This window comes from Quercus robur, chromosome 4 (assembly GCF_932294415.1).
Source record: "Quercus robur chromosome 4, dhQueRobu3.1, whole genome shotgun sequence".
Taxonomy (NCBI): domain Eukaryota; kingdom Viridiplantae; phylum Streptophyta; class Magnoliopsida; order Fagales; family Fagaceae; genus Quercus; species Quercus robur.
In genome coordinates, this window is record NC_065537.1 from 46,606,885 (window position 1) to 46,666,375 (window position 59,491).

The 59,491-nt window shown below is 35.5% G+C and overlaps 6 protein-coding genes across 7 annotated transcripts; 3 read left to right on the forward strand and 3 right to left on the reverse strand.

Moving 5' to 3' along the window:
* Nucleotides 1-5,477: 5,477 nt before the first annotated feature.
* On the forward strand, nt 5,478-8,518 carry LOC126722343 (uncharacterized). The gene is made up of 3 exons (XM_050425495.1): nt 5,478-6,440; nt 7,359-7,513; nt 7,746-8,518. Exons 1-3 carry the CDS (start codon nt 5,765-5,767, stop codon nt 7,998-8,000), a joined length of 1,086 nt encoding a protein of 361 aa, XP_050281452.1. The 5' UTR covers nt 5,478-5,764; the 3' UTR covers nt 8,001-8,518.
* Nucleotides 8,519-9,895: 1,377 nt separating this feature from the next.
* LOC126722344 (ribonuclease H2 subunit A) lies at nt 9,896-16,411 on the forward strand. The gene is made up of 8 exons (XM_050425497.1): nt 9,896-10,160; nt 10,278-10,349; nt 12,200-12,323; nt 12,414-12,501; nt 13,099-13,236; nt 13,318-13,405; nt 13,499-13,619; nt 15,938-16,411. Exons 1-8 carry the CDS (start codon nt 10,070-10,072, stop codon nt 16,113-16,115), a joined length of 900 nt encoding a protein of 299 aa, XP_050281454.1. The 5' UTR covers nt 9,896-10,069; the 3' UTR covers nt 16,116-16,411.
* Nucleotides 16,412-22,930: 6,519 nt separating this feature from the next.
* On the reverse strand, nt 22,931-26,014 carry LOC126722345 (uncharacterized). Its single transcript, XM_050425498.1, has 2 exons — nt 25,759-26,014; nt 22,931-23,459 (listed from the first exon to the last, which is right to left on the reverse strand). Exons 1-2 carry the CDS (start codon nt 25,853-25,855, stop codon nt 23,119-23,121), a joined length of 438 nt encoding a protein of 145 aa, XP_050281455.1. The 5' UTR covers nt 25,856-26,014; the 3' UTR covers nt 22,931-23,118.
* Nucleotides 26,015-33,360: 7,346 nt separating this feature from the next.
* On the forward strand, nt 33,361-40,617 carry LOC126722346 (pentatricopeptide repeat-containing protein At4g18975, chloroplastic). Of its 2 annotated transcripts, XM_050425499.1 has the most exons (6): nt 33,365-33,720; nt 33,791-33,919; nt 34,481-34,600; nt 36,027-36,170; nt 38,451-38,663; nt 40,209-40,617. In XM_050425499.1, exons 1-6 carry the CDS (start codon nt 33,691-33,693, stop codon nt 40,401-40,403), a joined length of 831 nt encoding a protein of 276 aa, XP_050281456.1. In that variant the 5' UTR covers nt 33,365-33,690; the 3' UTR covers nt 40,404-40,617. The 2 variants fall into 2 exon arrangements, with proteins under 2 accessions (XP_050281457.1, XP_050281456.1); XM_050425500.1 differs by lacking the exon at nt 36,027-36,170 and having other exon boundaries at nt 33,361-33,720.
* Nucleotides 40,618-46,813: 6,196 nt separating this feature from the next.
* On the reverse strand, nt 46,814-49,072 carry LOC126722349 (replication protein A 14 kDa subunit B-like). Its single transcript, XM_050425502.1, has 3 exons — nt 48,799-49,072; nt 47,419-47,677; nt 46,814-47,067 (listed from the first exon to the last, which is right to left on the reverse strand). The coding sequence occupies exons 2-3, from the start codon at nt 47,672-47,674 to the stop codon at nt 47,003-47,005; spliced, it is 321 nt and encodes a 106-aa protein (XP_050281459.1). The 5' UTR covers nt 47,675-47,677; nt 48,799-49,072; the 3' UTR covers nt 46,814-47,002.
* A 1,913-nt stretch (nt 49,073-50,985) lies between these two features.
* On the reverse strand, nt 50,986-53,359 carry LOC126722352 (40S ribosomal protein S25-4-like). Its single transcript, XM_050425506.1, has 4 exons — nt 53,170-53,359; nt 52,984-53,058; nt 52,549-52,683; nt 50,986-51,286 (listed from the first exon to the last, which is right to left on the reverse strand). Exons 1-4 carry the CDS (start codon nt 53,170-53,172, stop codon nt 51,173-51,175), a joined length of 327 nt encoding a protein of 108 aa, XP_050281463.1. The 5' UTR covers nt 53,173-53,359; the 3' UTR covers nt 50,986-51,172.
* Nucleotides 53,360-59,491: the final 6,132 nt, after the last annotated feature.

Below are 59,491 nucleotides of genomic sequence, written 5' to 3' on the forward strand. Positions count from 1 at the left end.
ATTAATAATAAATAAGGCCAAAGTAATCGTTGATAAAAAGATGCCACGATGACTTTAACAAAACTATTATTCAACGTAGCAATCCGACCAGTGTGGAATGAGACTTATCTTAAAATTAGCCGTGATGGGTATTAAATGCTCCGATTAGATGTAAGAAGTAGCTATCCGAGGACGTGTTACCCACCGGATGAATGGCCTCTTTAGGTTGACGATCATTAGGTTGTTCTGCCATCTCCATGACACGCGAGCCTTAATCTTTTCCAGTATTTAAGCCGATGAGTTTCTTCATTTGGGCAGTTGATTTCCCAAGCAACCTGAGTCCGAGGACTTTGCAAAACCTGGGTTCTGTCCAGGACTTATGCGTTTTATCCTATGTACTTGATTTTTCCTTTTAGTTTGAGTCCGAGGACCATGCAAGCCTTAGGTTCTGTCCGAGACCAATGTTTGCATTAGTACGTGGTTTTCCCTTTTAGCTTGAGCCCGAGGACCATGCAAGCCTTAGGTCCTATCCGAGACCAATGTTTGCATTAGTACGTGGTTTTCCCTTTTAGCTCGAGTCCGGGGACCATGCAAGCCTTAGGTTCTGTCCGAGACCAATGTTTGCATTAGTACGTGGTTTTCCCTTTTAGCTTGAGTCCGGGGACCATGCAAGCCTTAGGTTCTGTCCGAGACCAATGTTTGCATTAGTACGTGGTTTTCCCTTTTAGCTTGAGTCCGGGGACCATGCAAGCCTTAGGTTCTGTCCAAGACTAATGTCTGCACTAGTACTTGGTTTCCCCTATCTTTGAGCATTTCCCGAGGTGCCCAACAGTGATTGTCCTCGGCCATGGCCGCTGCTCGGCGTCGGCCAAAGTACCTGGGCCCTTAAACAAAGCGGCCCCGGGGCCACGAATCCACCTAGCCCATGAATTAAGAGATATTTCTTCAACTTCTGGCCACGTGGTACCCTTTGATGTCATGATGACCGAAGTGCGCCTTTACGAGGTTCTTTAATCTTGTGGTTGCAGTTGATGTTGGAGGTTGAGCCAAGACTGTTTTGTCTATAGCGTTTCTCGGGACGCCACATGAGTTGACTGCCATCACCTTGTCTTTTCCAATAAATGGGAAGCAGAGAAAGTTGCTTTATATACGCACAAATCCTTCAGATTTTCTCCCACATCACAGCTTCCATATCCGGAGTTCTCCCTTCTTGGCATAACATGTTGAAAGTGAGGGTTGGGAAGAAAGAGGTATCTCCGCCGCAGAAGCGCCGTGTCTTCATGAGGCTTATAACAGTAAGGTATGGGCACAGGAAGCATAAGTTCAGGAGAGTATTCCATCTCCACCGAGGGAGAATGGCGTCTCTCCCTCTTTTAGCCAAAATCCGAAGCAGGCTCTGTTCATGCCAGCACTTTGGTATGGCAGAAGAAGGGTTTTCCTCCATCAGCGCCTCTGCTTTGCGGCAGGTGTATATTTAGAGAAAGCCCCATCACCTTTAACTCCCTGCACCTTTTCTTCAACGGTGTCAGGTTCAAGTTGGGTCTTTTTGGCTGCCTGAGTTATGGGCATGTAAGGGTGCGGGGGAAGAATAAGGTCTCGGAGCTGTAGCCAACCTTTCCTCCGACATACCTCCTCGGCTTTCTCCAGCTTTCTTGTATTTTCTTTTCTTGCTTATGTAGTAAGCTTTGACGTGGGCTGATTCCAGCTTTTCATTTGTACACTGTACTATTTCTTTATCGTAATAAAAATGGAAATTGATTTACATGTTTTAAACGTTGATCTAATGGGCAACACAACTCTGTGAACGAATGTGCTCTATGTATGTGTTGCTTAGAGAGTATTTGTGATAAAGCTACTTTGAAGCATAATCTAATCAAATCTCATCTGTCATCACTATCAGGCATTATACCGATAATTTGTAATAAATCAAAGTTACGAAACTAACCGGGATATCAGTTGGACATTCTGTGATAAGCGCGTGAATGTCGTCCAAGGCTGATGATTTATAAACAATCTATCCGAGCAGTCGACTGGGAGTTAGGGAGCTCCGATGGCGCTTTTGTGTACTTGGTTTCCCCAGAGGCTTGGGTCCGAGGACCATGCAAGGCCTTGGTTCTGTCCAAAACTTGTATGGTTCCTTTTAAGTAGTTGGTTTCCCCAGAGGCTTGAGTCCGAGGACCATGCAAGGCCTTGGTTTTGTCCAAAACTTGTATGATTCCTTTTAAGTAGTTGGTTTCCCCAGAGGCTTGAGTCCGAGGACCATGCAAGGCCTTGGTTCTGTCCAAAACTTGTATGATTCCTTTTAAGTAGTTGGTTTCCCCAGAGGCTTGAGTCCGAGGACCATGCAAGGTCTTGGTTCTGTCCAAAACTTGTATGATTCCTTTTAAGTAGTTGGTTTCCCCAGAGGCTTGAGTCCGAGGACCATGCAAGGCCTTGGTTCTGTCCAAAACTTGTATTCTCCTTTTTAAGTAGTTGGTTTCCCCAGAGGCTTGAGTCCGAGGACCATGCAAGGCCTTGGTTCTGTCCAAAACTTGTATGATTCTTTTTATTTGCTTGTTTTCTGAAGGTTTAGCTCCTCGAATAAGGTGGGGGGAGCTGGCCTGGTGTTTGAAGCCCCTAGGCTTGTCCATGTCATTGACAACGTGGAACGTAGCCCCTAGTAAGAGCTTATGTTGGAATATCAGCAATATGTCGCCGGTGATATAGGCACCTTCATAGCCCCTTGTTCGACAGAAGCTCAACTTCGCCACCGCTCGAGCTAACATGCAAGCCTCCCCACAGACGGCACCAATTGTAAGGACACGATTTGCGTTGGACCACAGTAAGGCTGGGTTCGCACGTAAATGGACCCGTACAATATCATTTGTAGAGAGTGGGATTGAAAGGCTAAGTCATGTTTACTCGGCTGTGGTTTTATTAAGTTGTTCATGCATGATCTAGAGGTGTTCACCCCTTTTTGGTCCTTTTCCTTCCGGAAGGATCCCCTTCTTTAGGTTGCAAATTTTCCTTTTATATTAGCATGCATTCAATTTCCTTCGTCCACGTGTAGGGTCGAACTTTCCTAGCCTGACACTTGTCCCATCAGTTTAAGACCTGAGTTGTTGGGAGTGGTTGAGTAGGCTAAAGAGACACGACTCTGTGAGAGGCAAAACTCCGTCTAGGGCAGGTAGTTTGGGCAGCCTGTCCTAGATATTTTATATTTCTTACAAGATTATCCCTATGCCGCTTTTACCCCTTTCCTTAGTGTAGCTCTGGGCTAGCCGAGGGCTGTACCTTCCTCGGCGGTTTCTATGGCCCATTGGTGCTTTGTGTTTATTGGGCTGGGACTACTATCCTCTTCGGCCTGGGCCTTAAGTATTCCTGTGAATAGGTGGATCTGGCCCATCTGTTGTCGGGCCCCACATATATATATATATATATATATATTTTTTTTTTTCACTTCTTTCTTTCCCATTCTGCAAGCAGTATCACCGAAAACTCATATCAAGTTATCAAACCCAGCAAATCTTTTTCGCAAGTCCCAACCCACTTCTTTGCTTCTTTTACCATTTCTCTTTCAATTGTTTGTCTTCATTTAGGATCAGCCTCCCAGTATATCTCAAGTTTCTTTTGGTAGAAACACCTATAAATAAATAAACTAAACAAATTTTCTTCTAAAAAAAAAAAAAAAACCAAACTGACACTAATTACTTGATTGTTTTATAGTAACAAGGCCCCGTTTAGTACATCTACTCAAACACATGTTTTCAGTTTTTAAATAATATTACAAGTATTTTTACACACTTTTTTACTCACACATATTTTCACATATGTTTTCAGTTTTTAAATGCATATATCAAACACCCCCAAATCTTCACAAAATATTATCGGTAACTTGTAAGTTATAAAGGATGATAAAGTGATATGGTGGTGACCTACAGGAAAATGAAAATCACTAAAAGTGTGTCAGTTAAGTTGTAATATATAAAAAACACAAATTTTGGTTATAATTTTACTTAAGATCTTTTAAGTAAAGGTATAACTATAAATTATTTTATAATATTTTTACAAATTATTGTTGTGTCAATTCTTACTGACTTTTATCTGAACCTACTACTAACATTATTTTTTCACTTACAAATAATTACTCACCAACCACATCAACAATTTGTAAAAAAATATTGCAAAATAGTTTGTAATTCTACACTTTCCATATTTTTTTTTTATTTAATGTAGATTTAATAAATGTGGATTACATTTTCTTCTTACATATTTCATGTTTAAAAAATTTCAAAAGATAAAAGATTAGTAATTATATCATTAATTAAAATTTTAAAATTTAAATTTTTATAATTTAAAATGATGCAAACAAATAAGATAACAAGAACATACAGTAAACTCTAGCCAAAAAAAAATAAAAATAAAAATGTATTAATAATATATTAGTTTGGAAAATTTTAATTACTTAATTGTAAGGACGCATAACCCAAAAAATAAATGAACTTAGGTCCAAAAAGTCAAATACAATGAATTTGTAGAAAGTGGGTTGTAAAACTTGGCTTCAATGAATCAATCAACAACTAAAATGGATTCAGATGACAAGAAAATGTAAATAGAATAGTTTAATCTAAAGAAAACTGTTCTCGGCACAGTTTGAGGAGATCAGTTCTTATATATTTCTCTCAAGTTTGATTACAAGCTCAGTTCTTGATTACAACAGTTTTTTTTCTCTTAATTTCTCGACCTCTTTTACATCAGGAGTCTCTTACATTATATATCTCCTTTTGAATAATCCTGACCCCTCCACTTGTCGATCGTCAAAGCCACTACTGGAGTGCTTGTCCCATCGGACACCCTTACAAGTCTTCTGTGAGTTTGGGCGACCAAGACAGTATTATTCAAAGGTCTTCTTCACATAAATGCGGCTAAAGAGTTAACTGTAGAGCATTCAATGTGGTGGTAACAACTTTTTCTTAGATATTTCTTAGCTCTCATTTTGTCCGGTACGTTCACCGTGCATATTTTTATTAACAGAACTTCCTAAAATGTCACTTTGGATAATAGAACTCACCTTCTGACCTTTTCTTTGTTTAGCTGAGAAGATATTCCTCCTCGGCCTATATTTGCCGGCCTTGACAACCATAACTTGTTCGTGAAGTTCTTGATCTTACTCATTCCTCACTATTAATCTATTCTCGAATCATTGTGCCTCCTCAGATAAGGTCCAAGGCCAATATATCTTTGGACATACCTCCCCACATTAATCATATCCCTTTGTTAGGCGTTAATCTTTAGGAGGAGGATTAGGATTGGACATGTTGACAACTTGACATTTGATGCTGACGTACTACAAAATAAAGGATGTTAATGGATACCTCAATTATTAATATAACTTTTTTTTTTTTTTTGGTTTTTTTTAATTTTAATTTTTCTGAATTGACGTGGGAAATAATAAGAATCCGAGGAGAAGTAGAAAAAGAAAGAGACAAAAAAAGAGCGAGCCCCCCGGAGCGTTAGCGTTTACTAGTACATATTTGCTATCTACTACTCTCTGCACCACTGTCATTCAATAAGAAACAAAGAAATATATATATAGTCAGAAATAAGTCTTCTATATTTCGTACATCCTTTGAATCAGTCCCTTCCATAACAAGCTGCTCCATCCAACCACCCTATTTATAGTCTCATCAAACCCCCTAATTCAATTCCTTTCTCAACTACCCCCACCCCATCTCTTTCCTCCATTTAACGCCTCCGTTTCGCACTCTCACTCACTCTCTCTTTCTCTCGCTCGCGCGTTTTAACGATGATAAAAAAGTGGAATTGCTTTCGTAAAAAGTCTAAGAAATCGACGGCCGAGATTGTCCCCCATGACCTCATCCTCAACAACGCCACCACCACCACCACCACCACCACCGGTACTACCGCCTGTACCGCCGCCGCCGCCGCTGTCGTCTCCACCAAATCTTCGACCGTCCGATTATACGGCTCACCGACCAGCGTCCCCGCCGCCTACATCCGATTCGCTCTCCTCCACAAGGGCGTCTCGGTCCGGTTCGTCCCCTCCGACACGCCGAATTTCGGGTCCGACGTGCCGGTTCTCCAAATCGGGTCCGAGACCGTGTCGGGCTCACTCGAGACGGTTCTGCGTTACATTGACGCGCGGTTTCCGCACCCGCCTCTGGGGGTGAGGAGCTGCGACGAGGAATACGAAGAGGAGGAGGAGGAAACGACGCCGTCGGTGGTGAGGGCGATTGCGCTGCAGCACAAGAGCATGACGTGGCACGTGGAGAGGCTGGTGAGGTGGGTGGAGGATCTGGCGACGCGTGGAGGGAAGGGGAGTGTGGATCCGACGGTGGGGAGCCCGCGCATGGAGATGAAGAAGCTCGCGAGGAGCTACTCGGAGCTGCTGGAAGTGTTGTTGGAGCACGCTCAGATGGAGGAGAGAGTCGTGTTTCCGATCTTGGAGAAGGCTGATCGAGGTAAGGACCGTTATTTAATACGAACACGTGTCGAGTTTTAATTGGTTACAGTTGTTCCACTCAAAACTGGGTTACGTGTTACCCTCAAAACTTCTTGTTTCTTGTTATTGGATCCACTTATATTATTAGTCACACCAATCGCACCAGAGTATTTCATTTGTTATTTTATTCTAAAGTTAAAGCTAATTGAAACTGACATTATACTAGTTTAGTTTATTAGAAAGTGAAACTTTGACTTATCCATTATATGATTATGATTATATGCATGAAACTTTATGAAGGGTAGGGGTTAAAACTTAAAACATAATTAATTGATATCATTGAGCTCCTCATTTGGTTCCATTATGGTCTTATTATTGTTTTTTTTTTTAGAAAGAACACTAATTATTTTTAAGAAATAATGGCCGATTCGGCCTCCATCCACACCGCAAACCCGCTAACATGTCTAGCAATATTATCGGTGACACTTATAAATTCTATCTTTTGGAAAAGTTTAAACATAAATGGTAAGAATTATCTCTTTTTTAAGTAACTAAGAGAATATTTGAAAACCTGTCTAGGTGGGGTGCTTTTCCTCCTAATAAAGCCGAGTGTGGAAACTTGAGCAGCACCCCTTTCTCTAACTTTTTCTTTTAGTAGAGGATGGACCCTCCTATGTACTTGTTTTACCTGCTTTGGCATCTTCCCATTTGGAGTTATCCCACCAAATTAAAATGAAAACAAAAGGCATAAATTTCACAGTCAATTGTTAAATATGTTGTGAAAGCAATCAAAGATGGTTACATTTCTCATTCTCTGGTAATTATCAATTCATCTAAGTTCGTTGAGATGCTAGTAAGTTTTGGGGGAGGTGAAAGTAGCTTATTTTTTAAGGAAAGCACTTACTAAAGATACTTGTAAATAATCATGATGATGCAGGAATATGTAAAGCTGCAAACGAGGAACATGCAAGGGACCTACCCATCATGAATGGTATCAAAGAAGGCATTAAATCTATTGGAGTTATGGACTCAGGGAGCCCTGACTACCAAGAGGCTCTCTCCAACCTTTCCACTAGGCTCAAATCATTGCAGGTGAGGACTGCTTTATACATAGTGGCATTGAGAACCACTAGATAATGCTTGCCAATGAAAAGATCGAATATTATAATGAGACATGATTTACACCGGTGAAGAATCCTATTTAATTTTTTTTTATACTTGAAGTGCAAGAAAAGATTCACAACCACAAGCACTTTGCCTTTGGTGCTATATGCTATGAGTGTGGTGCTAATTTGGATTCTTCGTTTTTTGTACTGTGCCACAGGAGAATTCTAAACAGCACTTCATGGAGGAGGACAAAGATTTACTACCTTTCATGGAGGCAGTGGAGCTCAACAAGGAGCAGCAGAAGAGGGTATTGGAGCAGTGTTTGGATGTCATGCAAGGGACTCACTCACATTTGTTTAATTTTCTTCTTGAAGGTCTCCTCCCTTGCGAAGCAATGCAATACTTGGACTTGTTCATTAGCTGCAATGACAGAGAACGAACAGCCTCCACGCAAAAATTGATAATTGATTAAGATCCAATTTTTGTCTCTGATAAAATATATATGCAGGAATAAGTCACTGGATATATCATGTTCATAGAAAGTAGAAATAATGAGCGTTATCTTTTTTCATTTCTTATATAGTCGAAAGAAATGTTATAGTTTTGTGATGCTGGCATGGCCTGTGGCCTGTGGCTTGTGGGCATACTATGTAGAGTCTGGTATTGTAGTTTAGAAGGATTTTGGGTGGTTGGAATTGCTGTGGTGTTGACCGGGAGAGGGGTGCGATGATGTTGAATTGATGTTACATAACCTGGTCATTATGCTCTCAAGGAATACGTATTGAAAATGAGCTTGTACAGAAGTTGAATTAAATTTAGATAGAATGGTACCTTTTGAAGTTGATGGGGATAAATAAAAGGTGGAAGTGATTTCATGATCATGCATGTATTTGTAGGAAATTAGCTAATTTTATATGTCTAGAGTCTGGACTCTGTATCATGTGACTCCTTTTCAAAAATATAAATAAATAAATTGAATTGCTTCCCCTAGTTCCCTAGTTCCATGTGTATTATCTCTTTCAACTCTGTTGTGTCCCGAAGAAAGCTTTTTTCTCCCAAAGTTGGGCTAAACTGTATCATATACTCCTTTTCAAAATATAAATTGAATAGCTCCCCTTGTTCCATGGGTATTTTCTCTACCAACTCTTTTGTGTCCAAGGCCAGCATGAGTAGGGTGAGGTTTGGGCTTCAAATCGTATTTTTGCCAGAAAGTAAAGAGAGTTTTTCCTCCCACTCAAACTTGGGCTAAATATATGCAACTTCCTTGCTTAGGCCTTTAAAGGCCTGAAGGCCTAGGAAGACTGACCCATGTATTTTGTACGGCTGTAAATTAGCGGAATTGTATATTAAAAACTTGAAATTGACAATTTTATTTTATTTTGAGACTTCTCAAAAAAAGAAAAAAAATCAAAGGTCTTAGAAACATCACATGTGTGCTGAGTTGGAGTTTAAGAAAGACTATATACTTTCTTGTAATGTACTAGATTATTTATAATAGTGATATGTGGTGGACATACGTCTCCATCATAATAGGTGTAATGCACTGGACTCAATTTTTGTCTTATTTCAAATATGAGTTGAATTTGAACTTATTAATAAATAAAGTATATTATATATTTAAATTTATTTTATTTTCTTGTTAAATAAGTCAAAGTTTGTTTAATGACCTAATTTACTAACTTATATTCTTTTCCAAATTCCAATTTATAGTAAACATAACAACTAAATTTTTACCCTTTCACAAATGTAAGTTAATTATCATTAATTAAATTATATTATTTGGGTTGAATAGAATGAATTTCATTTATGAACTTACAAAAATAGATTCATCAGTGTTACAGTGTTAAAAATGATATAATTTTAATTATCAATAAATTACAAATAATAATTTGGTCCCTAATAAACTTATTTACAATCCAAAAGTAAATGCATGAGTTTGGTAGTAGGCTTTGGGGAGACTTTGTTTTGGGGAGACTTTGTTTAGAGCGTTTGGAGTTTGGAAAAACATTTGCCATCACAAATTTGACTTCTTGTCAAATTTATTTATTTATTTATTTTTATATATTTCAAATTCATTGCCTTTTTGGAATGAATATATATTGAAGTGAAGTAAACTCTTGACTCATAAATTCCCAAAGAAAAATAAAGATTTAAATGATTAAAAAAATGTCAACAGTTTTTTTTTTTTTTAAATCTTAATCTGAGAAGATGTTCAGGATCGAAATCACTTTCTTCTCTGATTATTGAATTATCAAAAAATTTAATTTTTTTTTTATATTTGGATTAATGGTTAATAAAATTAAGTTGATGACAGAAATACTAAAGTACAGTGATATTATTTATTTAATTTAAAAATGAATTTCACATAAAGTTCCTGCCAGTCCAAGCGGCCAAAGCCAAAACATTTTAGCTGCTTTGCTTTGGTGGCGGGAAATCGAAAAGGCCCCTTCTTGTTTTGTTTCTGAGAAGAAAGAGAAAGAGTGAGAGAGAGAGAGTGGCGACTGTGTCTGAGTCTGAGTCTGAGTCTGAGAGTGAGCAAGAATGGGATCGGAGGAGGCCAGTAGTGTGCCGAAATGGGCATCAAAGCCTTGCATTATGGGCATTGACGAAGCTGGACGAGGCCCTGTTTTAGGTTTCACCTTCTTTACTTTTTCCTGTTCTTCACAACCCACTTTTTCTTTCTCTCTCTCTCTTTTCTAAATTTGTGGTTTTTTGACAACTTTTTTTTTTTTTTTTTTTAATTTCTCAGGACCCATGGTGTACGGCTGCTTGTACTGTGCTCTCTCCTATCAGAAAACTCTTTCCTCCTTGAACTTCGCAGGTTTTTCTTCTTCTCTTCTCATAGTTTTTTTTTTTAATTTATGGTAGAAAAGTAATGGTTATGCTTTCTTGGGTCTTTTGATTTTCCTTTAGTAATGTGATGTCGAAGAACGCACTCTATAAAATTGTTAATTAAAAAAAAAAAAAAAATTATTTTTCACATTCATTTTAACTAGGATCAAAGTTACACATTAATATTTAATTCGACTGAAGTTGATACAAATAAGTTGTTGTGAGACTTTGAAAATGTCAAATCTTGTCTTCAAAGATGAAAGTTCATAGGGGTGTGGTGGGTGACCTCTTAAGTTCCTTTGTCTTTATAAGTCTTTTTTACAGGATTAAGAATATAGTAGTGAGTGACTACATAATCGAAAATATTTACTTTTTACATGCCACATAAATCTTTCTAATTGCGCATAAAGACACTATCTTTAATTATGCACATAAGCCTCTCTTTTTCTTTGAATTTCTTCTAATGAGGTCTGTCTAGTTTAGTTGTAGTCATAATCACAAATTAAGCATAGCCAATGAGTTGAGCTTGTGTTAAGATTACTAATAAAGAGAAAACGTAAATTTTATAGAATAGCGGAAAAGAATACATGTGACCAACCATGAATAGTCTTTTGAGGATGCATAACCGACCCCCATATTTTGGAACTAAGATTTGGTTGTTGTTGTTGTAGAGAAAGCAAGTATTTTGATATAGAAAACACGTAATCTCACCGTGGAGATGAATGGTTGCAAACTTAATTTCTTTTATCTTTAGTTCTAGGAAAACCATATAGCTAACCAACCTAAGTTGGGCTTCAAGATTTTTTTGGTTGACATTTGACTTGATATATAGCTTCAAGTTTATTGATTTTAAATTTTCTTTTATTATCTTCCGTTTATTTATGACTCTATTTAACATTCTGGTTAAGGCATTAGTTTGTATTTCATGTGACTTTCACTTCCTTGACAACAAGAAACCTAGGGGTTTGCAAGACTAAGTAGGTGCTTCATTTGCTTGATGTTCTGCCCATTTTAGAATCATTTATGCCATGATTACTGATTTTATGACAAAGGGCTGAATTAAACCGATGAGATATAGCTCAATTGACACCTCGTTCTTCCATAATCATTCGTTGGAGGGTGAGTTTGTGGGTTCAAGACCCACTAGGTTTGTGCGTAACTTACCAATAAAAATGCGGGTAAGGAAAAAATAACTCTGGATGCCTTCTTTAATGTCAATTTAATTGTGAAAATGACTATACCGGTTGTGGAGTTTGGTTTTTACATCTTTTGGGATTTCATGGGTCTTGCCAAGATCGGTTGCGGATACTCTCTTTGGTTGGTGGAATTGGCTTGGAAAGCATTCGTCTAGCATTTGGAATTTAGCTCCATTGTGCTTAATGTGGTGTCTTTGGAGGGAGCGAAATTGGAGGACGTTTGAGGACATGGAAAGTTCGAATGACCAACTATTGGCTTCTTTCAATGGCTCTCTGTTTGACTGGTCTAGGGCTTGGGGACTCACCACTAGTAACTCCCTCCCTAAGTTCCTTAGCTCTCTCCTTTGTAATTAGTATCTTTTCCTTTATTTTTTTTTTCTCTGACTTATGACTTTCTGCATAAGGTAGTGTTCTTGAATATATATCTTTATTACTTATAAAAAAAAAAGGGTCTAGTTAGCAGCTGTTCTGTAGTGCTATCATGTAAGGAGAAAAAGCGGCTCCCAAAGTTTTTGACTTCTACCTATGTATTTCAATTATGAATTTAGATAACAATGGTAATAATGAACTGCTTGTCCATTCAATATGGTTTCAGAAATCACGTCCCACTCAATGATTAGATTTTCTGTTTTATTCTCTGCAGATTCAAAGACACTAAAAGAAGAGAAGAGGGAGGAATTATTTGAAAATTTAAAGGCTGATGAATCAATTGGATGGGCTGTTGATGTGATAGATCCAAAGGAGCTCTCAGCTAAAATGCTAAAGAAGTTAGAAAAGAATATTTGAATCTCTAGTTTTTTGTTTCTAATAGATTGTTGTTTCTACTGATTTATGTTTGTTTGTTTGTTTATCAACAGGAATAAGATAAATCTTAATGAAATATCACATGATTCTGCAATTGGCCTCGTCGTTAGGGTACTAAATTTGGGAGTTCTTCTAACTGAGGTAAAAGTCATTACAACTTTTGTGAATTCATTGTTGCTTAATACATGTTTGTTGATTTCAACGGCTGTATCAAATACATTGAACCAAATATAGCAAGGACTAAGTGACTGGATGCTGTATGGATTTTGCAATGTGCCATTAGATTATCTGTCTAGTATTATGCTACTGGATGTATTATCAAAATTCAAATGAGTATATTCGTTTGCAGACATTTGCAAGGGGGGAAAATGATAGAATATGATCAAAGAATTATGTCGAACGAGGGGGATGCATACCATTTTGTGGAATATTAAAAATCAAATAACTAGGGAGTGGTGTACTGCAAACAAAATGCTATTGGTAGTAAGCGTTCTTCATTGTTGCCTCAATGCTTCATGAACACAGAGCACCTTTGGTTTTCTCTTTTTATAATTTTAATCTACTAACCTGAGAAACAGATGTAGTAACGAATTACAAATTTCTTAACATATATATAGGCCAAGAAAAAAAAAGGGTGCTCTGTTGACACTTATTCTTTGAATTTTGTGGGGTCAGCTCAACCCCTTTAAATGATGCCATGATAAAAATGGAAAACATCTATGCATGCATATGTTTCAGGTTTATGTAGATACAGTGGGGGATCCTGAGAAGTACAGAACAAAACTGTCTGAAAGGTTTCCTTCTATCAAATTTGTGGTTGCAAAGAAGGCGGATAGTCTTTATCCAGTTGTGAGTGGAGCAAGCATAGTTGCAAAGGTTATTACCTTCTCCAAATTACCTCCCATTTAAAAATATACATTGACCACTTCTGAAATTATCTTTCATTCAATCATGCAGGTCACAAGAGATAGAGCTGTGCGAGACTGGGTGCTTGATGAAACAGCAGATAACATCCAAAGAAACTTTGGTTCTGGATACCCTGGAGGTGAAAAATGCTCTAATTCTCTATTCTGTATGTTGTTTGTTACTATTGGATGGTTATTGTAGTATGAGGAATCTGGTGTTGTTTCATTTATAGATCCTGAAACCAAGGCCTGGTTAGAGAATCACAAACACCCTATTTTTGGATTCCCGTCATTGGTCCGTTTTAGTTGGGGTACCTGCACTCCCTACTTCAAGAATCTTGTTGAAGTCTTATGGTCAGTCCTCTTCTACCATTCTCTTGGCAATTTCTGTTTCTGTTGTTTTAGCATTAATTCATCTTGAGCATGTACCTGCACATGTATATACCATTTGTCAATGGCCATATGTATTGTTACCTGTTCTATAATCTAGATCACACATGATTGATACTATGAAGGCATACCTAATTCTATTATAATTGTTATTGACTCTGGGGTGATGTGATATTAAAAGATCAAATACAGATTTTATTGACATACTTTGTAAGAAGCTGTATACAGTTTCTTCAGAACCTATTTTTTCCAAAACCAATCCAAGGCCAGAGTAAAAATTTGGCTATATCGGTCTGGCTTCAAGCACAATAGTCAGAAGTCAGCACAAGCAGTGAAAGAATACCATGCAACTTTAAAAAATAAAAATAAAACAAGACATCAAAGATAACAGCATGCAAGATATTTAAAGACGGTGGAGGATGTCCTACACTCCGGTAACTATAAATTGATGAAGGGCATTATTGGACTCTTTGACTATCTTGATTAGGATTCAGTAGCCTGTTTGATGACTCTTGATCTCCTTAGCAATGTAGTGTCAGTTTCGTTATCCTTCTATACTGAATACTTAGTTTTAGGTCTAAGCCTGTATGTTAACCAGGCTTGAGTTTGCTGAGTTCCTTTGCAACTAATGTCATTAATTGTTAGTCTGGTTTCTTTTATAGTTCATATAGATATTTAGATTTCTGCGAGGTATAGAAGTTATATAGGACACTATGGATTTCTTCTCATATTGCTTTCTATCATTTATTAAAGACTGATCAAGGATGGCATCAACTCAATCAACCCCCGCTCTTTTTATTTCTTTCTCTCCTTATTGATTTGCAATAGAAGACTGACTTAACATTATTATATTTTCCATTTAATAGGAAATTTAATTTTCTGTAACTCTTAATATCTTACATTTGGAGTGAATGAGAAAATAATAGGAACTTTCTTGATGTGCCTTTATTGAGTTGAGCCAAGAACTTTATATCATTTTCTTGAGGCTCTCTCTCTGTGTGGCCAAGCAAGGGAACTTCAGATATACCTTTGTCGATTTGAGCCAAAGCTGACGCATGTTAGAACTTTCTTGTGCAAACATATGAGTACCTTAAGAGTTCTAGAGCATCCCATTTTTAATTAGCAACCTTGTCATCTTTTGGTGGCCAATTGCATAACCTTGGGAGTGTTAAATTATTTAATTTGATAATTCACTTGAATGATGAACTTTCTTAATTTATTTTCATGGTATCTTCTACTTCATTTCCCTTCTATTTGATTATCTTTGCTAAAAAAAGAAAAAATTTCACTTTGTGCTGTTGGAAGCGTTGTTTTGAAGTTACCCTAATTTAGAAAAAACAGTTATCAAAAACTGTCTTTCTGAAAAATAAAAGAGCAAGTCAGGTAGTTCATAACATTACCCTTTAAGGGAGCTTTGTTTGTCCTTTTTTTTTTTTTTTTTAAAAAAAAAAAAAAATTCTCTTTTGCTGCTGGAGATTTTATTAGGGGCATAGCTATGACTAAAAGGTGTCAACTTCATGTTCAATCAGAAGATCTTCTTGAGCAAGTATTTTTTAGTTTGCCCAATTTCATGATGAATACCTTTGTGGATTATCCGAGACTTCAACAGGCTCTTTCTGAACTAGCAGTTTGATTTTTTCTTTTCTCACTTTTTTGTGAAAAAACCAAAATCAGAAGAAAATTAGAACCACTTTCCATTGAAGAGGGATGCACCTCTATGACTTACAACATTAATGTCGGAGTTTACTAATTCGAAATTGTTTGATTGGTTTAATGTGTGGTCTTTCAAGTAGCATTTCCATTTTAGATAATAGAATCACTTTACTCTTGTGCATAATTATTTTAGGTTATGTTGTGTTCATCATTGTGAACATGAAGTAATCTTGTGTTTTAATGAAGTGTGAGTTTGGGAAGCGCGTTTTGCGTGTTTTCCAGCGGCTACTTTTTTTTAATGGGTCCATGGGCACTGTTCATGGGACCCGCAACTTGGGAAAAATGCAAATTTAACTTTAAAACTGGGTCTCACGGCACTATTCACATATTTAAAAATTATTTTGCTACTGTGTTTTTAGCTTTCAGCAATAAGCGGTATTCAAACAGACCTGAAATATCTTTACTTATAACCAAAAAAAATGATATCAGTATGATACTGAGAATTTGATAACTATGCATTGGTGCAATATTTGTGCAGTTTATCAACAGCCATTACTACACCCCCTTCTCCACCCTGAATCCTTTATGTCAATTTTCATTTGATTTTAATTTTATGGTTGTTTCCACAGGGAATCTGATCAAATGGATGAAGATGGTTCTAGCAGTAGTAATGGCAAGAGGCAATTGAAATTAAGCAATGTTGGGATAACTTCATCCAAGAGGAAGAGTGAAGAAATTGAATCAAGTGGTAAAGGACGCTGCAAGTTTTTCCAAGCTCGCAAACTTGAGCAACTTGCTCATTTCTAACTCAACACATTTTTTACATTTTCTGGTAACTTATCTTCTTGGATTCAATTTGATGATTGTAAGATTATGCCTTCACATGCAATTTTACTGACATATATACAGAATAGATAGGGAATTCCAGGTGTGCTAGATGTATACTAATGAAGCGGGAATTGGCTTTAGTAATATGATTGAACTATTATGGAATATTATTACAAAGGGTAGCTTGTTGTATAAATTATACCTCTCACTTAGTGGTACTGAAGTGTACGTGGTAGTGGATTTAAGCTAATGGACTACCCATAAATTTGGTTGCCCCTGATGTGTCAATGTGATCAATTGTTGTTGGCGTGCTCATATATTGGTGGAAAGCGATAGCACAAAGGACATAAGAGCAAAAATGACATAAGATATTTACATGGAAAACCCCTTTGCCTGAGCACGAGGGGTGAAAAACCATGGTTTTGAAGTAGAGTAGAACTCTACTTCCAGCCACCATATTACTTGAAGAAAAATGACAAGCAACAAGAACAGTATAATGTGCACAATGAGCTATGGGAGTGAGTGTGTTGTGCTCTCTAGCTCTTAGTTAACTTGTGTCTGTGGGGATCGGCCCTTACCCTTTTATAGGCTAAGGGCAGAGGTGATCCCTTTATAGGCGTAAGGCTCTCATTGGATGCAAATATAATATTATTACAAATTCCTTAGCATTCTGCCATGCCGTTCTCTGCCGAGTAGTGGTGCACAATTCGGTGTTTGTATTAGGTTACATTCTTTATAACCTGCAGCAGCGACCCTGCACTCACCTCTTTGTTTGGAGAAGGTATCTCATGAGACATCTCTTTCACAACATGTGAGACCCACGCATGCTGTGAGATATCTTATAAGACCATCTCATAAGATAATTTTTTCTTTGTCGTATCCAACCTCTCATCTTGCCAGTGTACACAACATTGGGTCCTTGCATGTGGACCTACTCTTCTTCTTGCCAACATAGTGCAACAAGTCCTTGAGCCTTTGTCTTGACCTTTGGTTTGCCTTCAGCCTCTGCCAATACCTCAAGGACATTGTACCATGTATTTCCCAAACTGTCCTTAAATACTCGGAATATTCTTCAAACAGATGCACGGCTGATATTTAATGATCTTCATGGACACATGGATGGCTAAGATGAACTATAGTTGGACTTTTAGTAAAATAACCATAATGCTCATGCCATTAAGGCCTTAGGTCAGTTTTGGTCTGTACTCTGTACATGGAGAAATCCCTGTCTATGGCCCTTAGGATTCAATATTGCACCGTTCTTTTTGAGTCAGTCTTTTGCTAATGCATATCGCTGATGCAGTTAGAAACAAATCGTCTAAAATACATTTTGACCCATGTATATTATATTAACTGAACAAATTGGTGCACAAACATGCACATTTACGCATATTAGTATTTTTTTTTTATAGATCCTCAACAAGGCTTGATTGGTTAAAATGATTAAACTGCTGGAGTGTTCAACACGGCTAAACACAGGTTCATATGACAAGATCTAAAATTTCTGAACAATATTAGAGCTGCAGAATTCTTGGTCGTACTCTTCTCTTTTTTTTCTTTTTTTTTTTTTTTTTTTTTTTTTTTTTTCACTTTATTTATTGATAAGGTACCTATGCATCTAGTGGGTTTTGAACTTACGACCTTACTCTTCACTCAATTTGGAATGTCATTTGACTTAGAGCTCATTGGTGTACTCATTTTCACTTTCTATTATCATCTCTCTGTAGAAAAATCTTCCTAGCATCCAGTCCAAGACTCAATCTATGCTCATAATTGAAAGAAGCGAACAAATGAGCAAGGTCATTATACTAATTATTCTATCTATCGTCTGGTCTCTAGCACTGCCTCCCCCCTTCTCTTTCACACACACAAAATCCTATTGGTGCTTGTGAACTTGCATGGACAAGTAAGGGTGCATGCTCACATGCACGCACTCTCTTTCAAAAATCATCTGGTTTTTGTTTTTCCTCGTCTCTTAGGATTCATGTGTATACTTTATTTTGGAAACATCTTTACCTTGCACCCTTCAACATGTTAGGAATCTATTGCCATTGAGTTGTAATTACACAATTGTGCTATATTGGTTGTAACAGATAGTTACTTACTATGGGTTAATGTTTGTTACATTTACTATGGGTTAATGTTTAGAGGGATGTGTGGTTAAGTAGTGGTAAAAGGGTAGTGTACATTGGGGGTTAGTTAGTGGACCATGAGTTAGTTAGAATGGTCTACGGGTATAGGGGATAAAGGTTGTAACAGAGGGATTGATTGTGAATAATAATGCTCATTCAGTTTACTCTCTCTCTCTCTCTCTCTTCCATGGAGGTCAAGTCCCCTTGAAGTGACCAACATCTTTCTCTGCTTAATCCATTAGAAAAAACCTTAACATTTGGTATCAAAGCCTCTGATCCTTTCACACCACCATGACAGAAACTCATTCCACTTCACAAAATTCCAATTCACAAAATTCAGACAAATAGAATTTAGAGAAAATTGCGGCTTTAGTGAGGATTTTCGAGAATCATGAACTTGTATTACAAGAAATCCAGAAGCAATTGCAAACCATTACTGGGTTTATGCAAAAGGTCGCTGAAACAGAGGAAAAACGGCAACAGATTCCAAATTCAAGTTCTCAAGCTCTTCTTATCAACAATAATGGGGGAATTTTAGAGTCTTCACCCCTCAATTCTATCAAGAACCTAAGATTGGACTTTCCAAAATTCCATGGAGAAGACCCCGCTTGTTGGGTTTATAAGACCAACCAATTTTTTTCATATCATAACACCCCAGAGCACCAGAAGGTGATGATGGCTTCATATCATCTTGAGGAAGAAGCTCTTATTTGGTTTCAGGATGCAAAGCAAACAGGTGGGTTTAGTAGCTAGGAGGTCTTTGTTAAAGCTCTGCAGACGCATTTTGGTGTCACTGCTTATGATGATCCCATGGAGGCTCTTACTAGACTCAAACAGACTTCCACTGTGATTGCTTACAAAGGTAACTTCGAAATTTTGTCAAATAGAATCTTGGGTTTATCTGAGACACACAAATTGAGTTGTTTTCTAAGTGGGTTAAAGGATGAAATCAGACTACCTATTAGGATGTTGGTTCCTAAAACTCTTAATGAGGTTGATTCTAGGAGCACCCATAATTTTTTGGATGCTGTTGAGTTACCTATGCTACACTTGCACTTGGATACCTCTCAGATATTAGAGGTTAGAGTGGCTGATGGCATAGTTCTTAAGACTATAGGAAGCTGTCATGGGGTCAATATCACTTTGCAAGGACATAGGTTTGTATTGGACTTTAATGTCTTACATTTTGGGGGTTGTGAGGTAGTTTTAGGTAACCCATGGCTGAGTACTTTGGGGGTAATCAGTTGGGATTTCTAGTTGTTGACTATGGAGTTTCTATATTTGGGAAAAAGAGTGTTCCTCAAGGGATTGCAACCTGCTTCCTCGACCATTTCTGATGCTAGCAAGCTTTTCAGTGGGTCAACCAGGAAGGGTTTAGTACTACAAATTACTGTTGCAGCCCCTATTCCCTCTGACCAACCTCACTTTCCACCAGTGCTGGCAGACTTGTTGAGTGAATTCTTCAAGGTTTTTGCTGTTCCTACTGGCTTGCCACCTATCAGAGGTCATGAACATAGCATCAACCTCAAGGAAGGAACCTTGCCTGTTTGTGAAAGGCCATACAGGTATCCTCATTTTCAAAATCTGAAATTGAAAAGATAGTAAATGAGTTGCTAGAATTAGGGTCAATACAGCCTAGCCAAAGCCCATTTTCTTCACCTGTTTTGCTTGTGAGGAAAGCTGATGGAAGCTGGCATATGTGAATAGACTCTAGGGCTCTTAATAAGGCTACTATTAAAGACAAATTTCCAATTCTAGTTGTAGATGAGCTATTAGATGAATTGGCAGGTGCCTCAGTATTTTCTAAGTTGGACCTCAGGTTAAGTTATCACTAGATTAGGAAGAAGAGTGAGGATGTTCCTAAAACTGCTTTTAGAACTCATGAAGGACATTATGAGTTTTTGGTTATGCCCTTTGGGTTGACTAATGCACCATCCACCTTTCAGGCCTTAATGATCTCTATCTTTAGACCCTATTTGAGGAAATTTGTCCTAGTGTTTTTTGATGATATTTTAGTTTACGGTCAGTCCATGGATGCTCATGTATCTCATCTTAGAACTGTTTTAGAGGTGTTGTTGTCTAACTAGCTATATGCCAAGCAGTCCAAGTGTGTTTGGCTGTACTGAGATTGAGTATTTGGGTCATGTCATATCTGGGGAGGGTGTCAAGGTAGATCCCAAGAAGATTTCAGCTATGGTTTAATGGCCTATACCTGATTCTGTCAAGGCTTTGAGAGGGTTTTTAGGGCTGGCTGGCTATTATAAGAAATTCATTAAGGGGTATGGGACCATTGACCAACCCTTGACTGATCTCCTTAAAAAGGATTCCTTCCATTGGAGTGATAAGGCTTTGGAAGCTTTTACAAAGTTAAAGGAGGCTGTGACTCAGCCCCCTGTGTTGGCTCTTCCAGATTTTTCTAGGCCATTTATCATTGAGTGTGATGCTTCAGGGAAGGGTTTGGGAGCTGTGCTCATGCAGGATTAGAGACCAATAGCCTTCCATAGTCAGGCTTTGAAAGATAAATACATTCATTTATCTACTTATGAAACTGAGTTGATGGCTTTAGCTTCTACAGTTAAAAAATGGAGGTCTTACTTGCTGGGAAGACCTTTTGTGGTTAAGACAAATCATCAGAGTCTTTAAGTTCCTGTTGGAACAGAGGATTGCTACACCATCTCAACAAAAGTGGCTTGCTAAACTCTTGGGATATGCCTTTGTGGTGGAATATAAAAAATGGTGTGATAATAGGGTGGCAGATGCCTTGTCATGAATTTTTTGGACCTGTTTCTGATCTGTCTACTTCTAATTCTGATTCCAAAGCAAGTTGCCTAATGCTTTTGACAGTTCCTGATCCTACTTGGTTGAAGGTGTTGAAAGATAGTTACTCCTCGGATGAGTTTGTCCAACAGCTCATTGCTACTGTCCAGGCAAGGACCCCCCACCTACGGGCTTCACTTTTCAGAATGGATTGTTAATTTACAAGGGCAGGTTTTACATTGGTCCATCTTGTCCTCTTAAGCTTCAATTTCTGCATCATGTCCATAGCAGCCCCTTAGCAGGTCATTCTGGGTTCTTAAAGTCTTATCGAAGGGCTAAGAGTGATTTTTATTGGCAAGGGATGAAGACTGACCTCAAGAAATTTATCAGAGATTGTGATACTTGCTAGAGGATCAAGTCTGATACCTCTTCTCCAGCTGGACTACTTTAACCATTGTCTATTCCTAATACTCCTTGGACTGATGTGAGCCTAGATTTTGTGGAGGGCCTTCCTAAATCCATGGGGTTTGAAGTCATCTTGGTGTTGGTGGACAGATTAACTAAGTATGTGCATTTTGTTCCTGTCTCACATCCATATAGTGCAGCCAAAATTGCTTCCCTTTACATGCAACATGTTTTCAAATTACATGGAATGCCTTCTTCCATTGTAAGTGACAGAGATGCCACTTTTACTTTTTTGTTTTGGTCTGAGTTATTTAGACTACAAGGCACTGTTTTGGCCATGTCCACTGCCTATCACCCTCAAATAGATGTGCAGACTGAGATTGTGAACAAGTGCTTGGAACAATACTTGAGGGCTTTTACCAGTGATAGACCTCATCAATGGGCTTCTTGGTTACCCTTGGCAGAATTCTGATTCAATTCCTCATTTCATGCCAGTTTGAAGCTAACCCCTTTTGAGGCTTTGTATGGCTTTCCTCCCCTTAAGCTCCAAATTTATGTTCTTGGTACAACTAGGGTGGATGCACTAGACTCTTTGTTAAGTCAAAGGCAGGCTGTTTTGAACATCTTAAGGGATCATTTGGCTACTGCTCAAGATAGGATGAAGACACAAGCAGATGAGCATAGGCAGGATAGGTTCTTTGCAATGGGGGATTGGGTTTTTCTGAGATTGCAACCCTATAGGCAGCAGTCATTAGCTTCCAAAGGAAGGTGGAAGTTGTCTCCAAGATATTTTGGACCATTTAAGGTGTTGCAGAGAATTAGGAGTGTGTCTTACAAGTTGGAATTGCCCCCAAAATCAAAGATTCACCTTGTGTTCCATGTGTCTTGTCTGAAGTTGAAATTGGGCTAGCATGTAACACCCTTACCTACCTTGCCTCCAGTTGATGATTCAGGGCAAGTGTATACTGAACCTGTTGCAATTTTGCAAACCAGGGGTAAGTCCTTGAGGTCCAGGGTCATAACTGAAGTGTTGGTGCAGTGGTTAGGTGCCTCACTTGAAGATGCAACCTGGGAGTCTCTTCATCAGTTGCAGCTCTCTTTCCCTCACCTTGGGGGCAAGTTGCTTTGAAAGGGAGGGGTAATGTTAGGAATCTATTGCCATTGAGTTGTAATTACACAATTGTGCTATATTGGTTGTAACAGATAGTTGGTTACTATGGGTTAATGTTTGTTACATTGGTTAATAGAGGGATGTGTGGTTAAGTAGTAGTAAAAGGGGAGTGTACACTGGGGGTTAGTTAGTGGACCATGAGTGAGTTAGAATGGTCTACGGGTATAGGGGATAAAGGTTGTAACAGAGGGGTTCATTGTGAATAATAATGCTCATTCAGTTTACTCTCTCTCTCTCTCTACTCTGGCATGGAGGTCAGGTCCCCTTGAAGTGACCAACATCTTTCTCTGCTTAATCCATTAGAAAAAACCTTAACACAACACCAAGCATTGATCTAAACAAGGCAAATGCAATTAATACATGCAAACAAGCTTATATCTGCATAATTTTAAGATATCAAACGAAAAACATTTACCAAAGTCAACACAATACAGGGTTGTTATTTACAGCAAAACATTAATCTAAAAAGCTTACAACAAACAACCCATACAAAGTAGAAGCAACGTATATATCTTCTTCATTTTAGCAAATAAAAATGTGTAATGAGAGACCCCACGGTCACTGCAACCAAGGTTGAAATTCCTATGGAGTTTTGGTTGCAGTTGCCAGATCCACGGTGATGGTTCTGACGATTATTTGCGGCACCTGCTACATATACTGGGATGAAATTTCTACCTCCTTGTGCAGGTGAGCTTGACCCACCATTATGTCCACTCTCACCAGCGCCAGCGGATCCACCACCGGCGGCATGTTCAAACTTGCTGCTATGTTTTATAGCACTTCTTCCACTATTACCAATATAACTGCTGTCATGACTATGTGCAACTTTTGCTCCCAAGTGAGTTTCCTGCAAAGAATCTGCAAAAGTATTAGAAATTACCTAGCATAGACCAATACTTGGAAAAGGTGTCATGGAAGGACTTTGCCTCGAACATGATTGGGAACAGATGGATGCCAAAAGGTTCTTCATGAAGCTGGCTTTGCGTTTGACATAGGGGACAAATATGGGGGAAGATAAATAAAAATAAAACCTATGATGATAAATAGATCTTGAAGTTTTTTATTACTGACACATGCTATCAATGGCATCACAGAGAGGCAAGCCTTTGTGCGCTTCAAGCTTAAGCTAAAAAGGGATAGCTAATACATTTGGATACAAAGTAGGATGTTAGATTGGTTGACTGGCTTCCAGTTTATATGTAGAGCACGTAGTTCTAGCCACCAATGCCTATGTTTCTAGTTGATCTTAAATGCTGATGTTGCATTAATTAAGCAATCCAAGAGTTTTGGCTGGAATTGCAGAATTTTTCTAACCTGAATGAAATCAATCTGGCCTGCTCTCATATTATTTATCAAATGCTGAACTGAATTTCTTCTAGGGCTGTACTTTTATTATTTTCAGTTCTACTACCAGGTCATGAGTTTGCTCTCCTAAGATTTTCCCTTCTCGTCAAAGTACCACAGCACTCTGTTCTAGCCTCTAGGTTTGCACTCCTATTACTTTCAATCTTTTGCTACTGAAGTATTTTTAACTGTCTTGTGTAGTCAAGATCTATTAGGTGGAAAGTGAAGTTGCAAGTTCAAAAACTATTGAGTGCATTTGTAAACTAAAGAAAAAAATGAAGAAGAAAAGAAAAGAAGCATCTCTAGCTTGTGGAGTAGCAGTACTAGTGTATAGCTAAGTTTTGTTTTGCATAGCAGGATGGTGGAAACAATACTTCCAAAACTTTTTTGATAAGTATAGAATGATAACAAATGCTTCCAAAACTAAGGTTGTATGGAGCTTAATTGATATGAAGTATGAGAAGGAAAAATGATTTCATCAAAAAATTTCCCTTACTACGTAGTTAAGAACAATAAAAAATCATGCATTTACATAATGATGAATTTTTACTTATCCTAAAGGGAAAAGTGAGAACTAATGGCAGAGACAACTAATAGTGCACAAGAGATCTTTGGAAATTTTTGTGAGTGCACTGCACGCTGTTCAAGTAGCAGGCATAAGTTTCCTTTTAAAAATTTCCTAACTTTTTTTTTTTTTAAATTTTTATTTAGCTTTTTGCTAGAAGTATGTTAAATTATAATTTTACTTTAAAAAGGGAAAAATAATAAGAAAAAATTATGTTTAAAAAAGTTGTACATAAAAGTTCAAAAGCAAAAAATTAGCTTATAAACTAGTCTCAAACACACACGCACAACTCCCAATCTCTTCAATTGCTCTTGAATAGCTCATATAAATTCTGAAGCCTTTACATAGGAAATTTTTGCAGCAGCAATATAAGAGCCTTTTTTCAATGCGGAGACAGTGTAATATCTTAAAGTTGAAGGCGAATAACAGAAATTCTTTAGGTTCAGTGTTTTGTGTACCATTATGCTATAGAATTAATCAAATTTTCTAGACGTGGGATTCCTACTCTTTAATTTTGGTTCATGAAAGTCAACCTCTAACGTTGGTGTTATGGTGTTTCTGTCTTTTGAAGGGCACTCGTATAAATTAAGCTTGTCTGTTCTGCCAAGGTATTGCCTTTTGAACTTTCCCATTATACAAAAGTTAGATGTATTTAGCACCACCATAAAAGAATAAATTTACCAGAATCCATTTTAAACAAAAAAGTGTGCACCATTTCTGCCTGATTCCTTAGTAACATGGAATTGGAATTCTTGAGAGAAGACAACAAAAGCATATGACTGTGTACGTGTCAGTTTTTCATCTCATTTCTGTTAAACCAATCACATCTAATTTGGAAGCTTGTACTTTATTTGTATTATTCCTTCCTCAATAAGTCTACAAGCACTCATTTTTTCCGCTAAAGGTTGAGGGGATAAGTTGTCAATGGCAGACAATAAAGTGGTATAAGTGATGGTCTGATGTGAAATCAATAACAGCTTTAAAAAAAAATTTGGTTGTAGCATTACTCAACCTTTCTTGACCGTACTTTGAATATGAATAGGAGATTATATGTCTCAAAGTGCAATCCGTGACAAGGATGTGAGGAATTGCAGGTCGAACGACCATCATAATCAAAATAGAGTTTCTAATTCAAACCATAAACCATAGCTAAAAATAACCTGAAGAAGGAAAGTTCTTCTGAATATGCAAAAATATGAAGGTAAGAGAAGAATCTGAGAAACATATGACAAAGATAGATATGAGTACCTGAAGAAGCCAAGGCCTTCTGAAGAGGACTAGAAGTTGCAAAAATATAAAGGTAGGAGAGTAATATGAAAAGCACTACTATTTCTTTACTTCCCATCTGGCTAGCTTCACTCTAGTAACCATGCAAAGAGCTTCTGGACTGTTGTATCCAATCCTAGAATATTGTTTTCAGGCTGCTTCTCTCTCTCTCCTTGCATATAGTTTGTAACTTGTTTGCTTCGTTTATACCATTGATAAAGTAGAGAACGTGATCTTTGTCCTTATCTTTGGCTCTAAAGCGATCTTATCAGTTGAAAAATACTTTAGTATATGACCATATGGGCCAACTTTCTAAAAAAGAAAATATTGGAATCTTAGGACATTGTTTTGCCACTCATTGTGGCTGAGAAGTTGAATCCACCTGTCCCTCCTTTCCAAAAAAAAAAAAGCACTCTTAATTATGCTTAATTATAGAGGTAATAGCCCTTTGATTTAAAGATTTCCACTTAACTTTTGGTTTTGTGGAGGTTGGTCTGAATTATGGAACCTTTAATCTACCTGTTTTCAACTTTTGTAAATCTTGTTTTACCCCCAAAAAAATTAATTTTTAACTCAAGAATTGAGATTATTCGATAATATCTCAATTAAGATAATTTTTTAAGCAATAAGAGAATAAAAAATACAACAGCGATAGTAAAATCGATGCACATAGAATCAACAACTAAAGAAATGTTAGAAATTACTTGTCTTAATTGAAGAATGTCATACAAGCATCAAAGAATTAAAGCATACTACTGCTTGCATTAAAGCAGATGACAATAAGAAATGTAAATGAACTATAAGAACTACACTATTTCTAGAAGAAAATATTTTGAAGTGTTTTTTTTTTTGTTGTGAAAGCGAAGTGCTGATATAAATGATTGATTATTGATGTTTCTTCTCCATGGGTAGTCCTCTCTATATTATCACATGTAATATAAGGAGGTAATTATTTCCTACCATGTAGCATTTTTCTAAACATAAGGAGTTAAGTTTAAAACTTCATTGCTTATCAAAAAAGTTTAAAATTTGTTATAATCAATGGTACCAATCCCCTAAGATTGTTTCTCAAAAAAAAAAAAAAAAAAAAAAAAAAATCCCCTAAGATTCACATAAAGTAATTGTCAGTTTAGATATGTCATTATTGCCAAGTCTATATGTGGCATAATTTTAAAGGACATACATGGTATGGTTATTGAACTTGCATGTGACATTATCAACAAATTATAATTACATGGGAATAACCCATTTTATTGCCATGGGTTGTAACTCGGGTCGGATCTTTGGAGAGGCTCTATTAATATTGTGGCCTTTAAAACGAGAAGTGAAAGATAATAGTGGCTCATAATGAAAGAAACGTGGGCAATGTAAAACAAGTTTCTTCATTGAGTTAGCTCAAGAAATAAAAAAGCAAGCTTTCTTCTTTAACACGTTCATTAGCATTATTAATTAGTACCAAAAAAGAGGGTGGCTCTTCAACTAACCTTACCAAAACACGTGAGCCATCAGCCATGGTCCCCTAATTAAATCACTTTTTTTGTAGTCAATTTATGAACACCGACTGTGTGGTAGTGGTACATGACTTTTTGTTGTGGCTCAACTTTGTGAGATTGTACTCACTTTTTTTTTTTTTTTTTTTTTTTCTTTTTCTTTTTCTTTTTCTTTTTCTTTTTCTTTTAAATGGATAGATGAGACAATTTGAGTTAGTATTTTTCACCTGGGTGTAACCATAGTAACATTCTATTTGCTGGGTCTAGGCTTACAGGAGTATGAGATTCGATTAAATCATGGTTGTACACCTAGCCTCATCAAAGATGCTTGTAAGATTGTACTCAAGATTATATATGATTGACCAGACCTAATTTGATAGAATTTGATATTTTGTGTAACTGCTATAATATAACATCTCTGTTATTTATAAAATTCACTCATACTCTGTTCCTTTGGTGTTTCATTTTATGGGCCGGCCACAGCCATTTTGTCAAATTGGGTTTCAAGTTTCAGGTGTTTGCCTTGACTGAGTTTAGTTGATATGATGAGTGCTAGACTCACTAGACAAGTAGACATTTTGGGTTTGGGTTTGCAGGACTCTTACATTACACCCACTTGGAATTCAATCATTGCAAACTGTTTGAGGTTTGGCTATATATCAATACGGAAGGTGCTTAAGAGTTGCTGGGTGTAGTTATTCATGGAAGGCAATGATATGGGTACACTACTCGCAAAGTGGACAATATCCGAAGATGGAAGACCTTAACAACGTGAAACACATAATATTAGTTAAAAAATAGGACAAAATTTAGTTACAAAATTGGTTGTAACCTAAGACTACAACCTTAATACATTTTTATTAGAAATGAATTTTGACAAATCCACCATTGGATTACATCTTCTTTTTACATCCTCCATACTTGCAAAATTTCTAGAAAATTAAAGATCAAAAGCCAAGTAGTTAAGAAGAAAGTAAATTAAAAGTGGATAAAATTAGTTGATTAAAAAGAATTAGAGGAAAAAAAAATTATAGATCATTATTAGTTAATTAAAAGGAATAAGATAATTTTTCCCCTTTGGGTTCATTTGTAGTAAAAAAATCAGGTTTTTATTAACTATTTAAACTTTTTATTCAATGAATTTTTATAACTTACACAAGTTAAGTTATAATTTAAACTCACTAGACATGTCGGATTGCTTGAGTTGCTTAAAATTTTGTTGATCTAAACCAAATCCAACCCAATTTTCAAAATAAATTTAAAAGCAAATCTTTCAACTTACAAAAAACCAACCTAATGTGTTGGATCAAGTTCATTGGATTGGGGGATTAATTGCACACCGCAAGTGAAATGTAATTTACAAATTTATGGTGTGTTTGACATTTTTTTAGAAGAATAATTTAGATAGATACAATAGGATTCAAAAATATTTTGTTCTCAACTCCGTGGAGATTATTGTTTACATCAGATCAAGACATTAATTAGTTTTTTTTTAATTTATTTTTTTTATGTAGGTGAAATTTGAATTTGGAGCCCAAGTCCCCCATTGGACTACTGAGACTTTCCTAGTTTCGTAACTTTCATTAACTTAAACCCACCAGAAAACGCATTATAAAGCCTAAATGAAAAATCTCAAAACTAATGATTGAATTCTCATTTGGATTTTTGACTCATGTAAGTGGGAGAGCCAACACTTTTGTTAATTTTCCTTATTTATTCATTTGACTAAATTATACTTTAGAGTTTAGACACTTAAGTTTTGGGGTTATTTTTTCTCAAAAAAAAAAAAAAAAAAAAGTTTTGGGGTTATTTTATCCCTAAAGTTTTATGGCTTTTTTATTTTTGGTCCATGCTCCATAGAGTCTGATTTCTTTTTCAAAATGGTTGATGATTAATGCTTTATTAAAACGTGAAAGAGAAAAACTAATAACAAACTACATCATTTTGTGTTTCTTTTTGTTTTTGGTTTCTATTTCTCTCTTTGTTTCTCCTTGAAGGGGGTAGTGGCCGACTTTCTCTACTTGCTCTGCTTCCTTGACGGCGACAGCGACGACGACGTCATATGCCACTATTCTGTTGCTAGATTCTCTCTCTCTCTCTCTCTCTCTCTGAATTCTTTGGTGTTGTTGTACAATATACTCTCTCTCTCTCTGAATTCTTTGTTGTTGTTGAATAATATAAGTGATGGGAATGAGTGAGTGTAGAGACAAGTAAAAAACCTCACAACTCACAAGGTTTGATTTTTAATAGAGACTTCATTTTGTTCAACCACTCCACAAAAATAAGTCTATTGCACCAAATGTTAATACAACAACATTAGTCTACTGGTATAAGACACAATATTTCATCTATAAGTTAAAAATCGTTGCAATAATAACTTTAAATTGGTAAATTAGCGCATTTACAATAATTAGTTGCAATAACTTATAATTATCAGTATTACATTAGGAAATTTTGTTGCAATAACTTAAAATAAAGATATCATTACAATAACTTAATAACAATTATTTTTCAATCTATTACAATAAAACTTTCAAAGTGATATTTTATTGCAATAAAGACATCATTGTAATAATTTGATATTAATTTTTTTACAATCTATTGCAATGATAAACATGAAACAAATATATCATTGCAATAACTTGATATCAATTATTTTACCATCTATTGCAATGACAAATATGAAATAATTATTTATTACAATGAATATATCGTTACAATAAATTGTTTATTGCAACAACATATATATCATTATATCAAAGTTGTCATTAAAATATATAGTGATTATTGCACAAACTTATTATCTCAAAATTTATTGCAACAACTCGCATCAACTATTGCAATGACTTTGATGTTATTGCAATGATTTTTTGTTGTTGTAATAAATATTTTTTCTTGTAGTAAACTCTGCTTCACTTCTCTTTACTAAATATCATGTTCTTAGCTTGCACTCAAAAAATGAAGGATTCCTAATTTTATTAAATCGTTCTTTTATTTTTGCTTTGGATATGCTATCTTTTGGTTGGTATAATGTATATGAATTAAGCTTATAGATTCACTGTACTAGTTTATTGCATGTGATAGTTAGAGCATTCCCATCAAAGAATGCAAATATTTTAGCTTTCAAAAACTCAAAACTCTACTTTATTTATTTTAACATACCGTTTTACAATACACTCAACATCTATTTTCTATTTTTTTAGCACCTCATTTAAATATTCTTTATTTAATATTTATTTATCTCTTTCTACATGTATCTCTCTCTCTCTCTCTTCTTTAAAGCAGGAGTAGAGAAGCCATCAAACATCAAATGGTCCAAACCTAGCTCCCTCTTCTCAACGAACAACCCCACACAGCCACCACCACCGAAATATTAAAAAAAAAATCAGCCACCCCACCCAAAAACTCAAACTACCATTAGCCGCCACACCCAAAACACCAAGCGCGCCTATCTAACCCAACAAACCCACATAGCCACCACCGAAATATTAAAAAACAAATCAGCCACCCCACCTAGAAACCTAAACTACCATTAGCCACCACACCCAAAAACACCAAACCCACACATCCACCATCGGAAAATTTTAAAAAAAAAAAAAAAAAAAAAAAAAAAAAAAAAAAATCAGCCACTCCACCCAAAACCCAAACTACCATTAGCCACCACACCCAAAACCCAAAATCAACATCCACCATCACCACAACTACCAAACCAACCATCCCATGCCACCATTGATCTCTCTCTCTCTCTCTCTCTCTCTCTCTCTCTCTCTCTCTCTATATATATATATATATATTTTTTTTTTGAGAGAGTTTGAGCTAGAGGAGAAGAAGAGAGGGCAAATAAAGAAAGAAGTGAGAAAGAAAGTGATAGATATGGAAATGGGTGGAGGAGAAGAAGAGAACATTGAGAAAAAAGAGAAAGAAAGATAAATAATTTTTTTTTTTAAGAAAAGAAGAGAGCGAATGGAATAAAAAAATAATATTTTTTTATAAGATTGCAACTACAGTAAGCTGTTATTTTTGACAGCTTACTGTAACTTAGATGCTAAAATTTTTAAGTTTAGCATCTTTGATGTATCGTGCTTTTGTTGTTTGTGTTGCTAAAATATAACTTTTTAGCATTTTAACAGCTTTGTTGGGAATGCTCTTACAACTTAAATAATAATAAATAAATAAATAAAAACCCTGTATTTGGCAAGTTGTAGGACCATTGGAGTTTCTATTACCAGTAATGGTTTCTCAATAACAATACTGTAACCCACATTTTGTATTTGTGAACATTGATAGAATGTGATGGTCAAGAGATTTTATACAATACTACAGAGAGTATGTTATTGGATGTTATAAGTGGAGAAAAATATACGTGACTGACCTTTTAGGACTAAGGCTTTACTGTTGTTGTGGTCATCTCGATTAACAAAATGTATATTTTGTATTTCTTATACAAAAATGAGCATAAACTGCTTAACCCCTGAGCTACCCAGTAACTGGTTTTGGCTAGCGAAGCAAATTGCCCCCATAGGCTTTACTGGCTACAGACGAGTCCAAAGGGCTCTTCGTTAGAAAGGTTCCCTACGTTATTATTATTATTATTATTATTATTTTTTAAAGTATACTTATTTGTCACTTAACGTGGAAGTTGCATTGTATTTATTTTTCTATTTGATGTTTATAGCTCTACAAGGAGAGCAGATATTAGTTTTGCATGCATTGACAAATTGGTTGTTAAATATTTTAGCTCTCCAAAACTTTGTTGGTGAGGTAGAGTGAAGTAACCGAGTATAAAGAAAAGATGATTTCCTTATATTGTTCTCTTCTTGGATTAAACGAGATCAACTCATGCTGTTCATATCTTTTATGGTGCCAGATCAAATTTGTGGAGGGGTAATAACAATTTAGTAAATGGGTAGGCGGTAGGCCTGTTTAGGTTACCAGAAAAATAGTGGCCATTTCACAATTTTGTTTCCTCTGCCTACACTAAATGACTTATAAGGAAATCAAAGTCAACAGTATTGAACTCTATAGGAGAACATTACTTGATTTCTTGATCTCATAGATTCCCTTTGTTTGTGAAAATTGGGTAGATTGTTGTGGAAATATATTTGTGTATAAATCTAGGAGAGATGCTACGTCTACAACATTTTTACAACAAATCATGGGTGGTTAGTTGTTATTGGTTCAAATTTAAAACTAACACTAAGATTACTTTTTTGCCCCAACAAAAACAACCAGTAACAACTTGCCACTTAGAATTTGTTGTAAAAATGTTGTAGACATAGCATTTCTCTAAATCTAGAGATTGTTGTGCATATTTTGCGGAAACTTCACTTTGTGAATGAATCCGGAGATTGTAGAAATTGTGGAAAATTGGTAGAGAAATTGTAGAAATTGGATGAATATTTTAAATGATATGGGGGAAATGGATATTTTGCTTTTAATTAGTGTGTATCGTAGTAGAATGCCTCTTTTATTATGTATTTGGAATGGAGTTATATGCATGTAAAATTAAATATTTATATATATATATATATATATATAAAATTGCAAATTATCACTTAGTTATTGGCCAAAAAATACATTTTTGCAAGAATTCATCCAAACATAATTACTTTTCAATAAAAAATTTTACCATAATACCAAATGCATTTTCTTAATAAATAAAAAATAAAATAGCATTTTATCCTAATACATGCTTTAGAATACATTCCCAACTTAGTGTCCATTTGGAAACAAATTATTGAACCGAAATTGAAATTTTTTTACTGAAAGTACTATAGATAAAGGTAAAAGTTAACTAAAATAATACCGTAAAACTCATAAATAGTACCAAAAAGTACCGTAAGACTTATGAATAATAGCAAAACTAAGTTAAATAGTAAAATAAGTTGACTTTTTAAGTCCGTTTGGTATCCGTTTATTTTATTGAAATTGAAAAATTTTTACTGAAAGTACTAGAAATTAAAGTAAAAATTAATTAAAATAGTACAGTGAACCCATAAATAATACTAAAAATACAATAAACTCATAAATAGTAATAAAAATAAACTGAATGATAAAAATAAACTGAATAATAAAATAAGTTTGTAAAAATAATCCGTCCGCCGATGTCAAACAGAACATGAGCCCCTTATTTCTAGTTCCGCCACCGGACGGCACTGCTAACTTTGTTCAAGTTTTATCATAAGTTTCAATCCTTTGTTATCGGGTTTAAGATGGGTTTTAATATCCCAGTCCTAGTCTTCTAGGTTACAGTCTTCTCTTCAATCTAATACTAATATTCTAACCCCACCCTTCTCTCTCTCTCTCTCTCTCTCTCTCTCTCTCTGTCTATGTTTGATTATTTCTGTCCTTGTCTTGCTGATATGCTCCTTGCCAGCATTCTTTGAAAAGTGACAATTGTTTTGGGCTTCCCGAATTCACAGCCATGTGGAGATCGTCTACTATGTCTTCTCTGGTGAGTTTCTGCATCTCTCCTTCTCTTCCTTTCTCTGCTTTTTTTTTGCTTATTTTGTTATTGCATACAGCTTCACCGATTAGCTCAGCGTGGAGGAGTAGTCAGGGCTCAATTTTTAAACTCCAGTTACAGTACAATGTTGTTACATCAATCTCAGATATCTAACCAAAGCACTGCAAAAGCTAAGGCATCATTTCAGGTATATATTTCTATTTGAATTACTTACTGCATTTTTTTTTTTTTTTTTGAATCAAGGTAGTGTTTGGCAATCACTACAAAAATGTGTTATGTTTTCGAGGGAAAAAAAAAATATGCATTTGCACAGTGTTTGTTGGGTGTTTGGTATCTCTATTGTGCGGTAGATTGTCAACATTAGTTTTCTCTAGCCTCTACAAATGAGTAAGAATGAGAATTTTATGAAATAAAAACTATAAAAGCACTTTTAAATGTCCAAATCAAACACAGCCAATCAACAAAGTTTTAATTTCCATTTTTAATTTATTTTTTTAGGTATAATACCAAATGATACTTTCCTACATAATAAAATTAAAGATATTATAAATAAATAAATAAAGGTTACTCATTCAAGAAATAAAAAAGATTGTTTTGGCCAAATCCATTCAAATATAAATTTAATATAAAACAGCTTTGCTTTGGCACAAAAAATTTGGGTAATTTGATAGGATATTTGTAATTTTGCTTTTATGAGGATCTAAGGGATTTGATTAATGGATTGTTTCAATGACTTGTGATGTTCTAGTATGAATTTGCCAGCCCAGCTAAGAGTCAGTTTCCAGATCAAAATGCTGGAGGCATACAAGGGCGTCAAATTGGGGAGAACGTTTCGAGAAAGGACAAGATCAATTTTCTTGTGAATACAGTAAGTATAACCTTTTGAATTTTAAAATAAATAAAAAAACGCAATGGGCAAAGTGTCTATGTTCTTTTATTAATAGGATGGAAGTTTTGTGAATGTTCACTTTTGATAGTGATGATGATTATTGATTCAGACCTTCTAAACTGAAATGTAGCAAGCACTTCTCAAAAAAAAAAAAAAAAAATGTAGCAAGCATCTTTCAAATTTGTTGTATGCAATGAGCTCTATGAATATGATGTTATCAGCCATTTCTTGAAATGTATATACCACAACCTAGCTGCTTATTCCTAATGGAAAGTAAATACTTTTTCACTATTTCTCTTTTTTGTTTTTGACTATTTCTTCTTTGGAATAATTTCATTTCATAAAACCCTCAAATTAATCCTATGGTATGATCATACATTAATTTTCTTGGATTGTTCCATTCAGGATGATGCATTTTATCTGTTGGAACCCTTGTAAATCACAGCAGAGCCTGTCACTTTCTATAACATGTCCGAAATTCAATCCGTTCACACTATGTACCATGATCATTAGAAGGGATGATTATAAGGCTTTGCTATGATTTCAACTAGAACTCTTTTTATCCTTATGCTTAGATGATTTACCTGGACTTTCTATGTTGTTCAGGAAGTGATTATCATACAAGTCACTAAAATTACACTTTAGGCTCTTAGTTAGTAGCTTTTCAGTCCTTAATCATGGATTTGACAATAAAAAAAGTAGGCTTAAATATACTGTTGGTCCCTAAAGCTTAGCCCATGAGCATTTTCAGTCCATGAAGTGTAAATGGATAATTTTTAGTCCCTAACAAACTTAAAGAGATCGCTTTTAGTACTTGAAAAACTAAAAGTGATTGATTTTAGTCACTAACAAACTTAAAGTGATCACTTATTGTCTCTACATGTTAGATTTAAGTTTGGCTACATCATCTAAGGGACTCAAAGTGATCACTTTAGTCTTCAAGGATAAAATCACTCTTGAGCTAAATTTTAGAGACCAATAGTGTATTTTGGCTAAAAAGGTATTAAACGACTTATATTTTGGTGATTGAGGCCTTCATATGTCAACTATATATTTATTATTGCTATTAATTGTTCTTAATATATAGTAAATGCTACAAATATGTTTTTTTTTTCCATGTACATGCAATTTGTTTTCTTGAGAAATGCTGTAAATTTATTAGCAAATTGTTGCACTTATGTTATTATAAGTTTTTTCTTGCTTGTTCATAAGATGACATTTAGTTGATTTTGTCAATGAGTTTTTTACCGTTTCCCAAACATTTTCTTCTTGTCATAATAGTACGTTAATTTTATTTTGCTCTTTGTTGTCCAAAAGATCGGGCTCGGGTTTATTTTTCTTTTGTTTTTTCTACCTGTTACAAGGCCTATCTAGACAAGCTGTTAAAATAACCCCAATTATGCAGCTTCTTGATATTAAGGATAGTAAGGAGGCTGTTTATGGTGCTTTAGATGCCTGGGTTGCATGGGAGCAAAACTTTCCTATTGCATCTCTTAAGAGGGCGTTGCTTGTTCTTGAGAAGGAACAGCAATGGCATAGAATTATTCAGGTATGAGCCATTCTCTCTCTCTTTCTTCTGTGTCTGTATTTATAAGCATGCACATGAAAAAATGAAGCATATGCAATTATGCCTTTTTTTTTTTAACTTCAAAAATGAGGAAGAGAAGAAGATCTCTTCCAAAATAAAATGAAGAAATGTGACGGAGAGGAGTATTAAAAAAATTCTCAAGACAACTGCAAGACTGAGGTGAAGAAGAAGTCTTCGTCTAGTTAAGAGTTTTAGCTCCCTTTTCTTGCTTATATATCTTAATCCAGTCTTATTAGCAATTTTGTTTGTTTATAGATCTCAGTTTAAAAACCTCTACTGGCAATACAACTAATCTTTATGGAGAAGCACGTGTATCACTGGGTCACTGCAAGCATTCATGCTCATTTTCTCTAGCTAAAGAGGTTTTGGCAGATAAACACATTGGACTGACCCACATTCTATTGATATGGGGGATTAAATTTGCATAAATTGAACTGCCTGGGTAAGGATTTTGAGCAGATTTGGTGATATATTCATCTGACCTGCCCACTTGGCTGTCCCACGATATACAGACGTAGGCACACACTGCTCCCTGCATGTTCCAGTTTCTAGCAAATTCCTAGTTGGTTCTGCAGTAATTGATACAGATTTGAAACATTATATCCTGAAGTTATTCCAAGTTGGTGCTGATATAATTTAAAGGTTCTAATGGGGCCAATCTTTAAATTTTAAATTTTTTCTTTCTCCAAAATAAGAATGAATCCTAGTTGGCTTGCTTTCTTCTTGCAGATGAGAGTTAAGACATTGAAGCCTCTCAGCTTGTCTGTTTCCCTTATGCTTGCTTAGGTAAAAAGGGAAGAAAATAATTAGACATCTAATTTCTAACTGAAATGCACAGTCATTGTTGCTGCAGCTGTCCAACCTGAGATTTATATTCTCTACTTTTGTAAAGGACCTTGGTCCACTGAGATATTGACATTAAAGTGGGTTGTCAGGTCAGGTAGAGGAGTTTTCATCCTTTTCTTTTTCAAAAAAGAATTAGGTGGAGTTTTGTATCCCAAAGAAGAAGAAAAAATGTGTCCTGGTTCTCATTACAGAGAAAACGAGTCGGACTGCTCGATCAGGGTATACATACTTCTAAAAATTGTGGGTTGTTTTGGGGCAGATGACCTGTTGATGCTGGTCAATACAGGTGAAGTAGTTTGACAGGTCTTCAGGATAATAAGTAATAGAAATATCATTAAGAGAGCAAGGCTTTTTATTTTATGTTTAATCACTCATTTAAAATGTTGATATAAATTTTTAGACACTGAAAACTTGTTTCATACAGTAACAAGAAGAGCGAAACTGTACTATGGTAAATGCTAGCAACCAGCTATTTCCAAATTCAGAAATTAAAAAGGAAACTAATAAAGGAGTTTGAAGTATTAAAATACAACAACTGTCCCTATGAAATGTGGACTATTACCTGAAGTGAATTAGTGAATGAGGGCGAGGCTGGCAGACATTGTTTGTGAGTAGATCTATGTAGAATGCATAAACCTAGAAGTATTTCTCCAAATAAAAATTGGGGGTCACATTTTTACAAGCAGAAGAGTACGTCTCTCTCGGGTTTCTCTCTCTCTCTCTCTCTCTCTCCTGTTTGGTTTCTTTCCCTCTCCACAATATGTCAAGACTTTATAATTTCTGCGGCAGATATTGGTCAAGAACCAACTGTTAAGATGGTTAGGGCATTTACAAGTAGCTAATTATTAGAATCTGATTTATGCTTTAAGGACAGTGAGATTAGCTATCTGAGACTTATATTACATACATACATACAGAAATACATATTTATGCTTTAAGGACAGTTGAGACTAGCTATCTTTGACTTATATTACACAAAGTCATATATTAGTAATTAACAAAATGAATCATATTTAAGGAATCCTTATTACCACCTTTGTGTTTCAAAGGCTTTTGTAGTTCGTCAACCACCCCCCCCCCCCCCTCCCCCCCTTTTTTGGTCTTTGATAATGTCTGGTACACTTTCAGCAATTTCTTTTCGCCCTGTCTGTTTAGCTCTATGTTTGACTTACAGAAAGAAGCTTGCAGTTCATGTTTGTGCAACCTTTTTCCAAACTTTTCATAATTCTGCAGCATGCAAGTATTGGGTTGTGTTCTAATCTCTTTTTGAGAACCGAGAAAATTAGTAAATAATTATTTTCAACTTCTATTTCAATAATAAGAATATAAATGTAAGACTGATTCATTATGTGTCTTTTATGATTTATATGTTATATTCCTTTGTTAATCTCTTAGGTGATTAAATGGATGCTAAGCAAGGGACAGGGAACCACATTGGGAACATATGGGCAACTAATACGAGCTTTAGATATGGACCATAGAGCAGAAGAAGCACACAAGATTTGGGTACAGAAAATTGGCATGGATCTACATTCAGTTCCTTGGCAGCTGTGCAGACTCATGATATCTGTATATCATCGAAACAACATGCTGGAGGATCTTGTAAAGGTTTGCTTCTCCCTTTTTGCCACCAGTTATATGCTTTATATGAAGTGTGAAAGATAATAACTTACTGTTTTACTTACATAAAATTATTCAATAATTTAGTGCACATTTGCATTCCATATTCCTGATCTGGGATCAATTTTTTTGCCTTGCTAATCATATTAAATTATGAGTTTGTAGTACTTATTCCATATTTTTAAATAAAAAATGAGGGAGAAGGCATGTTGGTTTCTTCTAGTTGTACCATGCTTTGGAGAGATATATCAGAGGATAGGATATGCATTAATGTGAAATTTGGCAGCCATTTTATAAATATTCCCTTTTAAGAAGCTAGAGCTTAAAAAATGTGATGGTACTTCCATTCTAGCAGCTCCTTCGTTCAAACTTCATGTTGCTGCATGCCCAGAAGTGGCTTGATTGTTTCTAAGAGCCATTCTTTCTAGCTGCCCTTTTATATGTCCTGCAAAGTTGGAGCCTACAAGTGGCTTGATTGTTTCTAGCAGCCCTTCCAAGGGGTTTATCTAGAAAATATCTAGTTTATTAAGCAATATCCTCTCTACTTCTCCTCCCTACTTCACCCCAATCTTCATTATCTGTGGAAGGATGGAAAGAGGGATATGATGAGCAGGGGAAGTAGAGAGGATATTGCTTTGCCACTGGTGTACTTTTTGGGAGAGGATATAAAGGTAAAGGAAAGGAGTGGTTTTTTTATTTTACCACCTTAAATATTGAGGGATCAAATACATAAAAACTCTTTCCCCTTTTCCACAATTTACCTTCTCCCTTCTCCATCCCCCCCATTTCTCTTCCATCAAGTAAACCCCAAATGAAAGTTGTTGTACTTGCAAAAAGTAATTAAAACAACAACAACAAGCCTTAGCCCCAAAATTTTGGGGTTGTTTATGAATACTCAACAGATTAGTTAGGGTCAGCCATATGTATTCTTTTCCTCCATTCTATTCTATGTAAAGTATACATTCTATTACTTCCTTAATTGACATCTCTTTTTTTTTTTTTTTTTTTAATCAATTCTACTAATGTGATTTTTGGTTTTGTTTCTTATACTTGGATCAACTCACTCTTTCTTACTAGTGCATTAGGCACTCTCATCTGAACATGGCCAAACCATCTCAAGCACCTCTCCATCATCTTTTAAACAATAGGGGCTACTCCCATCTTTAAGCAAATTTCCTCATTTCGGATCCTATCTTTTCGTATATTTCCACTTATACATTTTAACATTCTCATTTCGGCAAAAAATAATTAAAAAAGACATCCATTACTTAATCACCATTAATATTTTGTTTAGAAAAGTGAACACTGAAATTCAATGCACATGAAGATGTGCTATTTATCAGTAATTTCACCACTGGCTGAAGTTAAGGAAGTAGTTGAATTTTTGCTATTATCAGTTTACATGGTTATATATGCACTTTTGAGATGTGGTATGCTTGGCAGACTTATTATGTTGATATTTGAGTGGATTTAATCAACCACTTTTCAGATTATATTAGACTAATATATTGTTTTCATAATTGCATATGAAAGCTCTTCAAAAACCTTGAAGCTTTTGATCGCAAACCTCCTGAAAAATCAATAGTGCAGAGAGTGGCCGATGCATATGAGATGTTGGGCTTACTAGAGGAAAAGCAAAGGGTGCTGGAGAAGTACAATGATCTTTTCACAGAAAATAAATCCCCCAAGAAAGGCAGGATAAGCCCATATAAGAAAAAGAAGAAATAAGGTAAGGCCTTGTAGGCCATGATGACATGTTTAGTCCACATTTGTCAGTTGATTTCTGATGAAAATGAAAACCTACTGTATAAAGATTTTAAAGACTGACAAAGAAGGGAAAAAAAAAAAAATTGTACAAGATGTTAAAGGTAAACTTCTTTTTTATTTAGAAGTTGGCTCTTTGGCATTTGTTGATTTATATAGTTTCACAAAATATTTTTCATTTCAAGGCTACAAAATGTTATTACTTGCAAGCTACTGAATTTTGCTAGGTAGAGCAATTCACTGACTGCATACATCTGGAATGCTGCTGATGAGAGCTCCAATAGTATCAAGAATTCAGTCTTTTAACCAAAGCATAAATTAGGGGAAAACTAAGAACACAAGTTTTAACTTAAGTTTAACCAAGCAAATATGTGGATTTATGCTGCTTGCACTCATCCAGTACTTATTGCCCGTATAAAAATGCCAAAATAGTTATGGACATCATTAAATATTTGCGGTAAAAAATTATTCCTTCTTTACAAAAATTGGAGACATTTTCTTTTTTAAATTTTCCTAAAATATTTAAGAGTTTCTGAGCATGAAAGCAATATTTATCTATTTAAATTCCTATACATCACCCTTAAATTTGAATCCTCTTTTATTCTAGTTTAAACCCATCTTTCTTAAAATAGCATCTTTTAGAAGTGTTTCGTGTTCATATAATTTTATTAAAATACATAATATTTGTAGAAAGTATTATTTATTTTAGAACTGTTGCAACATATATATTATATACTTACAATCACCTCAAAATAGTATATTAAAACAATTTGGTCTCGGGCCTTTCCTTTTTCTTTTTTCTTTTTTATAAATCGATTAATTGATAGCTGATTTTTTATTTGTGATGAGGAAAATACATCTGTAGTTGAGTAATGTGGTGAGCAATGCAAATGGAGATTCCTCCAGCCATGTTACTGCATCCCCAATATTTTTGCCACAGCGGCTGAGGCTGAAGCAGCACTATTATATATCCTTGAAACATGCTCAAACAAACTCAGACATGAAATGTCCAGAGCTTGAATTAGATGACTCTTTCTCTTGCAATCCTGCAATGATAGAAGTGGACTCACTCTCCGCTTCTAATGTCCACTGCATACTCCAAAGCTCTCCTCATTGCTATATCTTATTCCACATTTTGTGTTGTCTGTCTCTACATACAATACAAGAGCTATCCCCTTGACAGTTTTGCTAGTGTTCTTCTATTTGCATCGCATAGCACTCTTCACCATAATGCGTCCTTCTTGCATTACCTGTCCAAATAAGAGTGTCATTTACTAAGTGGCAAACATTTGATGAGTGCAGCTTTGTGAAAAAGGAAAATCACATCCACTAAATTAGACTTCCACACAAAGGCATGATCTAACAGTTCTGAAACACAAGCATCTTCCTTGAGAAATTTGCACGGAAAAGTCACTACGAAATTGGTTGGAGTTGGAAGCCAGATATCCTTCAATTTCCTCACTTTTTCCCTGCTTCCAACCCACCGCCACATTCCTCTTCAAGAACCTTTATAGCTTTGTAACTCATCTCACACTTTTTAGTGTTCCAACATAGACATCTAGAGTTCAAATTCCCCCTCCCCCGAACCCCTCCTCCAACTATTTCATTATCAAAAAGAACCTTTCAACCACCTACAATGCTTTGCCATGCATACATAAGATATTGACTGCTGTACTTGGGATGGTGTCATGTGTCACAACACGACACGCCATGTGATTGGCCTCTTCCTCTGCCTTCCCAGTATACAAACCCTTGATCTAAAGGAATGACAATCTTGAAAGTTCTCTTCCAAAGTCTAATTGGAATAGTAGTTCCCTGAAATTCTTAGATCTCTCTGAGATAAACTTTTCAGGAGAATTACCTGATTCTATTGGCAATCTGAAGTCCCTGAAAATTCTGGCTCTCAATGATTGCAATTTTACAAGATAAATTCCAATATTACTTGATAACCTCATATAAATTACTTCTTTATATCTATAAAGAAACAAGTTTACTAGGTCAATTCTAACATCACTTGGGAACCTTACAAAACTTACTTATTTGGATCTGTCATCTAATAGTTTCAGCGGTGAGTTTCAGTTATCACTTTTAAATTTTAATTGTTTTTGGCATACGCATAGACTAACAATTTCAGTTAAAAACAAGTGTGTGTAATAAGCATTTCTCAAATAATTTTTAGATGTCTAAATCCCATACCTCCTCCTGTCCTCCTGGGCATGCATAACTGGTCCTACTTGATCTAATGAATCTTACATTCCTGCTGCCTTTGTCCTCACCAAAAAGGCCCTCGTCATGGCTATCAAGTGGTTACTTAGTTTATTTGGGAGTTTGAAATATTTCATTGCATAAGTCGATGCTGATTGAACTACTACCTTAATTAGGATCTCTCTACCCACCTATAAAAGAAGCTTTTCCTTCCAACATTGGAGTTTGGCTTTTGATTCTCCCTATCAGTGAACGTTTGAAATGTGTTGTTTTCTCTAGGTTTAGCTTTTGTCTAGAGGCCTCCTCATAGCATTGGATGACCTACATCATACTTTATGATCCTCCTTACATAAGAGCGGTTGTCATTTACAGAAAGTACGTTAGTCTTAGTCCTCCTTTATTAATTGATATTCATGAAGTGCAAGGTTTCAAATTTAATGGAGACAAAAAGTACATTATTCGTGATCAACATAATTGGGACAAAAAACTCTTAGATTTTCCAATATGGTTCGAGGAATAATTATTTTTAGCCTATTTGCCAACATCTTAAATATCATCTCAAGTCATCTTGTACTAATTACTAAAACAATATTGATCCTATAGTTTTATTGCAATTGATCATCAAAGAGGCATACAATTTTTTTTCCATGCTAGAATATTTCAAATTTTTTCATATAACTTTTATTAAAAAAAAAATTGAGGGACTATAACTTTTATAAATTAATATGTCATTAATCACAAATAATAATAATAATAATCCAAACTTTCTTTTGTTATATTTTGAAATTCACCAATCACATTTATTTATTAATTTTTGATAGAACCAATCACATTTATTATCACATCAATTTGTAAAGATTATTTAGTAAAACTTATAATATTTTTAACATTTTCCTATATAAAATATAGGAAAATGTGGATTTATGCTGCTTACACTCATTCACTACTTATTGCCGGTATAAAAATGCCAAAATAGTTATGGACATCATTAAATATTTGTGGTAAAAATATTATTCCTTCTTTACAAAAATTGGAGACGTATTTTCTTTTTAAAATTTTCCTAAAATATGTAAGAGTTTCTGAGCATGAAAGCAATATTTATCTATTTAAATTCCTATACATTACCCTTAAACTTTTTTTCTTTTTTTTTTATACAAGATAGAATTTATACTCTATCATAATCTAAGTGTATATATGTGAAACTCCCTTCTAGAGACTTAAACTTCAGCCCTTGCCCCCAGCACCTCATAAGCATTTATACTTGTAAAGTGACCACCGCACCAAGGATGCGCAGTTGTATACATTACCCTTAAACTTGAATCCTCTTTTATTCTAGTTTAAACCCATCTTTCTTAAAATAGCATATTTTAGAAATGTTTCGTATTCATATAATTTTATTAAAATACATAATATTTGTAGAAAGTATTATTTATTTTAGAACTGGCGCGACATATGTGTTATATACTTACAATAACCTCAAAATAGTATATTAAAACAATTTGATCTCGGGTCTCTTCCTTTTTCTTTCCTTTTTTTTTTATTTTTTTTTATTTTGATAAATCGATTAATTGATAGCTGATTTTTTATTTGTGATGAGGAAAATACATCTGTAGTTGAGGCTAAATATTTTTGCCTCAGCGGCTGAGGCTAAAGCAGCACTATTATATATCTTTGAAACATGCTCAAACAAACTCAGACGTGAAATGTCCGAAGCTTGAATGAGATGAATCTTTCTCTTGCAATCCTGCAATAGTAGAAGTGGACTCGCTCTCCGCTTCTAATGTCCACTGCAAACACCAAAGCTCTCCTCATTGCTAGATCTTATTCCACATTTTGTGTTGTCTCTCCATACAATACAAGAGCTCTCCCCTTGACAGTTTTGCTAGAGTTCTTCTATTTGCATCGCATAGCACTCTTCATCAAAAAGCGTCCTCCTTGCATTACCTGTCCAAATGAGAGTGTCATTTACTAAGAGGCAAACATTTGATGAGTGCAGCTTTGTGGAAAAGGAAAATCACATCCACTAAATTAGACTTCCACACAAAGGCATGATCTAATAGTTCCGAAACTCAAGCATCTTCCTAAAGAAATTTGAACGGAAAAGTCACTTCGAAACTGGTTGAGTTGGAAGCCAGTTATCCTTCAATTTCCTCACTTTTTCCCCAATTCCAACCCACCGCCACACTCCTCTTCATGAACCTTTATAGCTATGTAACTCAACACACACTTTTTGGTGTTTCCAACATAGACATCTAGAGTTCAAATTCCCCTCCCCAACCCCCTCCTCCAACTACTGCATTTTCAAAAAGAACCTTTCAACCCCTCCAATGCTTTTCCATGCCCACATAAGATATTGACTGCTGTACTTGGGATGGCATCATGTGTCACAACATGACACGCCGCCATATGATTGGCCTCTTCCTCTGCCTTCCCAGTATACAAACCCTTGATCTAGGGGAAAATAACAATCTTAAAAGTTTTCTTCCAAAGTCTAATTGGAGCAGTAGTTCCCTGAAATTCTTAGATCTCTCTGAAATAAGCTCTTCAGGAGAATTACCTTATTCTATTGACAATCTGAAGTCCTTGAAGATTTTGGCTCTTAATGATTGCAATTTTACGAGGTCAATTCCAACATCACTTGATGACCTCACACAAATTATTTCTTTATATCTATCAGGAATCAAGTTTATTAAGTCAATTTCAACATCACTTGGAAATCTTACAAACCTTACTTACTTAGATCTGTCATCTAATAGTTTCAACGGTGAATTTTAGTTGCCACTTTTAAATTTTAGCTGTTTTTAACATGCACATAGACTAATAATTTCAGTTAAAAACAAGTGGGTATGTAATAAGCATTGCTCAAATAATTTTTAGATGTCTAAATCCCATACCTCCTCCTGGGCATGCATACTGGTCCACTTGATCTAATGAATCTTACATTCCTCTGCCTTTGTCCCCACCAAAAGGCCCGCGTCATGGCTATCTAGTGGTCACTTAGTTTATTTGGGAGTTTGAAATAGTTCATTGCATAAGTCGATACCTTAATTAGGATCTCTCTACGCACCTATAAAAGAAGCTTTTCCATCCAACATTGGAGTTTCTTCCATACCCTTATTGAACATTTGGCTTTTGATTCTCCCTATCAGTGAACGTTCGAAACGTGTTGTTTGCTCTAGGTTTAGCTTTTGTCTAGAGGCCTCCTCATAGCATTGGAGGATCTACATCATATTTTATGATCCTACTATATAAGCCTTACATAAGAGAAGGTTGTCATTTACAGAAAATACGTTAGTTTTTGTCCTCCTTTATTAATTGATATTCATGAAGTGCAAGGTTTCAAATTTAATGGAGACAAAAAAAAGTACATTATTCATGATCAACATAATTGGGACAAAAAAAAACTCTTAGATTTTCCGATATGGTTCGAGGAATAATAATTTTTAGCCTATTTGCCAATATCTTAAATATCATCTCAAGTCATCTTGTACTAATTACTAAAACAATATTGATCCTATAGTTTTATTGCAATTGATCATCCAAGAGGCATACAATTTTTTTCCATGCTAGAATATTTCAAATTTTTTCATATAACTTTTATAATAAAAAAATTAAAAAATAAATAAAAATCTGAGGGACTATAACTTTTATAAATTAATATGTCATTAATCACAGATAATAATAACAATAATAATCCAAACTTTCTTTTGTTATATTTTGAAATTCACCAATCACATTTATTATCACATCAATTTGTAAAGATTATTTAGTAAAATTTATAATATTTTTAACATTTTCCTATATAAAATATAATGATTGGGGGGAATGTCCGAAGGCATTGTTGCATGACATGTAGCCTCTATCCAAATTTGTAATGTATGTAATTTTAATTTGAAGTCATAAGGTATATCTTTTGCAAATTTCATTACATAAAACCTTTAAAAAGTACGCCTTTTAAACATAACAGAACTAATTTAGAGTTTTACTTATATTATTAATATGACACTAATCACATTGATTACCATATCATCTTGTAAACTTGTTATAGTACCAATAGGGTGAGATCCCTGCCTTTTTAAACAGATACGGGTCCTTTTAATGGAATTAAGAGATATTATCTAATTATAGTACATTAAAGAACAAAAAATAGTACTACCGTTCAACTATACTAAGAGGATACAAGACCTGAAAACTTAATTAGTAAGATACTGGACCTTAATCAAAGTTTTGGATAGTATTCGCACACATAAACATGTAATAATTTGTCCATCTTAAACACCAACTTTGCGCAATTGTTACTAGACTACCTTTCCTTACACTCCCACAATCCCACCTGTCTTAGTTCAAGGATCTGCTCCCTAAAGAAACAAACCTTTAAACTCCCCATTTGCTAGTTGGCAGACCTGATTGTACGATTGTGTGTCTGCAAAAAAAGAGGTTTCAGAACTCAGATACCAAGTAGCAGAAGTCAGAACTGTAGCACCATGTTGATGTTTGAATCTATATAAAGTATAACACAACACAAGGAGAGGGAGCAAGAGAGAGATAATAACAGGATGACCATGAATTTGTTACTCAATTGTATGAAAATCCTTAATTAAGTTTATACTTTGTTTGGAATTCAAGTAAGCTGAAAACCAAGGAATCAATATAAGAACCTAAAGAAATTTGGCTACTCCAAATGAGATTTCAATGGAAGATTTACAAGTATGAATGCAATGAATATATGAGCAATAGCAAGAACACCAAAGATTTTATTGTAAGTAATTCGTACCAAAAGTGTTACCAAAGTTGGTCCATGTTTCAGCGCGAATGGACTGGTCACTTTCAGCAATACCAATCACCTCAACATAACTCATAAGAGATACATGTGGCAGTCCTTTCACAATCAATTGGTGCTCATCTGTTGATTTCCCAGTAGTGATTTCACCATCAGATTGAATAACGTGAACCACCGCACGCACCTTCTTTCCTACGTGCACGCGCAACAACTCTGCATTGACAAAAACAGAAGGGCTTGATGTATCCATATCCTGAAAAAGTGACAAGCATTGTAAACCGGCATCAGATCTGTAGGTTTGAATTTGCAGTAAAATTGTACATAACATTTCCCAAATTGGCCAAATAAAAAGGCACAAATGCATGCCTTCAATCAATTAATAAACCAAATTTGCTAAAGATCAACACGTGACACAGTCAATCTTCATCTCCTTTAATAAATTATATTTTCACACCCGAGCTCATCAAATCAGCGCAACATCTCTACTAGACTTGCCAAAATTACGGGTGAAACACTTGAAAACTTCCTAAAAATAGCATTGGTAATTAGCCTTTTGGATTGTGAAATGGGCTAATTGGCTACTACAAGTAGCTGTTAACAAGAATGCATTCGCAATATTAGCTTTTGCTTTGAGAATGGTAGGAACTTAACACAGAGTGACACTATCCTTAATCAGGTTTGTATTTTAGAGCCCCATATGAACCAATTCTCTTCTTATTATATATACAAAGAGTGCCCCGGAGAGGAGAGTACCAAAATTGAAAGAAAGAGCTCCATGTGACTAACCACATAAACCAAATGGGGGTACACTTTATAGTTTATACAACAATGATAAAAACCTTTATAGCTTCAATTCTTCTGCGATCACAACTTTTTCCATAACTTGCTAAAGTGGGCAACTATAAGTAGCGGACGATTACTTTTACATGAACTTACCCTTTTTTTCAACCACTCACACTTAACCACATCAGAGTTATAGTTTATACAAGAATCATAACCAAACATACAATAAAATATATATATATATATATATAAAATAAATAAAAAATAAAAAAACTGCAATGTCTAAAAATATTTGTTCAGCATCTTTAAGATTAAGAAGGGTAACAAAATTAAAAAAAAAATACAAAAAAATACAAAAAAAACCCAGATTTCAAAAATACAAAATTGGTTAGTGAATCGTGCTTAAGAGGCATAACATCAAACAGTTGGAAGGCAAAGGACAAGAGAAAGGTTGGGATTCAGAATTCAGATCTGATCCAACTTCCAAGTAAAGTACAGAATGAACAATTAACAACCATTACGCATACATACATACTATCTGCTTCTAGAATCTACACTCTTGATTGAGAAATTGAAAGATTTTAACTTTACCTATAATAGCTTGCTCCAACGCTAGAAAATCTGATGGGTACGGCGAATTCGAATCGATCCTAAAACTCTAAAAGTAAAAGAGAATTTGGGGTTTCACTTTCAGTCTCAGACTTTCAGCTTTCTATAGAGAGAGATAAAAAGGCGGGGATTTTAAAGGCACTCCAAAATAGTAGTGGATATTTTGGCGGGAACATGTGAATTCATTAATTTAGTACTTGGGACTTTGGCCTGCTTGGCTGGCTTGTGAATATTGGATTTGCTTTTTAGTTTTTAGCATATAAGTTTTTGAAGTAAATAAGTCAATAAGAAGTTAAGAACAAGTTTATCTAAAACACACATTCTAAAAATGTCATTACTCATTATGATAAAATATTTTGAATAAGGGGGCTTAGTTAGGGGAGGTGGTATGCAACAACCCTCTCACAACATGTACAAGGGTCATCTGATTATAAGAGACCAATTGTATGCAATGGAAACAGGTTATTATTTTTTGAGTTTGGAGGATTAAATCCCAACCAAGGACTGCAAATTCCCCAATCCCTCTCATTTAGCAATAGTAATAGTTTTTTTTTTTTAAGAGAATTTTAACTTATGACGTCCACTCTTAATGATAACTTTTTATCATTAAATCCAGACACCAATCGATTTTCTATGTAGACGGAGATTGAATCTCGGATCTCTTATTCAACTATTAGAAACTTTACTAATTAAGCTAACTGAAATTCATGTGATAATTGTCTCTCAACAAAAAATAATAATAATAATGGTTTAATTTAGTTTTCTTTTTCGTGCTGTGTTTTTTAAAAAAATATAGTTTTTAGTAAACTGTTTCTGTATTCTAAAAAAAATTATTTCCCAACTTTTAAAGTCTTTGAGTCAAGTCATATATTTTGATTAGTTGATAGATTTTCCAAACTTTGACATTGTTTTGACCATTTTGATTTATTTAATTAACTTATTAAATATTATTACATATGTTTTAAATAAATTAGTTATTAATTGAATATATTTAAAATTTATAGTAAAAATACCCTTTATACATGTATATCTATATAATACTTAATTTTATTAAGTATTTGTGTATTTTACAAGAAAATTGATTCACGATACTATTCATGTTTTAACAAATATACTACTTACTTAATAATAAATAATAATAAAAAGATTCAAGATACAATTTTGACATATATAATATCATGTTTTGACAAATATACTATTTACGCTCTATTTGTTTCAACAATGATGTTTTTTAGAAAATGAGTCATTTTCCAATAATCATTTTCAATAAAACTATTTCATTTTTCAATGTTTAATAGTAACTTTAAATGAGTTGAAAAATAACCTCCTAACTTCCCTTATTTAGTTTGCTGTGAGATAGAATTATTTTCTAAAAAAATTTAGTGAAAAACAATCTCTAAAAATAAGCCAAACTTTTTATGTTGACCAAAGATAATTTTCTTTTGACTTATCTTTTTTTATGCTACCAAACACTATAAAACACGGAAAACTATCTTTACACAAAATTTTCCATCGAAACCAAAACAAGCAGAGCGTTACTTAAAAGGCTAGAAGCTAATGTGGGCGCAAAATCTGTGTACAGTTTTTTATTTTATGACACTATGTGTACTGAGATAAAACGTGCAACAAACACATATTTAAATCCTACTTCAAATTAAAAACTACTAGCAAAAAGTTCAGTCAGTTCTCTTTTGTCCATGGCTCATCAATTTCAAAATAATAATAAAAGGATTGTCGGTAGAGAGGCTGAATTATTTTCCATTTGCAAATTATATGCACTATTTATGTAAAGTAAGCTCTCTTTTTCCCAAAATACTTGTTGATTACTTGAACATCACTTATGAATAAACCGAACTTGACATATTCAGCCCATCATAGAATATAAAGTAGCCCGCACAGTCAATTTGGTCACAAGTATTGAGAGCTACAAATTGACCATGATTTTAGATCTGATGAATAAACAAATGGCACAGAAAACTCTAACGAGTTTCTTGGGAGATTAAATCAACAATTTACGTCTTAATAGCTACAAATCCACGAGCTAGTCCCTTTCAATCAACATTTTTCATCAAGAATTGAACATTAAAGATCAAAACTAAACATTCCATGCACTTTTGGACCGTGCACAGCTTGCATATGGGAGAATAGAACATTGAAGATCTCATAACAAAAATAGAAACTGGGAAACTGCTTATAATGTTACTTCCATGGAAAATTAAACTGAGTATGAAGTACAAAAGAAATTAAACATTCAAACTGCAAATGACGATAAAAGCTCTCCAACAAAAATTTAAAAAGCAAAGTTAAATGGAACAACTAGCTTTCCATATTCAACTGGAGAACAAAATTCTATCATTTAGGTGTTGGTGGCCCTAGTATAGATTTGCTGACTGGAATGAGAAGAGATCATCCTGATCGCACCCCTTGCCATCAAATCCTTAATTGCCCTGCGTGCTAGAGATCCACTAATCTGAAAATTGCAAGGCAGTATTAAAAAACAATCAATAATCATCATTTATTATGTACATTTAGCCATAAACTAATGGCAAGCAAAGCAACTTGTCTTGAATACAAAATTCAAGGTAATGATCACAACGCAGCAGTTAAAACTGCCACTAAAGATCTTTTTATAAGTTTTGTGCCAAGGAGTTGGGGGTAAAGAGGGATTTGAACTAGAAACCTCCATTTCATTAGGTGCTGTCCCTAGCCAACCTGCTACCTCTTAGGGTAAAAAATCGAGTAAAGGATTCAGTCCGTGCATGGGAAAAGATACATTATAAGTGAAATATCGCTGCAATATGTTTTTAAAACTTATTATCTTAATTAGCCTTTTAAATACTGCTCCATTCCCTTTACCCATTCTTTTCCAAGAATCAAAAAGAGGAAATGACATGGTTTTATAACTTCTTTACTCTCTTATCATCCTTTACACCATCTTACACAACCTTTCTGGAATGATGTCAATACAAGCACTAAAACTAGTAATATTTTTTATGGGTAAGTTATACACAGTGGGTCTTGAAGCATTGCATTAACCTCCACTTTGGTTTTACAAGGGAAGGAGGTGACAATAAAGAGAAAACAAAGATAAAAATGATCAGATCCGAAGGCACAGTACACAAATACATATTTTTTTATTGGTAGGTTACACATACACCTAATGATTTGATCACACCACCTCACCCTCCACTCATTTTTTGTGGAAGGAGAGAGTGCCTGTTTGAGCCATAGCTCATTGGCAACTTATTAAAACTCGAATAGCAGCGACATTATTAACAAAAAGGAAAGAAGGGAAAGCCCCTGTTATTAGTCTTGAAAATCTCATTGTAATTGAAAAAGAAAATTCAAAAACTTAGATGCTCACATTTCCTTCATGGTAAAAAGGGACAGCCCACCAAAAGATGAAACAACATTTTAAGAAAATACTTCGGAAAGTGAAGAATACTCAGATATTATTTGGAATCTATTACAGAGGCCTAAAAAGTCATCAAATTCAGTATTTGAACATTAGAGTATGTTTGCTGTGTTTCGCTACTTGGGTTCGGAGGGTGTGTATTAGAATTAGTGTATAGTTTGGGTTGTATTACTCGAGCATGCTTGCTTTGTGGTAGTTGCTGTAGTTACTACACTTTATATGCAGAGAATTCACATTAACAAGTACGAACAAATAAACATAAATACGAGCCAACAAAACATATACATGGCAACGAAAAAAGCAAATCTCAAACATACCCTCATGCGATCAGACAAGATTGAAGGAGTGACAAGCTTGTACTTGGGAGCTTCAACAAGAAGCTTGTCATAAGTTGCCTGATCAAACAGAACCATGTTGTTCACCTTCTCCTTTTGCTTACCCTTGCTCCATTTCTACATATAATAGCCAAAAAAAAAAAAACCGAACAACCTATGAGAGTCTACACAGAAATCTAAAAACCAAATTAAACCAAAAATCAGTACCACATAAAATATTCCAAATCTCAACACAAAACCCCAATTACCAATAACCCATTGTCCCAATAATCCTTAAAATCTACAAATCCAGCAAAAACTTAAACCCACAATTGGAAAACAAAAACAACGTCCTATTATAGCCATCATATAGAATATAGATCGATAATAAGCCTTGAATATATTGAAATTCAAGCCTAACCCTAACCCTAAATTTACCTTCTTCTTCTGCTTGCCTCCGCCGGACTTAGCGGGCTTGGAGGACGGAGGAGGAGCCTTCTCCTTCTTCGGTGCCTACATCATCAAAAACAAACAAACAAATGGAAAATGAAAAATCCAATTCCAGAAATCGATTTTCCCAGGAAAATAGAAAGCTAGAATGAGCAAAAAGGTTAGGGTTTGTACCATTGAGTGATCTCTCGAAGTTGATTTCTAGGTCTTCTGGGGTGTGAGGGTTAGAAGAAGATGCTGCGGAGCAAAATGGAAGCGTAAGTGGGAAAATATTAGGTTTATATAGGTACTTTGTGTGGCTGAGAGATAGCTAGGGTTTTTGAGACGCAATGGAAGCGTGGTCGGGTGTTTGGATGCATGGACTAGGAAATGTATTTTCTAGAATAGGTGTATTCCGGTTTTTGACTATTAATTTTTTTTTTTTTTAAGGGAAATCGACAGAATTAATTATTTAATTAATTAAAATTTGATTAATCGGATGTAGAGTCCTAAGAAAATCAATATTTCAAGAGTTAAAAAAAAAAAAAAAAAAAAAAAAAAAGGTGGGTGGCTCATGGGTAATAAGTGTAATGTAAATTTCGATGTCTTAAATTAAACATCCATCGTACTGTTGTTGATACTCATTCTTGGAACACATTTTCTATAAGCCTGATTCGAGCGAGTTCAACATCCTTGTAGGCCCAATTTATATATTATAATTTACTTTATTATTTTAAAAATGGTTCAAGTCTATATAACATAAAAAGAGTTTGAGAGTATAGTTTAGAAGGTATAAGTAGATTTTTTTTTAGCCTTTTGCATGAGCCCAAAACATTAATGTTGCAAAGTGGTCTAAGGACATTTGTAGCACCTAAGGTTCGTGAAAAGGATTTGGTAGCCAAAATTTTCACCCAATTAGAGGCTTCTAGCTCCTTTTGTACGTTGCTAAACATTATAACCAATCTATTTTAGCCCCTTTAGCTTAGCTGGCACCCTTTCCTGACCTTGGCTATTAGACACCATTAAGACCAGCTTCCCAAGAACTAGCTAGGGAAAAGCAGCTATTGGCCTTAGTACAAAACTTTTCATAAATTATGCTAAAAGGCAAATCATTTTTTCACCCAAATTAAAATAACCATTTGCTTAACATATATAGGGTCCAAAGCCTCATTTAAGAACACTCAAAACTTAATATAAAAACTTGTCATTCATATCAAACAAGGCAAGCCATGTTTTGCCTCTGAAACCCTAACTATCAATCAAGGCAAGCCATGATTTGCCTCTAAAACCCTAACTTCAAAACAAAATCCCATTCAACCATGAAAGAGTTACAAAATATTGAGGAATAGGGGTGAAAATAGTAGTATCAATGAGTCTTCTTTATCTCTTTCACCACCTCTCCCAAATTATTCTTTCTTCTATATGTGCAAACAGTTCCAGATTTAATGTATTGTGCATATTTTTCATTTCATTATTATTTTGCACTATGATTTCATTCTTGTGATGCACCACATGTTGATGTGGATATGGGTTTCAAACATTTTTATTTTTATTTTTTATTTTTGCTAGCCATTGGGCAATAAAGGATAAAATTGTCATTGGGAAATAATAGATAAACTAGCCATTGGGCTTTTATGGGTTATTACTAACCAATAATTATAAACCATTATTATCATGAATAGCCTATATAATATTTATCATCACACCATTTCCTATAAGTCTTTTTTACTACTCTATATTTTCAAAAACACTATTTTATTCTCATTGAGGTACAATTTTTTTCCACATGCCACATGTCCTAATTTCATTTGCCCACTCACATACAAGCCTCATAAATTATTTTGGGCTCCACAAATATTTCCTATATTGAGCCCAAATAAATATTTTCGTATTATTACCAAAATTGGGTCCACACAAATATTTTTCATATCATTACCAAAATTGGGCCATAAAGTTATACCATCTCTATAAAAAGCTTAAACTCATTTATCTATACGACACCCTTTACAAAGTCCGTTGCTACACGACACCTATTACAAAGCTTGTTGCTACATGGTATCCTTTATAAAGCTCATTGCTACACAAAACTCATTATAAAGCCCGTTGCTACAAAACACCTATTACAAAGTGCGTTACTACACGATACCCTTTACAAAGTCCACTGCTACACGACACCTATTACAAAGCCCAAGAGAAACACCTGGTAGTACTTATCAAAGCCCAAGCTTGGACCTAGCAATATTTTACAAGATATTGAAAATATTATTAACAGCCCAAATACTACTCTTGGCAATATCTTATTAAAAACCCAAATATTATTTTGGCAATGTTCTACAAAAAACCCAATACTAGTTTGGCAATATTTTATCAAAAACCCAAAACTATTAATTTTTGGGCAAACAATTATTCTATTAAAGCCCAAATATCATTTGAAAAAAATATTATATAATGCTCAAAGCCCAGAGTTAATAATCTTTGGCAACAACATATTTTAGCATGCTAAATTTCCTAGCAAATATGCTAACTCATGGGAAACATAAATTATTTATGACATATTATCCATCTCATAAAACTATTTTTCTACAAATTTATGGGAATTATACTTACTTTTTCCACAAAAAATTTCAATTACAAAAGTCCATGTATATTACAAACCCATGGCAAAACTATTTATTTTGTAGGGACATGTAAGCCCAAAAGCTCAATGACAAGGCCCAACCGAAATAATCCAGTCCATATGCCAAACCTCAACAACTAAAGTTCTTGTGGATGATTAAAATGGTTAGGTCGATTACAATTCAGTTTTAGCACAACTAAACTAACAGTTGGAACCCACTACAATCACCTTCAGCTTGTGAAATCAAGTCAAAAGGGACCACATGTCAAGCTAAGCTTAAACCCTTCCTTGGCAAGCCGATTTCTAATGATGTTGACAAAACATAAAGGCTGTGTTGATGCATGAAGGTTGAAGCCAGTCATCTCCTCTCTCTTTCCAACAAATTCGGTTAGGAAGCTAAAGGAAGCCATAACTAGACCTACAAAGCTTCTAGAATTGCCACTAAACACTTCATTACCTTACTAAAAATATGTATTATTTGGTTCATGACCAAGCACATGAAGCCTAATGGGGAAACTTAGGGAAATGTGGTTTGGAAGGCACCAATTAGAATGGATGTATACGTACCCAAAGTATATCTATGTGATGTTATATTCTCAATGGTTATCTTCCATTTTAACTGCCAACTATAAATGTGTGTAAGTTATGTTTTTTCTCTTGAATAAACAAAGGACAATCAAGATGAAACTACTCAAAACCAAAATGACAAAACGAATAACACAAAAATGAGATAAACAGCAACTCAAACAAATTCCAAAAAATAGAAATGCACACTTCATTAAGATATGTCTAAAAAAAAAAAAAAAAACAAAATCCCTTACAAAATTTCTAAATAAATTACAAAGTAAAGCTTATTTTTTAAGCTTAATTTGAAGCTTGGAAGTTTGATTGGCCGGTTTGTCTATTTTCGAGGTAGTTATTCCCTCTTTGTCTTTAGAAGCTTCCTCAGCGGGCATGACTGTAAAAGCCAAGTCTTGCTAAAATCCTTGAGAAGCTACCTCTACCTCCGGAACGAATGTAGCCTTATTCAAGGATACTTCTTGGGAAGCACCAGTCTCTTTTGTTGGTCCTTGTTGGCTAGGAAGAGGAGGATCCTGAGGCAATGCTTCTGGATTTGGATCAGTAGTTATGGAAGTCACTTCCTTTTGAGTAGAGGGAGGATCGGAGGCTCGGATTGCAAAAGGGTAAAACACATTTTCTGCTTTCCTCAACTCAGATGAAGCCTCAACCCTAGTTCGGTTAAGGGCTTCATCCCAAGTTTGAGCGCAGTAAATGCGGCATACCACTGGGACCTTTGCCCTAAGGGTTTCCTCGGTCTCAGCTATCCCGAGGTCATAACCCTTCTGCTCGGCCTCATCCATTGCCTTCTCAGCCTCAGCCCTTGCCTTCTTGGCCTCTTCCTTGGATTTCTCAACTTGATCCTTTAGCCTTTGGGTTTCCTCCAGCTACTTCTTAAGGGCTGCCATTTGCTCCCTAGTAGCATTCAATTCTTCATTTGCCTCGCGTAGACGCCTCCTCTGGTCCTCGGCTTGCCTCTGTGCGCCTTCCAAGGTCGAATCAGCGCTACGGCGAACTTGTTCCTCAGCAGTCAATCTTTTCCTCGCCTCGGCCAGATTGTGCTTAGATATGGTCAAAGTTTGTACGGCGGCCGTCCATTTTTTCCTTTCATTTTCTAACTGCTGGTAGCAATTATTGAAAATCTCTTCCAGTCTGAAAGTGTTTTGGATAACCTAAAAGGAAAGGATCAACACCATAGTCAATAAAAAGTACATATCAGAAAATAATAATTGCAAGTAAAACAAAAAAAGGGGGAGAAAAGAGTTAACACTATACCATTCCCAAATATCTTTTGTTGTTAAGGAAGAGTTTATTCTTCCTCGCATTCTTCAGTTCGGCTATATCCCTTAGAAGCAATAAAGCCTCCTCCACGGCCGAGGCTACATGGCACCCAATGCCACCATTGAAATCCCTAAGTGATGCGTCATCCTTCAGGGGCTCCCCACTGTGCATAGGTGTTAGCAGCCAAGCTTATGACTCGGGAAGCTGAGTGTCCGACCTCTCTTGGCTCCGTTGTGAGGTATGACTGATCTTCTGTTGCTTCGCAGCTCGTTGGGCCTCTTCTTCTCGGGTCAGACGGGATCTTCCGGTATCCACCACGTCTTTCTCTTTTTGCTCCCTTCGCCTTTTTAAGTCAGCAGCTTCAGGACTGACCGGCTGAGGTTGATAAGGAGGTTGGTGAGAAGCAAGAGGAGGAGACTTGGTGGGAGGAGGGGGAATCTGAGACTGTGCAGATCTCCCCGGTGCACCTTTCCCGGGCTGGTTCTCTATCAGCTCCATTAGACTTCTTTGGGGTTTCCTTTGTACACCCATTTCGTCAAAATCGTCCTCAGAGTGTATAGTCTGATTGAAAACCTCAAACTCGTCTGAAGAGTCTGTCAAATCTACAACTTCCTCTGGATTTCTTTTTTCTTCTTCTTCTTCTTCTTCTTCCTCTCTTCTGTCCTCTTCTTCTTTGAGGACGGGTTGAGATGCGGATGCTCTTGTTGAAAGACTGGCAACGAAAAGTGGCTGGGTGAGGGGAGTGTCTCTAGGGAGCGGAACACCCTTTGGAACGACGAACCCCTGGTAGGCAACGCTGATACAGCGGAGCTGAAGGTCGCGAGCTCTGATTATGTATTTAGGAGCTTGGAAGCCGAATGAGAGAGGTGTGTATCTGAGGATCAAATGGGCTGCTCGGAGTTGACCGTTAGCTTCGTTCACATATATTTCGGCTCGCAACACCCTATCCAAGCTCGCTTTGTTAACTAAGTTGAGTTTGAGTTTGGTAGAATGTTTATCTGCAAAATCATAGAATTAAAGGAAAGTTTCATTAGAAACAAGAATATTGAGACAAAAAAAAAAAAATGTAAACCAAAACTCATGAGTCTACGGCTATACTCCCACCTGGTTCTCCCTTTTTTGTTGGACAGGGCAAACCATCGTGCCATTCCCTGGAAAAGATAAGGAAATCTTCCTTCAAATTCTTATTTGAAGTGGGAAGGCACTGAATTAGCCTTACTGCGGGGTACCTTAATTTGAGATAATATCTCTGCCCCTTCAAATGGTGCAGATTATACACCCAGTTCACATCATGGTGGGTCAGGTTTAAGTTCATTCTATCGTTTAAGGCTTCTATACTTCCCAAGACCCTAAACATGTTCGGGGCACATTGTGTGGGAGATAATCTAAAAAACCTAAGGTAATTCCTAGTAATAGTACCCATGGGAATGGTTATCCCACCTTCTATGAAGGCAATCATGGGAATGACCACTTCCCCTGTTTTCCTAGCACTGACCCACTCCCCCTGGGCCGCATTCCTCACACCTACTGTTAGTGGGATCCTATACTTAGCCCTGAAGTTTCTCATACCCTCCTCGGACTCAACTAAACTTTGGAACTTACCCATTTTTCTAAAGGGTTACGAAGAAAATAAACAAGTTTAAGATGAAAACTAAAAGGGTTTTAAGAAGACTTACAGGTTGGAAAGAGGGTCCTCGGACAAAATTCTAGTATTTGTAGACGCTCAAGAAGATGAAAAAGAGAGAGAGAGAGGTTCAATGTATGAGCTCTAGAATTGCGTGATTGCTAAAAGTAAGAGAGAGAATTGATTTGAAAAGCTATTTATAGTAGCGCAAAAGTTACAGGCGGGAAAGTTCCCGCTCGTAAAACAAGAAAAACCCTCCACCGTACGATTTACATCTTACCGTTGAATGTGGGGGACAGGGGCGTCGCCAAAATTTAATGTTGGCATGCTCTGGACGTTGAAGCGTCAGGAGCGTACCTAGGGCATACAAAGAGACCTGTAGGTCAGGAATACGGAATAAAACCAAAAACAAGATAGGATAAGGACATCAAAATCAT

Coding starts and splice junctions, on each gene's coding strand:
- LOC126722344 (XM_050425497.1), top strand. CDS start 10,070: ATGGGATCGGAGGAGGCCAGTAGTGTGCCGAAATGGGCATCAAAGCCT. Junction 13,237..13,317: donor GAGCAAGCATAGTTGCAAAG/GTTATTACCTTC, acceptor TCAATCATGCAG/GTCACAAGAGATAGAGCTGT. Junction 13,406..13,498: donor TGGTTCTGGATACCCTGGAG/GTGAAAAATGCT, acceptor TTTCATTTATAG/ATCCTGAAACCAAGGCCTGG.
- LOC126722343 (XM_050425495.1), top strand. CDS start 5,765: ATGATAAAAAAGTGGAATTGCTTTCGTAAAAAGTCTAAGAAATCGACG. Junction 6,441..7,358: donor CTTGGAGAAGGCTGATCGAG/GTAAGGACCGTT, acceptor ATGATGATGCAG/GAATATGTAAAGCTGCAAAC. Junction 7,514..7,745: donor CTAGGCTCAAATCATTGCAG/GTGAGGACTGCT, acceptor ACTGTGCCACAG/GAGAATTCTAAACAGCACTT.
- LOC126722345 (XM_050425498.1), bottom strand. CDS start 25,855: ATGGGAAGTAAAGAAATAGTAGTGCTTTTCATATTACTCTCCTACCTT. Junction 23,460..25,758: donor GAAGGCCTTGGCTTCTTCAG/GTACTCATATCT, acceptor ATACTTTTGCAG/ATTCTTTGCAGGAAACTCAC.
- LOC126722352 (XM_050425506.1), bottom strand. Junction 52,684..52,983: donor GAGGCAAGCAGAAGAAGAAG/GTAAATTTAGGG, acceptor TATTATATGTAG/AAATGGAGCAAGGGTAAGCA. Junction 51,287..52,548: donor TCTTGTCTGATCGCATGAGG/GTATGTTTGAGA, acceptor TGCAATTTTCAG/ATTAGTGGATCTCTAGCACG.
- LOC126722346 (XM_050425499.1), top strand. CDS start 33,691: ATGTGGAGATCGTCTACTATGTCTTCTCTG. Junction 33,721..33,790: donor CGTCTACTATGTCTTCTCTG/GTGAGTTTCTGC, acceptor TATTGCATACAG/CTTCACCGATTAGCTCAGCG. Junction 34,601..36,026: donor TCAATTTTCTTGTGAATACA/GTAAGTATAACC, acceptor CCAATTATGCAG/CTTCTTGATATTAAGGATAG.
- LOC126722349 (XM_050425502.1), bottom strand. CDS start 47,674: ATGGATACATCAAGCCCTTCTGTTTTTGTCAATGCAGAGTTGTTGCGC. Junction 47,068..47,418: donor CAACTTTGGTAACACTTTTG/GTACGAATTACT, acceptor CTTTTTTTGCAG/ACACACAATCGTACAATCAG.